Genomic DNA, 72,089 nt, shown 5'->3' on the forward strand with positions numbered 1-72,089 from the left:
TCCTATTCATATACCCATCCAAATGCCTCTTAAATGTTGCAATTGTACCAGCCTCCACCACTTCCTCTGGCAGCTCATTCCATACATGTACCACTCTCTGTGTGAAAAAGTTGCCCCTTAGGTCTCTTTTATATCTTTCCCCTCTCACCCTAAACCTATGCCCTCTAGTTCTGGACTCCCCCACCCCAGGGAAAAGACTTTGTCTATTTACCCTATCCATGTCCCTCATGATTTTATAAACCTCTTTAAGGTCACCCCTCAGCCTCCATCGTTCCAGGGAAAACAGCCCCAGTCTGTTCAGCCTCTCCCTGTAGCTCAAATCCTCCAACCCTGGCAACATATGAAATGGAGAATAGAAAACAGTGACTTGAATATAACTCTTGTCTCGTATCCATGACCAGGGGTATATATTTAAGGTAAGGGTTACAGATGCTGTTAGGAGAAACCTCTTCACCCAGAGGGTGATGTGTATCTGGAACTCACTGCCTGTGAGGGTAGTAGGAGGAAGAACCTCTCAGAACATTAAAGTAGTATTGAGATGTGCATTTGGAACTCCAAGGCTGGAGGCCAAGTGCTGGAAAGGGAGTCCAATAGTTAGGTGCTTGTTTATGACTGGTATAGACATGATGGGCCGAAGGGCCTTTCCCAGTGCTGTAGACCTCTCAGGTAAGTGTAAAAGATCCCAATAATATTCAAAGACCAGCAGGATTCAGGATGCCCAGTGAACTGGGCCAATATTGAACCATCTACCATCACAGTTTAAGGGAGGTTTCTAATCACTGACTGCGATCTCTCCAACATATGATTGACTACATTTGAAACGTGCCACTTTAGCTCTTAATAGAGCAGAGAGGTGAAAGCATAATGATAATGTCACTGGATTGGTAATACGACTATGAGACCATAAGGAGATATAGAGGCAGAATTAGGCCATTCGAGCCATCGAGTCTGGTGTGCCATTCGATCATGTGACATACGGAGCCTGGGTCTGTACTCGATGGAGTTTGGAAGGATGAGGGGGATCTGATTGAAACTTATAGAATACTGGCAGGCCTGGACAGAGTGGGTGTGGAGAAGATGTTTCCATTAGTTGGAGAGACTAGGACCCAAGGGCGTGGCCTCAGGGTGAAGGGGTGATGCTTTCAAACGGAGATGAGGAGAAGTGTCTTCACCCAGAAGGTGGGACTCTGTGGAACTCTGCTGCTGAGGGCTGTGGGGGCCAAGCCATTGTGTGTATTTAAGAAAAGATTGATAGGTTTTCAATGAGTAAGGGGGTCAAAGGTTACAGGGAGAAGGCAGGAGAATGAGGTTTACAAACATGTTGGCCATGATTGAATGGTGGATCAGACTCGATGGGCTGGATGGCCTAATTCTGCTCCTGTATCTGATGGTCATATGATCAGTCCCTTTTCAGGAGCTACGCTGCTAATTTTCACTCGCTTTGTTTAAACTATAAATGGGAAGAGTGGCCGATCCTGGCTCTGAACACAGCTGTCAGAGCCCATTGGAGCTAAAAGGTAAAACCTGGGAGTGCAGACTCCCACAAACAGGGAGAGCAACTAGTCCCAGTCACCGTGGGCAACATCAACAGGTAGTTCAGCAACTTTGATACTAAATTGATTGTTCATCAAACCCATAGCAACACAGTTATTCACCAAATGGGGCATTAAACAAGGATTAGATACAGAGTAAAGCTGCCTCTACACTGTCCCCATCAAACTCTCCCAGGCCAGGGACAGCACGGGGCTAGCTATGGACAATATTAAAATCAATGCATTGTATGAACAGGGATAACACAACACCAGGTTATAGTCCAACAGGTTTAATTGGAAGCACACTAGCTTTCGGAGCGACGCTCCTTCATCAGGTGATAGTGGAGGGCTCGATCGTAACACAGAATTTATAGCAAAAATTTACAATGTGATGTAACTGAAATTATACATTGAAACATTGATTGTTTGTTAAGCCTTTCATCTGTTAGAATACAGTGATAGTTTCATTACCGACAACTGAACAACCAGGAACACTACAGACAACTACCAGCTGATCCGACCAAAGAACACACCCGAGAATTAAACACACTGATCAGAACTTTGGATCCAGTCCTTCAGAGCTCCCTATGCGCCCTCATCCCACGTACTTCTCGTGTAGGCGACTTCTACTGCCTTCCAAAGGTACACAAAGCCAACACACTGTGACGTCCCATCGTGTCGGGCAATGGGACCCTATGTGAGAATCTCTCTGGCTATGTAGAAGGCATCTTGAAACCTATTGTACAGGGGATCCCCAGCTTCTGTCGCGACTCTATGGATTTCTTACAGAAACTCAGCACCCATGGACCAGTCGAGTCGGGAACATTCCTCGTCACAATGGATGTTTCCGCACTCTACACCAGCCTCCCCCACGATGATGGCATCGCAGCAACAGCCTCAGTACTCAACACCAATAACTGCCAATCTCCAAACACCATCCTACAACTCATCCGCTTTATCCTCGATCATAACGTCTTCACCTTTGACAACTAGTTCTTCATCCAGACACACGGAACAGCCATGGGGACCAAATTTGCACCCCAATATGCCAACATTTTTATGCACAGGTTTGAACAAGACTTCTTCTCTATACAGGATCTCCAACCAACATTGTACACCAGGTACATTGATGACATTATCTTCCTCTGGACCCATGGCGAGGAGTCACTGATAAAACTACACAGTGACATCAACAAGTTTCATCCCACCATCAAACTCACCATGGACTACTCTCGACTGTCTGTCTCATTCTTGGACACATGCGTCGCCATCAAGGACGGACACCTCAGCACCACACTCTACCGCAAACCCCCAGACAACCTCACAATGCTGCACTTCTCCAGCTTCCACCCAAAACATATTAAAACAGCCATTCCCTATGGACAAGCCCTACACATACACCGGATCTGCTCAGATGAGGAGGAACATGATGGACATCTGGAAGTACTCAAGGATACCCTCACAAGAATGGGGTACGATGCTCAACTCATCGACCATCAGTTCCGACGTGCCACAGCAAGGAACCGTAATGACCTCCTCAGGAGACAGACACGGGCTGCAACCGACAGGGTACCCTTCGTTGTTCAGTACTTCCCAGGGGCTGAAATATTACGCCATGTTCTTCGTGACCTGCAACACATTATCAATGAGGATGAGCACCTCACCAAGACCTTCCCCACACCTCCACTACTTGCCTTTAAACAACCTCCAAACCTCAAACAGATCGTTGTTTGTAGCAAACTGCCCGGATCTCAGGACAACTCCATACAGCCCTGTCACGGTGGACGCTGCAAGATGTGGACATAGATACCACTATTACGCGTGCGAACACCTCCCACCATGTACATGGCAGGTACTCATGTGTCTCAGCCAACATTGTCTATCTTATACGTTGCAGGCAGGGATGCCCGGAGGCATGGTACATTGGGGAAACCGAGCAAAGGCTACGACAACGGATGATTGGGCACCGCACAACAATCAACAGACAGGAGGGTTCCCTCCCAGTTGGGGAACACTTCAGTGATCCAGGACATTCAACCTCGGACCTTCAGGTGACCATCCTCCAAGGCGGACTTCGGGACAGGCAGCAGAGGAAAGTGGCTGAGCAGAGGCTGATAGCTAAGTTCGGTACCCATAGGGAGGGCCTCAACCGGGACCTTGGGTTCATGTCACATTACAGGTGATCACCATTGCACTACACACACACACACTGATATTCTTACACACACACCCACTCTCACATACACACGGACACAGGTACACACAGACACAGGTGCACACAGTCACCCACGCACACCCTTATAGACACACACACTCCCACACTCACACATGCACTCCCTCACAGACTTAAGACACTCTGCACTCACTACACACATACACACACACTTTTTCACACTCATAACCCCCACTCCAGACAGACACACACACACAGACAGACAAAGACCCACATGCACACATATATTTTGTGGGGTAAATTTGTACTTGCAGAGTTACATTGCACTTTGCTCAAAAACTGCATACATTCATGTAGAACTCTGAGCTCAAAAACTGCATGAATTTATGTAAAACTCCGTTATCTCACTTTTTAGATTAGAATCAATCTAAACATCATGGCATAGACAGAGAACACAGGGGGCCAACACCTTCAACATATTGTCCAGCTATCACCATTGTTAACAGCTAACCTGAGAATGCAACTTTAAAAAAAGAGTTTTGTGATTTACACATGAAAGAAATGAAACTATCACTGTATTCTAACAGATGAAAGGCTTAACAGACAATCAATGTTTCAATGTATAATTTCAGTTACATCAAATTTTTGGTATAAATTCTGTGTTACGATCGAGCCCTCCACTACCACCTGATGAAGGAGTGATGCTCCGAAAGCTAGGGTGCTTCCAATTAAACCAGTTGGACTATAACCTGGTGTTGTGTGATTTTTAACTTTGTACACCCCAGTCCAACACCGGCATCTCCGAATTATGAACAGAGATAACGCGTGTAGTGAGTGTGAGGGGTGTTGAGGGAAGGGGATCTCGAGTGAACTGGGATACAGGCTGCAGGTGCATAGACTGTGTACTCACACACATCCAGCCCCCTCTTCCAGAAAGGCAGGATAACGGGATCGCCCTCTGTAATTTCAATCTCTCGGTTCCAGTGAAGTGTGATTCTAAAACCCTGTGACCCTTCCCGTTACTGGCTGCTTCCTCACGCTGACAGCTGGAACCATCTCAATGTTCCACATTGTCCTGGGGTTACTCTCCCAATGTCCGGGTGAAGTTGCTGTTTGTCTGTTAGCGAAACCTCAGGAACCCAACCCAATGTGTATCAGTCAGTCCCACAGTGAGTCGTGTGTGTGTTGCTGGAAAAGCACAGCAGGTCAGGCAGCGCCCAAGGAGCAGGAGCATCGACGTTTCAGACAAATGCCCTTCATCAACAGTGAGTCCCATTCAGAGTCTGTCCGAGATGGCTAATGAGCTCGGACCAGGGAGAGACAGACAGAGTGGGAGCATGTGAACTGTTACATTTTCCCAATTGTTAAGAGAACAGCGAACTGTTTACTCACTGGGTGGGTGTCCAGTTACCGGTCAGTTGCTTGTGTGATGTGACAGTGCTCTCTGTAGAACATCCGCTGTGTGACCTCACTCAACCCCCTGAGCCAATGAAGCAACAGAAAGAGAGAGAGAGGGAGATCTTCGTTCAGGGAAAGTGAGTGATCTGTCAGAGAATCTCTTCATCACCATCACCAAATTCTCCCATTTTAACCATTTATAACTTTTCCATAAATTTCTGTTTGAGGAAGACACCCTGGATTGATCCTCAGTAGCAAATCATATTCATTGCAGTCAGCACACAGGGTTAGATACAGAGTAAAGCTCCCTCTACACTGTCCCCCGCCCATCAACCACTCCCAGGGACAGGGGGTTAGATACAGAGTAAAGCTCCTTCTACACTGCCCCCCCCCATCAAACACTCCCAGGGACAGGGGGTTAGATACAGAGTAAAGCTCCCTCTACACTGTCCCCCCCATCAAACACTCCCAGGGACAGGGGGTTAGATACAGAGTAAAGCTTCCTCTACACTGTTCCCCCCTATCAAACACTCCCAGGGCCAGGGAGGGTAGATACAGAGTAAAGCTCCCTCTACACTGCCCCCCCCCCCCCCCATCAAACACTCCCAGGGACAGGGGGTTAGATACAGAGTAAAGCTCTCTCTACACTGTCCCCTCATCAAACACTCCCAGGGACAGGGGGTTAGATACAGAGTAAAGCTCCCTCTACACATTCCCCCCATCAAACATTCCCAGGGACAGGGGTTAGATACAGAGTAAAGCTTCCTCTACACTGTTCCCCCGATCAAACACTCCCAGGGACAGGGAGTTAGAAACAGAGTAAAGCTCTTTCTACACTGTCCCCCATCAAACACTCCCAGAGACAGGGGGTTAGAACAGAGTAAAGCTCCCTCTACACTGTCCCCCCATCAAAAACTCCCAGGGACAGGGTGTTAGATACAGAGTAAAGCTCCCTCTACACTGTTCCCCCGATCAAACACTCCCAGGGACAGGGAGTTAGAAACAGAGTAAAGCTCCCTCTACACTGTCCCCCCATCAAAAACTCCCAGGGACAGGGGGTTAGATACAGAGTAAAGCTCCCTCTACACTGTTCCCCCATCAAACAATCCCAGGACAGGAAAGCATGGGATTAGGTACAGAGTAAAGTTGCCTCTACACTGTCCCCATAATACACTCCCAAGACAGGGGCAGCACGGGGTTAGAAATAGATCTCTCATTCATTCAGTTCTAACCTTGATAGATTCCCTACAGTGATTCTTACAGTGTGGAAGCAGGCCCTGCGACCCAACCAATCCACACCGACCCTCCGAAGAGTAACCCACCCAGACCCATTTCCCTCTGACTAATGCACTTAACGCTACGGGAAATTTAGCATGGCCAATTCACCTGACCTGCACATCTTTGGACTGTGGGAGGAAACCGGAGCACCTGGAGGAAACCCACACAGACACGGGGAGAATGTGCAAATTTCACACAGACAGTTGCCTGAGGCGGGCATTGAACCCAGGTGGGCCCCTGGCGCTGTGAGGCAGCAGTGCTAACCGTTGAGCCATCGTGCCACCCGGTGATAGGGTCAGGCTAGATCATTGGCGGAAGTGGAGTTGCAGGTCAGGACCACGGTCAGACTATTTCAAGCTTTCAAACTCTCTGAAAGTGAAGGTGGTAGAAGAATTGAGTGCAAGGTCACCCCAGGACTCACAGGACAGAAATGGGTGAGCTGTCGGAGGAAGCTGGACAGGATGAAGCTGTGATCCCTGAGATACAGAGGGATCTGAGTGTCTTGGTGCATGAATTACAAGAAGTTACTCAGAAGATAGGGGAGATGAGTGGATTGTTTGGAACTACAGCGAGGTCACGTCTTGATGTCAGTATTTGGTCTCCTGATTTGATAAAGAATGTAATTGTATTGAAAGCAGCTCAGAGAAAGTTCGCTCGATAGATTCCTGGGATGAGAGGTTATCCTTGACTTCCTCCCACCTTCTTATGAATAAACAATCAATCAATATTGATGAGGAGGTCACTGACCTGCAGAACGACCTCACTGTAGTCCCAAACAGCAGCAGTTTAATATTCCATTCCAATTGTAATCAATATCCACACTCCACTCACCTTCCCTATCTTCTGAGTAACTTCTTGTAATTCATGCATCAAGACACTGAGCTCCCTCTGTACCTCAGAGATGTGCAGTCTCTCTCTATTAAAATTAGGTTCTTTTTCTTCCTGCCAAATGGACAAGCTCCTGGTTCGTGATGTTTTACACCATCTGCCAAAGGTCTGCCCTCTCCCCAACATCTGTCTGTCTCCCTTTGCAGATTCTCTATCTCCTCTGGAAGATTTTGGATTCAGGAGCCACAGAATCACAAGCTCAGAGCATTCAGGTTTTATTAAGTTTAGTTAGAAAAGTTGTTATGAACTCACAGGATGTGGGCATTGTTAGCTGGGCCCAGCATTTATTGCCTGTCCCTAGTTGCCCCTTGAGAAGGTGGGGGTGAGCTATCTTCTTGAACCACTGCAGTCCATGTGCTGTGGGTTGACCCACAAAGCCCTTAGGAAGGGGATTCCAGGATTTTGACCCAGTTACAGTGAATGAACGGCAGTATATTTCCAAATCAGGATGGGGAGTGACTTGGAGGGGAACTTGGAGGAGGTGGTGATCCCAGGTATCTGTTACCCTTATTCTTCTTGATGGAAGTGGTCATGGGTTTGGAAGGTGCTGGCTGAGGATCTTTGGTGAATTTCTGCAGTTCATCTTGTAGATAGTACACACTGCAGCGACTGAGCGTCGGTGGAGGAGAGAGTGGCTGCTTGTGGATGTGGTGCCAATCAAACAGGCTGCTTTATCCTGGATGGTAGGCAAAAGTGAGGACTGCAGATGCTGGAAATCAGAGTTTAGATTAGAGTGGTGCTGGAAAAGCACAGCAGGTCAGGCAGCATCTGAGGAGAAGGAAAATCGACGTTTCAGGCAGAAGCCCTTCATCAGGATTTATCCTGGATGGTGCCAAGTTTGTGCAGTGCTGCTGAAGGTGCACTCATCCAGGCAAGTGGGGATTATTCCATCAAACTCCAAGTGCAAATTCTGCAACAAATATTCATCAGGCTTTCACACAGAACCGAGGGCCAGCTCCATCCTGAGGGGTTGGTCAGACAGAGTCTGTACATCGATGTCCATGTGCACATTAGTACAGCTACCCCTTAAAACCTGTTCTTCTAAGCACAAACCTTCCTGTATCTCATACTCGAGAGAGTTAATGGGCTGGTGGGTGCGGAGAAGAGAGAGTAAGAAGGATGGATGGATTGTGAGTCAGTGTCTTCAAGGATAAGGGAAGAGTCCAAGGCAGGAAACAGGCTTCACATTACTGACAGTGAGGGCAGGTAGCCAGCAGAGGGCAGTCACATTCTACTATCTCCAACAACTCACGGGAAATGAATATTCAACAAATAACTCACAATATACACAGAATTAAGTATACAGTACACAGAATTAAAGCCCATTGTCAACACACCAGTTGCTGTTTGACATGGGCATGAGGAACAAGAGAAAATTACAAGAAATATCTGTAAATGCTTTCAACAAAAGTAGTTCACCCATTTCACAGTCAGAATCTTTAAACTACAAACTTTCTGAACAAAGCTCCAATGTACAGATTAATGACCCAGGGTCGTGCTGAGGGAGTACTGCACTGTCACAGGAGTCAGTGCTGAGGGAGTGCCGCGCAATTGGAGGGTCAGTGCTGAGGGAGTGCCGCACTGGCGGAGGGTCAGTGCTGAGGGAGTGCTGCACTGTGGGAGGGTCAGTGCTGAGGGAGTGCCGCACTGTCGGAGGGTCAGTGCTGAGGGAGTGACGCACTGTCGGAGGGTCAGTGCTAAGGGAGTGCCGCACTGTCGGAGGGTCAGTGCTGAGGGAGTGCCACGCAGTCGGAGGGTCGGTGCTGAGGGAGTGCCACACTGTCGGAGGGTTAGTGCTGAGTGAGTGCCACACTGTCGGAGGGTCAGTGCTGAGGGAGTGCCACACTGCCGGAGGGTCAGTGCTGAGGGAGTGCCGCACTGTCGGAGGGTCAGTGCTGAGGGAGTGCCGTACTGTCAGAGGGCCGATGCTGTGGGAGTGCCACACTGTCGGAGGGTCAGTGTTGAGGGAGTGCCGTACTGTCAGAGGGTCAGTGCTGAGGGAATGCTGTACTGTTGGAGGGTCAATGCTGAGGGAGTGCAACACTCTCGGAGGGTCAGTGCTGAGGGAGTGCCGTACTGTCAGAGGGTCAGTGCTGATGGAGTGCTGCACTGTTGGAGGGTCAATGCTGAGGGAGTGCAACACTGTCGGAGGGTCAGTGCTGAGGGAGTGCCGTACTGTCGGAGGGCCAATGCTGTGGGAGTGCCGCACTGTTGGAGGGTCAGTGCTGAGGAAGTGCCACACTGTCAGAGGGTCAGTGCTGAGGGAGTGCCGTACTGTCAGAGGATCAGTGCTGAGGGAGTGCCGCACTGTCGGAGGGTCAGTGCTGAGGGAGTGCTACACTGTTGGAGGGTCAGTGCTGAGGGAGTGCCATACTGTCGGAGGGCCAATGCTGTGGGAGTGCTGCACTGTTGGAGGGTCAGTGCTGAGGGAGTGACGCACTATTGGAGGGTCAGTGCTGAGGGAGTGCCACACTGTCGGAGGGTCAGTGCTGAGGGAATGCTGCACTGTTGGAGGGTCAGTGCTGAGGGAGTACCACACTGTCGGAAGGTCAGTGCTGACGGAATGCTGTACTGTCGGAAGGTTAGTGCTGAGGGAGTGCTGCATTGTCGGAGGGTCAGTGCTGAGTGAGTGCCGCACTGTCGGAGGGTCAGTGCTGATGGAGTGCCACACTGTCAGAGGGTCAATGCTGAGGGAGTGACACACTATCGGAGGGTCAATGCTGAGGGAGCGCCACACTGTCGGAGGGTCAGTGCTGAGGGAATACTGTACTGTCGGAAGGTCAGTGCTGAGGGAGTGCTGCACTGTTGGAGGGTCAGTGCTGAGGGAGTACCACACTGTCGGAGTGTCAGTGCTGAGGGAGTACCACACTGTGGGAGGGTCAGTGCTGAGGGTGTGCCACACTGTGGGAGGGTCAGTGCTGAGGGTGTGCCGCACTGTGGGAGGGTCAGTGCTGAGGGAGTGCTGCACTGTCGGAGGGTCAGTGCTGAGGGAGTGCCGCACTGTCGGAGGGTCGGTGTTGAGAGAGTACCACACAGTCGGAGGGTCAGTGCTGAGGGAGTACCACACTGTCGGAGGATCAGTGCTGAGGGAGTACTGTACTGTCGGAAGGTCAGTGCTGAGGGAGTACCACACTGTAGGAGGGTCAGTGCTGAGGGTGTGCCACACTGTGGAAGGGTCAGTGCTGAGGGTGTGCCGCACTGTGGGAGGGTCAGTGCTGAGGGAGTGCCACACTGTCGGAGGGTCAGTGCTGAGGGAATGCCACACTGTGGGAGGGTCAGTGCTGAGGGAGTGCCGCACTGTCGGAGGGTCAGTGCTGAGGGAGTGCCTTACTGTTGGAGGGTCAGTGCTGAGGGAGTGCCGCACAGTCAGAGGGTCAGTGCTGAGGGAGTGCCACACTGTCAGAGGGTCAGTGCTGAGGGAGTGCCGCACTGTGGGAGGGTAGTGCTGAGGGAGTGCCGTACTGTGGGGGGGTCAGTACTGAGCGAGTGCCGCACTGGCGGAGGGTCAGTGCTGAGGGAGTGCCTCACTGTCAAAGGGTCAGTGCTGAGGGAGTACCGCACTGTCGGAGGGTCAGTGCTGAGGGAGTGCCGCACTGTCGGAGGGTCAGTGCTGAGGGAGTGCCGCACTGTCGGAGGGTCAGTGCTGAGGGAGTGCCACACTGTCAGAGGGTCAGTGCTGAGGGAGTGCCACACTGTGGGAGGGTCAGTGCTGAGGGAGTGCCGCACTGTCGGTGGGTCAGTGCTGAGGGAGTGCCTCACTGTCGGATGGTCAGTGCTGAGGGAGTGCCGCACAGTCAGAGGGTCAGTGCTGAGGGAGTGCCACACTGTCAGAGGGTCAGTGCTGAGGGAGTGCCGCACTGTGGGAGGGTAGTGCTGAGGGAGTGCCGTACTGTGGGGGGGTCAGTACTGAGCGAGTGCCGCACTGTCGGAGGGTCAGTGCTGAGGGAGTGCCTCACTGTCAAAGGGTCAGTGCTGAGGGAGTGCCGCACTGTCGGAGGGTCAGTGCTGAGGGAGTGCCGCACTGTCGGAGGGTCAGTGCTGAGGGAGTGCCGCACTGTCGGAGGGTCAGTGCTGAGGGAGTGCCACACTGTCAGAGGGTCAGTGCTGAGGGAGTGCCACACTGTGGGAGGGTCAGTGCTGAGGGAGTGCCGCACTGTCGGTGGGTCAGTGCTGAGGGAGTGCCTCACTGTCGGATGGTCAGTGCTGAGGGAGTGCCGCACAGTCAGAGGGTCAGTGCTGAGGGAGTGCCACACTGTCAGAGGGTCAGTGCTGAGGGAGTGCCGCACTGTGGGAGGGTAGTGCTGAGGGAGTGCCGCACTGTGGGGGGGTCAGTACTGAGGGAGTGCCGCACTGTCGGAGGGTCAGTGCTGAGGGAGTGCCTCACTGTCAAAGGGTCAGTGCTGAGGGAGTGCCGCACTGTCGGAGGGTCAGTGCTGAGGGAGTGCCGCACTGTCGGAGGGTCAGTGCTGAGGGAGTGCCGCACTGTCGGAGGGTCAGTGCTGAGGGAGTGCCGCACTGTCGGAGGGTCAGTGCTGAGGGAGTGCTGCACTGTCAGAGGGTCAGTGCTGAGGGAGTGCCACACTGTGGGAGGGTCAGTGCTGAGGGAGTGCCGCACTGTCGGAGGGTCAGTGCTGAGGGAGTGCCTCACTGTCGGAGGGTCAGTGCTGAGGGAGTACCGCACAGTCAGAGGGTCAGTGCTGAGGGAGTGCCACACTGTCAGAGGGTCAGTGCTGAGGGAGTGCCGCACTGTGGGAGGGTAGTGCTGAGGGAGTGCCGCACTGTGGGGGGGTCAGTACTGAGGGAGTGCCGCACTGTCGGAGGGTCAGTGCTGAGGGAGTGCCTCACTGTCAAAGGGTCAGTGCTGAGGGAGTGCCGCACTGTCGGAGAGTCAGTGCTAAGGGAGTGCCGCACTGTCGGAGGGTCAGTGCTGAGGGAGTGCGCACTGTCGGAGGGTCAGTGCTGAGGGAGTGCCGCACTGTCGGAGGGTCAGTGCTGAGGGAGTGCTGCACTGTCAGAGGGTCAGTGCTGAGGGAGTGCCGCATTGTGGGAGGGTCAGTGCTGAGGGAGTGCCGCACTGTCGGAGGGTCAGTGCTGAGGGAGTGCCGCACTGTTGGTGGGTCAGTGCTGAGGGTGCTCCAGGTTTTGACCAAGCAATAGTGAAGGAATGGCGTTATATCTCCAAGTCAGGATAGTGAGTGGCTTGAAGGGGAAATAGCAAGTGATGTGTTCCCGTGTATCTGCTGCCCTTGTCCTTCGAGATGGAAGTGGTCATGGGTTTGGAAGGTGCTGCCTGAGGATCTTCGGAAATTTCTGAAGTTCATTTAGATGGTAAACAGTGCTGCTACTGAGCATCGGTGGTGGAGGGAGTGGATGTTTGTGGATGTGATACCTGTCAAGTGGCTGCTTTGTCCTGGATGGTGTCAACCATCTTGAGTGTTGTTGGAGCTGCCCCCATCCAGGGCAAGTGGGGAGTATTCCATCACACTCCTGACTTGTGCCTTGTAGATGGTGGACAGGCTTTGGGGAATCAGGAGGTGAGTTACATGCCACAGTATTCCTAGCCTCTGCCCTGCTCTTGTGCTCTCTGCATTTATATGGCGAGTCCAGTTCAGTTTCTGGTCAATGGATGTTGTTAGTGGGGAATCAGTGATAGTAACACCATTGGAAATCAAGAGGCAATAGTTAGATACTCTCTCAGTGGAGATGGCCATTGCCTGGTGCTGTGTAAATATTCCTCACCAGTTGTTAGTCTGAGCTTGGGTCCTGTCCTGGTTATCCGTACGTGCAGCCCAACGTCTTGCCAAAGGTTTTTTCTTCCCAACATGCCACCTTGTCCAGTTCAACCTGATGCTGCTGTCAAATATTTTTACCTGATGGACTGTACATCAGCTGATAATATGTGCAGTCAGCTATTCCTCCATGGAAGGTATCATTGCAGAGTCTGATCCAATCCTGAACCAATATCTCTGCACACTAGCTGGAGTGTGATTGGCTGTGTTACTGGAGCCATGCAGAGACTGTACCAATGATTTGGAGAGATCATTCCCATTCCCTCATTCCAAGGCTTGGCTATACAATGAGCAATTGTTGTCCAATTTGTTCTGTTCTCTGCTGTTCTCCTCTTCCCTGTCCCATCACCAGGACTGTCCATCCATCCAGATCTGCCTTGTGCACCTTTTCCTGTGTTGGGAATCATGTCTTCTTCTAGTCCCGTTCCATCATCATCACCTGAAATATATGAACTCTCCTGACATCACGAGCACAGGCAAATCCACTAGGCATCGACTTCCCAAAGAACTCATCATGTCCACAGCTGATGGAGTGGCTGACTGAGCTGTATCTCTCACTGTGAGTGTGGCAGCTTTCACAACACAAGCTTTTAAAACAATTCACATGCTGCAGTTACTACAAACTGTTTTATCAATGTATTCACAACAACTTGATACGCCCTTGTTAAATCTAATTTGAAAACCTCATCACGCTCAGTAGCAGCAGTGCGTACTACCTACAAGGTGCCCTGCAGAAATTCCCCAAAGACCCTCAGACCCTCAGATAGGTCAGAGCGGAGGGTGGAGCAGATAGGTGGACAGGTAGAACAGTTCAAGAGGGTGGTACTGAGTTGGAGGGTTCTATCTAGGATAAGGTGTTTGGGGGTGGGGGGAGATGAGTCAATTGGTGCCATGTGGTTGGAGGGTTATATCTAGGATAAGGTGGTTGGTGGGGGGTGGGGGGAGATGAATCGACTGGTGCCATGTGGTTGGAGGGCTGTATTTAGGATAAGGTGATTGGGGGTGGGGGGAGATGAGTCGATTGGTGCCATGTGGTTGGAGGGTCCCAAGGCAGAAGATGAGGGCTGTGCAGTGGTAGTTTGGCATTGCTGCCACATCACAGATACCTTCTCCTACTGCCCCCTCAACCACAACCTCACCTCCCAGCACCAAACCATCATCTCTTTGACCCTCCACAACCTCATCACCTCTGGGGTTCTCCCATCCACAGCCTCCAACCGCATCATCCATGAACCTCACACTGCCTGGTTCTACCTCTTACCCAAAATTCAGAAACCTGACTGTCCCAGTCGATCCATCATCTCCTCATATCCTGACACCATCCTGTCCCCCTTGGTCCAGGACATCCCCACATACATTCAGGACACCACCCATGCCCTCCACCTCCTCTGTGACTTTCATTACTTGACCCCCATCGCCTTATCTTCACCATGAACTTACAGTCCCTGTAGACATCCCTCCGCCATAACGAAGCAAATCTTATCAGGACTTTGGTAAGGTCCTAGGGAGTGTTGCTGAGTGCAGGTTCATAGCTCCTTGAAAGTGGAGTCGCAGGTGGATAGGATAGTGAAGAAGGTGTTTGGTATGCTTTCCTTTATTGGTCAGGAGTATTGAGTACAGGAGTTGGGAGGTCATGTTGCGGCTCTACAGGACATTGGTTAGGCCACTGTTGGAATATTGCGTGCAATTCTGGTCTCCTTCCTATCGGAAAGATGTTGTGAAACTTGAAAGGGTTCAGAAAAGATTTACAAGGATGTTACCAGGGTTGGAGGATCTGAGCTGCAGGGAGAGGCTGAACAGGCTGGGGCTGTTTTCCCTGAAGTGTCGGAGGTTGAGGGGTGACCTTAAAGAGGTTTACAAAATTATGAGGGGCAGGAATAGGATAAATAGACAAAGTCTTTTCCCTGGGTGGGGGAATCCAGAACTAGAGGGCATAGGTTTAGGGTGAGAGGGGAAAGATATAAAAGAGACCTAAGGGGCAACTTTTTCACGCAGAGGGTGGTACGTGTATGGAATGAGCTGCCAGAAGAAGTGGTGGAGGCTGGTACAATTGCAACATTTAAGAGGCATTTGGATGGGTATATGAATAGGAAGGGTTTGGAGGGATATGGGCCAGGTGCTTGCAAGTGGGACTAGATTGGGTTGGGATATCTGGTCAGCCTGCTGTACATCTCTATGACTCTAAGCCCTCCATTTCTTCCTCTCCCAATGACCCAACCAGTACCCTTCCACTGACACATTCATTCGATTGGCAGAACTGATCCTCACCCTCAACAACTTCTCCTTTGAATCCTCCCACTTCCTTCAGACCAAAGGGGTAGCCACGGGCAACTGCATGGGCCCAGCTATGCCTGCCTCCTTGTCGGGTATCCATCTTCCATAGTCACACTGGCACCATTTCCCACCTTTTCCTTTGCTACGTTGAAGACTGTATCGGCGCCACCTCGTGCTCCCATGAGGAGGTAGAACAGTTCATCAATTTCACAAACACCTTCCACCCTGACCTCAAGTTCACTTGGACCATCTCAGACACCTCCCTCCCCTTCCTGGACTTCTCCATCTCCATTTCCACCGACAGACTCAACACGGACACCCACTATAAACCCACTGACTCCCACATCTACCTAGACTATACCTCCTCTCACCTTGTCTCCTGTAAAAACGCTATTCCTTACTCCCAATTCCTCCGCCTCCGCCACACCTGCTCCCAGGAGAGGCAATTCAACTCCAGAACATTCCAGATTGGCTCCTATTTCAAAGACCGCAATTTCCCCTCCCACATGGTCAACAATGCCCTCCAGCACATCTCCTCCACTTCCTGCACCTCTGCCCTTGAACACCACCCCTCCAATCGCAACAAGGACAGAACCCCCGGGTCCTCACCTTCCAGCCCCCACCAACCTCCAGATACAGCGCATTATCCTCCACCATTTCTGCCACCTACAATTGGACCCCACCACCACAGATATATTTCCCTCCCCATCCCTATCAGCGTTCCGCAGAGACCATTCCCTCTGTGACTCCCTCGTTAGGTCCACACCCTCACAAGCTCACCCTCCACTCCCAAAACCTTCCCTTGCCACCATGCAAGGTGTAAAACCTGCGCCCACACCTCCCCCCTCACCTCCATCCAAGGCCCCAAAGGAGCCTTGCACATCCGACAGAGATGTTCCTACACATCCAAATGCCTCATCTCCCGTGGAGAAAGTGAGGGCTGCAGATGCTGGAGATCAGAGTTGAGAGTGTGTTGCTGGAAAAGCGCAGCAGGTCAGGCAGCATCCAAGGAGCAGGAGGATCGACATTGTAGGCATTGAGGTATTCCTGATGAAGGGCTTATGCCCGAAACATCGATTCTCTTGCTCATCGGATGCTGCCTGACAGGCTGTGCTTTTCCAGCAACATACACTTGGCCTTAAGAATCATCCCTGGTTGTCCTGAAGAGATGAACTGTCTTTCTGAAGTTAGTTCGATACAATTTGGCTATCACATTGAGCCCATTCAAATGGCCGTTAAGAGTCAAACATGGAGTTGTTAAGAGACTGGAGTCACATATAGGCCCAGCAGAGGTGAGGACAACAGGTCACTTTCCCATGAAACTACTTGGGTCAGTTTCTCTAATGATCAGACAGCTCAGTGGGTCACATTCACTGATCCCAGGCTTTATTACCAGCTTCTTTTTTAAAGAAAACTATATTTTAATTCTCCAACTGCCCAAAGTGTGTCCTGAACTCTATTACTAGATTAGTGCCAACCGAGTGAGAAACAAAAACAGAGGTTGCTGGAAAAAGCTCAGCATCTGTGAAGAGAAATCAGAGTTAATATTTCTGGTCTGATGACCTTCCTCAGAATTAACAGAGTGAGTCCTTATTCCCACACTTTTCCAGGGTTTATATCTTGCTCTGGGAAGTATGGAGCAGAAAGTGGAATCCAGACAGACACTGCCACAACTGCACAAGGAGAACGCTGCAGGGTCACAGATGCCTTTTGGTGAGACAGAACATCAAAGCTCTACAAGCACAATACTGCAGACACTGGCAATGGGAAAAAGAGCAGGAATTGCTGGAGAAACTCAGCAGATCTGGCAGCATCTTCAGGAGACTGCAGAGTTAATGTTTTGGGTGCAGTGACCCTTCTTCAGAACTCCAATTTCAAACAATGATGCACTCAAAATATTAACTGTTTCTCTCTCCATTAATGCTGCCAGACCTTCTGAGTTTCTCCAGCAATTTCGGTTTTTAAAGCAAAGCTCTGGCTGTTCTCTCAGGAGGATATAACAGATGCCATTTTATATGGTCTGAACACCCCCACTGGGTCCTTCCCCCTCCTAGCTCCCACCTCATTGAACCATCAATATCGTGTGAGATCATGCGACACAGAGCCATTGGCCCTGGGTGGGAGACACCTGCCTGTGAGGGAGCAGATGTGGGGCCTTTGACCCTAGCTATCGCTGACAGCATGGGAGGGTTAATGCAGGGTGATCTAGCTGGCTCTGAACTGGGACAATGTGATAATTAGTGTCTGAAGCAGAATGCAGTCTTGACTCTGCCCCGAGGCAGCAGCTGAGACTGTGTTCCCCTCTTCGCTAAGGACGTGTCAGAGTAAGCACACTGCACTGACTATGTACTGCTCTATTCAGAGACTCTAACAATGCTCGCCTTTCTTTCCCTGTTGTAGATCACTGTGTTTTATTGCTCTTTCTCGTTGGGTCATTGACAATCGTACGTATTGATTGAGAAATCTGTGTAGGCAGCCACGAGGTATGAAAATTCTTGTGTTGTTATAACATCTCTGATCTCCCAATGCACCTCTGGTTACAATTATCAGCTTCACTGAACACCACGGAGCTCTTTCTCAAACTGCAGGGCCAAGGCAATACAATTTTACATTCACCGTGTCTGGTTATTGGCATTTTGAGGGTAGGGCAATGGTGAGGATCAGCATGGACTTGTGGAAGAAGTGGGCACAGACATTTTACAGGGAGGAAGTTGGAGATTTGGGAGGGTGGGGTTGTGTTTGTAATAGCACAGGGTCTTTTCAGCAAGGTGAATGATTGAAGAGATGAGGATAGGACCAGTATAGGCTGAGGAAGGGCCATTGGGTGGTGCATTGTAATACAAGGGTCAATGAACATATCAGGATTCAACTGTAAGAAGACAATTTAAAAATGAGTCACTTCCATCGAATCAGAGAGGATGAGGAGCATTTTCTGCCCAAGGGTCAGGAGTCTTTGAAAGCTCTGCCCCAAAGGAGCAGATGTCATCTCTCAGCCTCCAGGGAAAACAGCCCCAGCCTATTCAGTCTCTCCCCATAGCTCAAACCCTTCAACCCTGGCAACATCCTTGTAAATCTTTTCTGAATCCTTTCAAGAGGGGAGAAGAGTTCACATTTTGGGATCATTGGAATCTCTTCTGGGGTAGAAGTGATCAGTATAAGGACAAATTGTACCTGAATTGGAAGGGGACTAATGTACTGGTGGGGAGATTTGCTAGAGCTGCTTGGGAATATTTAAACAAATAAGATAGGGGTGGGAAGAGACTACTCTGTAAGATAGTGAGGAAAGAGATTAGTCTGAGACTGGTACGGTTGGAAAAAAGGAGCAAGTCAAACAGTCAGGGCAGGCAGGAACAGAGAACAAGGTAGGACTAATAAATTAGTGACAAAGATCACATGGAATGTGGTATCAAGACCACAATCATATTGAATGGAGTAGTCTCAAGGAGCCAAATGGCCTACTCCTGCTCTTAGTTTGTGTAGTCATACCCAATACCTTCAGTATTTTCAGTCCCCAACAAAATAATTCCTGGATTTTCTCAGAGCCGAAATTGGTATCAGAGGTTTCAAACTGACTCTCTTCCCCATGGTCTTCCTGTTCTACCTCATCGTTGACTGAGTGAGAAAACCAGACGTTGTAGTCAGTTACACAGCAGGATAGGGAATGGTGCTGGGGGTGGGGGTGGGGGCGGCAGATGGTGCTACTGAGTGACAGTGAGAGGAAGCTGGATTAACATCATAATTGGCAACAGGCAGCAATTCACAACTCAGGATTCACCAGTTTCACTGAAGACATTTCCTTGTCTATCAGAATTATCTACACCTTCAGGTCTGATGAAGAGTCTAGATTCGAAATGTTAGCTTGCTTTCTCTCCACGATACTGCTAGACCTGCTGTGATCTCCAGCATTTGTTGTTTTCAGTTGATGGTGTTTCTGATGGATAGAGCTGCTGCAATGCAGTCAGGAAGACAACAGTCCAACCTATAGGCCTGAATGGATCGCACACTGGCTTAGGGAACGTATCAGTGGACCTGAAATGAGTTGGAGGGAGATGGGAAAGTAACAGCATTTGTGTAATACTGCAGAATCGAAATGTTGCAAATTATTCATTTGACCTTTAAATCTGTAAAATGTTGGTACAGAGTAAAGTACTGAGTCACTTCACCATTATACACCTCAATTCTTAGCATTTGCCACAAAGGTGTGAATCCTGCAATTAGTAGGTAATCTCCATAAGCAATGAGCTGAGATGGTGATTTGAGGAGTTGATGGGTACTTTGTTACATGTTTATACTTGGCATGTAGCTCTGGCCCTAAGACAAAGAAGGATTTGTTAAGACCCATGAGGCTATCTACTTTGTGGATACTGTATTCAACTTTACAGAACACTGACAGCTGCCAACTGAACATAACACACAAACCATGTGCCAACAGGGCTGCCTAACACTTGCTGGGAAAGGCAGAGGGGATTGTGAACAACTCCATGAATTGAGAATCTGATAATTACTGCACAATGGGATGGTTCAGCTAGTGTAACAACAGCAGGCGTCAGAGATCATGATGATGCTGCAGGAAGCTCAGTAAACAGATGGCAGAGACGACAGATAATTATGAAAAGGGCGAGAACCCAGGCAGGAGTCTCTCAGCTCAGGAGGTGACCATTTGACCCATTGAGTTTGTACTGGCTCTTGAAACCTTTTCCCTTGCTCTTCCTCCCCACAACTCTGCAGTATTCTTTTCTTTTATTTATTAATTCTTTTTAGATTATTTTCCACATCTCCGCCCCTCGCTCCTCCCCCCACCCCCAGTGAGATCAGCATAGAATTCCCCCCAGCTCAACAAGTCCACACTGACCCTCTGAACAGTATCAGAGAGGAGGAAGAATCATCCGCCGACATTTCCGCCACCTCCAAACAGACCCCACCACCAGGGATATATTTCCCTCCCCACCCCTCTCCGCCTTCCGCAAAGACCGTTCCCTCCGTGACTACCTGGTCAGGTCCACGCCCCCCTACGACCCACCCTCCCATCCTGGCACTTTCCCCTGCCACCGCAGGAACTGTAAAACCTGTGCCCACACCTCCTCCCTCACCTCCATCCAAGGCCCTAAAGGAGCCTTCCACATCCATCAAAGTTTTACCTGCACATCCACTAATATCATCTATTGTATCCGTTGCTCCCGATGCGGTCTCCTCTACATTGGGGAGACTGGATGCCTCCTAGCAGAGCGCTTTAGGGAACATCTCAGACACCCGCATCAATCAACCAAATCGCCCAGTGGCTCAACATTTCAACTCCCCCTCCCACTCTGCCGAGGATATGGAGGTGCTGGGCCTCCTCCACCGCCGCTCCCTCACCACCAGACGCCTGGAGGAAGAACGCCTCATCTTCCGCCTCGGAACACTTCAACCCCAGGGCATCAATGTGGATTTCAACAGTTTCCTCATTTCCCCTTCCCCCACCTCATCCTAGTTTCTAGCCTCCAGTAACTCGACCTGTCCGGACTTGTCCGACCTGCCCAGCTCCTTTTCCACCTATCCACTCCACCCTCTCTTCCCTGACCTATCACCTTCATCTCCTTCCCCACCTACCTATTGTACTCTATGCTACTCTCTCCCCACCCCCACCCTCCTCTAGCTTATCTCTCCATGCTTCAGGCTCTCTGCCTTTATTCCCGAGGAAGGGCTTTTGCCCGAAACGTCGATTTTGCCTGTCCTCGGATGCTGCCTGAATTGCTGTGCTCTTCCAGCACCACTGATCTAGACTCTGAACAGTATCACCCAAACGTATTCCCCTACCCTATTGCTCTACATTTATTCCTGACTAATGCACCCAACATCCCTGAACACTATGGGCAATTTAGCCAATTCACCTAACCTGCACATCTTTGGACTATGAGAGCAAACCCACACAGGCAGTGGGAGGATGTAAACTCCACACAGGAAAGGGACAGTTGGAGAGAATTCATTCTCATTAGTTTGCTGATCATTCGAGGCAATGCTTCAGAGTGTGGAGGCTCACAGCAGCCAATCCTGATAAAATGGTGCATTCAAACAGCACAGAAATCGAGAGACTCTGCACAGAACACAAACAGTTAGATTGCTGACTTATTTTCCCGCCTCAGGGGACAATTAGTGGCAAAGAACTGGAGCATGAACTCTGATTGGTGAAGGGCACTGGGCAATGTCAAGCTTGAAGAGTCATTCAATTACTATTCCTTCAGACACAGCCCCTGCTCCCTCTCGCTGACGCCAAATCAAAGGAAAATACGTTTCTTTGACACTGAGCAAAAGCTCAAACTCAGGAAAAACTAACTGGGCTTATTGCTGCTTACTTCAACATTTGACAGTGAACAAAAGATTTCGCCACGGTTTCAGATTTATTTATTTCATTCACTTGTGGGCGTCACTGGCTAGGCCCAGTATTTATTGCTCGTCCCTAGTTGCCCCTTGAGAAGGTTGGGGTGAGCTGCCTTCTTGAAATGCTGCCGTCCACCTGCTGTAGGAAGACCCACAATGCCCTTAGGGAGGGAATTCCAGGATTTTGTCACAGCGACACTGAAGGAATGGCGATATATTTCCACCTCAAGATGGCGAATGGCTTGGAGGGGAACTAGCAGGGGGTGGTGCCCCCATGTATCGGCTGCCCTGCTTAACTGTAGTGTCAGGCTCTATTGCTCAACACTTACAAATTAAGGGTAAAAATCAGCCTCCTACCCTTATTACAATAAGAATGTTGCAGTGATAAATGAGATTTTCAAGCTCCGTGAATTTAGCTCAGTTTGGGCTGAGCTGGTGTAATCATAGAGTCATAATCGTACAACTGTCCAGCATGGAAACAGATCCTGCAGTCTAACTGGTCCTAAGTAAATTAGCCCTATTTGCCAGCATTTGGCCCATATCCCTCCAAACTATTCCTAATCATATACCCATTCAGATGGCTTTTTAACATAATTGTACCATCCTCCACCACTTCCTCTGGCAACTCATTTCATATACAGAATTTCTGTTTATTTTCCTTAAATGAACTCAGGTCCAGAGATACTTGAAACTAAAACAGCAGAGGCAGTCAGCTGTGCATGGATACTGCTCAGTTTGTCTCACTTCTCATGTGGTCACTGCCTTTGTCTCTCCCCTTTTTAAAAGTACGGCTAGTTCGACTTTTTTTTCCTCCAAAGTTCCAAAACAATGCAACAGCTTATAAAACAGTAACTACTACTCCTAGAATTCAAGGAAATCAGCTCCAACACAAAGTACCTGAAAAGCTGCAGCTCTTAAGCCACATTTTTTTCCCCACCCTCCATCTTTGAATACCCAGCATCCTAACCCCATCCCCCCTATCAAAAACTTATTCATCAAGTTTGGGAAGACCATTTGGTATTAGTCTGCTCAATTGTGGATTTGTAATGTGTTTTTAAAAAGAGGCAGTGGTGATGTGGAACCCAGTCTTCCAAAGGGAGTGGATAGTGGAGCTCCCAAGAGTCAGAATGATAAACTTCTTTTAGGTTTGAACGTCAAGGAACATGGAACTGAAGTGGGCAAATGGAGTGCAGGTACACATTAGCCCAGATTAAAATCTAACAGTGAACAGGTCTGAGGGCCTGAATGGACTGCTATTCTTATAGAGATCTGCCCAATTGTAGCAATATTTTTTGCTCAAACATGAACATCTTTCCTCAGAGACTGAATGATTGGGTAAGGTCTATAAAGGGGTACACATACAGGAGTTATGATCAAATCAAAATCTAGTGAATCAAAGAGGTCTTTTCCCATTAGTTTTTATTCTTGGTTTCAGCTTTTTCAAAATGATCACAAAACAAGACAATCTGTGGTATATTGTTTTTAATTTGCTTTTTACAAAAACTTAAAAGTTATCAAAGTTGGTTGATTGAAACCATGCACTGTATGAATGACCTGCATCACCATACAATTTACAAAGAAAAACTGCAGTTAGTTCAAAAAGCTGTTTAAAATGGTTACAGCAGAAAACCACACAAAACACCAGCCACCATTAATAGAGAGATCATTAAATCAGGATTGACAAAAGTATCAATACATACTCTTCCTAACTGCCTCATTTATGCACATCACAGAGGGACTCACAACCACAGGCTTTACTGCAGATCAAATCCAGACATCTCTGCTTCCCCCATCACCAGCCAGATGGACTTATAGCTTGGTTTTAAAGTCACGTGCTGACTCCCCACATTTATACCCTTACTGAAGCCACTACATATTGGCTAAGACCAAACTACAGCCCATTGAATGGGTGAGATGCAGAACTACTGAGCGAACGGTGGAGTGAAGGACTCAGAGGGAAACAAAGAAATGCTCTCAGTATCACTCACTGCTCATTAAAAATGAACGACCACTGGTTCATCCACCAAATTTGCTTTAATTAATTCAACAAAAAAAACTCTGATCATGACTTATTGATTCATGGTCTCCCAGGAGAATAATTCCCTCCCATCTGCAGGCATTTGAACATCAGCAAGGCAAGTGTAGATTACATATTGAGAATGGAAGTTTCTTTTTGATGCTTTTAACGGACCCCTTGGGGACTGGTCCAGAACAATTAAAAGCTCACCAGTCACGTGCAAGCAGATATCTTCACAGCCACTTGCTCAATAACCTGCACTAACAAAAGAGAGAGAGAGAGAGAGAGACAGACATTTTATGTAACATAACCCTAAAATGTTCTAAAATGAGAATGAAACTGGTTTAAAAATAAAATAATGCTTTGGTAATTTGCAGCTTTCACAGCCAGGAAAAGGGAATTTCCAAGGGAAGATTATTTCCCCCCTTTGAACATCACATTCTAGAGAAGCTGGTTAAACAGAACAGAAACCTTCAGACAGATTGGAGTTGCTCACTCAAATCATTCCTGATACCAAATATTTCCTCAATTAGTCCCATACTGAAAGGCTTCAGCTTCGAAATGCTTCCCACAGGCTTTCCTCGATGAGTGTTAGGCACTTCTGTCAATATGCAAGTCTCTGCCACACACAAACTCGGTTAAAAGCAGTTTTGCTGATCCCTTCAGAACCTCATCTGCATTTCAAGGCTGTCAAGAGAAAAATTACAGTCACAACCAGAACAAAAACCATTCATGAGAAACCTCAACTAATCTCCTCAGTAGAGAGAATTCTCAGCTGCTGGGTATTTACTCATCATCTGTCATCCACAAACCCATCACCCTTGTTATTTATTGTGCATCCATTCACATCCAGATGTTCAATGTCTCTTCCCTTCAATCCAGGAGATTATCATTGTTGCAGTGTGTCTTTGTGAAGGTGAAGGGTCCATCAACATGAGATGGTGCCTCACCGAGTGCAAGTTCTGGAACGATCAAAAATATGAGCAGCCTTGTCGCTCTCTCTCGACCCCCACCTCCCCACCCCAACCTCAGCACAGTGCCAGGCAGTAAATGGCAATAGAAACACACCATGTCTGATGGGGATTGATCCTCAGACCAGGAGGTACAGAGTATCTGAGCTGATTTGTTGACAAAGGTGTTGAGTGATGTTAGCTAGTGGCTGAGTGGAGATCTTCAAGAAATCATGCGGTCAAGTCCCAACTCAGAGTCCTGAATCAATAGTCTCAGGCAAACCCTGCTAGGGCCATATCGAAGCACTGTCTGTCTAAGGCACCATCCTTTCGGTGAGGAATTAAAGCCCCATATCCAGCTGTGATCCTGCAGCCACTAGTTCAAAAGGGATTTTGAACTTCCACCCATTCCCGACCTCTCCAGGGGCTAATAATTATCCCTCAAATCACAACCAAATAACAGATTACCTAGCTACTCATAGCACTGCTCTTGATGGATCTTGCTGCTGCCTCCCCTACATTACACAATATGACTACATTTTAAAAATACTTTACTGGCTTTGGATAAAATGCTTTGGGATGATGAGAGGCCATAACAGACAACTTTGTAGTTTCATCCTTTGAGATGAATCTCCCAAATGTCAGCCCCACATTAAAATGATTCAAAGCACTAAGCATAGATCAGTTAAATTTAGGAAACTTGATCAGCCAGAGTTGGTGCCTGCTCCCACACATTGGTAAGTTTTATTACAGAAAATTTATATTGCCCCAAAATGTCATAGAAGGATTCAGCACCATTTGCAGGAGACCATTTGACCCATCACATCATTGCCTGCTCTTTGAAAGGAGCTATCCAATTGGTCCCACATTTGTGAACATGAATTTTCCAAGAGGAGGTAGAGGCCGAGTGGTATTATCACTGGACTATTAGTCCAGAAAGGAGAAAGTGAGGGCTGCAGATCAGAGCTGAAAATGTGTTGCTGGAAAAGCGCAGCAGGTCAGGCACCATCCAAGGAGCAGGAGAATCGATGTTTCGGGCATAAGCCCTTCTTCAGGAATGAGGAAATCCGGAAGAAGGGCTTATGCCCGAAACGTCGATTCTCCTGTTCCTTGGATGCTGCCTGACCTGCTGCGCTTTTCCAGCAACACATTTTCAGCTATTAGTCCAGAAACTCAGTTAATGTTCTGGGGCCTGGGTTCAAATCCCACCATGCCATGGCAGAATTTGAATTCAATAAAGAATCTGGAAATAAAGAGTCTAATGACCACCGTGAACCCATTGTTAAAAACAATCCATCTGATTCAGCAACGCCCTTTAGTGAAAGCTACCACCCTTCTCTGGTCTGACCTACATGCAACTCCAAACTCTCAGCAATGTGGTTGATACTTAACCATTCTCTGGGCAATACATGCTGGCCTAGCCAGAGATGCCTACATCACATGAGTGAATAAATAAAACTACAAATGAAACCAATTTAACATTTTGCAAAAATTGCCAGAATTCGACTAGGTGGCACTCCTTACCTTGTGGAATGATGCTTGTGAGGTCTAGCATCGATACAAATTCATAGGCTCATCCGACACCATCCCACGTCTTTCCATTGAGTACAGTCCATCAGGACCATTCATCAACTCATGGTCCATATCCAACTCGCCCTCTTGATTTCGATAGTGCAGGTCTGTCTCCCCCTCAGTGGGTGGAGGGAGGAATGCTGTTCAAGCAAGGTGCATTTTTCAAAAGAAATGCCACAAATGAGTCAATGTTATCAGAGTTCATCCAATATCCGTTCAATTGAGAAATGTCATTACCCTCCCTTTCCAATGGTTTTGCTCCAATGAATCCATTTGGCTGCCTCTAACTGCCGAGCTGCTCAGAGCCTGTTCAGGAGTATATTAGTTCGTTCAAGTCTCTGAACCACCGCCAACCCATAGAGCTAAATGCAGAGAGAGACTGGCAGGTTCAGTATAAATGCCAGACTCCCTCAGTCTCTGCAGCACATGGTCCCAATAGTGTCTCACAGAGCAAGGGAGGGGCAATCAATACTTCCTATCACCCCACCCTTTAACAAACAGCACCCCAGTCACACCATGAGAACAGTACACATTATAATGTGGAAGTGGAAGTGTTATTGAATCAAACAGAATGCTGGAGAAACTCAGCCCATCTGGCAGCATCTGTGGAGAGAGAAAGAGTTACTTCTTTGAAACACTACTTCAGAACAGAAGGGGTTCTAAAGAGTCATGCCATATTCAAAACATTAACTCTTTCTCTTCACAGATGCTACCATATCGGCTGAGTTTCTCTAACCTTCTGATTCAGACTTCCAGCATCCCCAGTATGTTGCCTTTGAGTCAGTCCTATAACTGAGGTATAAGTACTAGACCATAGGGCTGTTCGCTCGTTAGAGAGAAATGACTGGTGATGGTCACCATGTCTCAGGTGTTGGGGAGAGGTTGAGATGGAAAATCCTTCATGGTGACCTCAGCTGGTGCAGGAATTAAACCCATGCTGTTGGCATCACAAACCAGCTGTCCAACAACTGAGCTAACAGACCCCCAGAGATATTAGTGCACAAATGAGATATAATTGTGAACAGATAAAGACCACACAGACTCGCTGCTGGGAATCAGGAACCTGGAGCAGTTTAAGTGAAATTCTTCAAACGATGACTTGACTGTCATTCTTTACACTTACCATCGTGATAGGAATCTGCAACCATCAGTCGCTCAGCCTGGGGAGGATAAAGTGCAAGCATTACCAGAAAGCGTATATCCTCAGCCATTACCCCAATAGCTTTATTCTCCATGTTCCTTCTCTGGCCCTAACCCCTACGCCCCAGGTTGCTCTGCTTTAGCGACCTGTTAACTTGTTCACATCACCTGGTGTTGTCTGGTCACACGCACCTCATGTGAGAACAGTCATGCTCCTTCTACAAAAAACCCTCCAATACCCTGCACCCATTCCCCCTTACCACCTCTATTTATCCTGCCCTAGGAAGCTGGACGTTCATTACACAGCAAGATTTCAAGGTAGCTTTTATTATCAGCAACTCAGTCGCAGAATTTCCCAACTCAGTCAGGAGTGAGTCCCATCTCTCAAGTGTCAGCCCTTCACTGGGGTGGAGACCCACGGCCACCAGTTTCAAGATTATGGCTGATCTGACTGTGGATTTACCTCCAATTTTCTGTCCCCCTTCCCCTCCCACACTCACCAACTGCCCTCAGTTCCACTTCAGATCCAAAATCTGTAACTCCGTCTCAAACATATTCAGTGACCCACCTCGGTTTCTAAATAAGAGCAAGGGAGCACCCCGGTATCCTGACCAGCATTGCATAAATCAATAATGAATTATCTGGTCATTGTCACATAGTGGATGGTGGGATCATGCTATGCTCAATTTGGCTTGCGCCACACATGCTGCATTGCAACAGCGACCACACTTCACTGGCTGTAAAATGCTTTCAGAGGTAGAGATTGTGAATGGCATTATAGAAATGTACATTTGCTAGTCTGACATAGACAAGTATTGAAAGTTTCAGGAACATCCACCTCCCTCCCATCCCCTAAACTCTAGAATCTGACAAAAGAAATGGCTTTCAGACACTGGTGCATAGACTCAAACAACTTCTAGATAGCAGGGTAGAATTGAACCCATCATGCTGCTTCACTGTCACACAACCCCCTCTAACTCATTCTCTCAAGACTATACAATTCTTTTTTGTTCTAAAAGGGGATGACTTGCATCTGGTTTCACCACCCTTTCAAACAATGTTTCTATGGAAACAGAAAACAGGAGTAGGCGAGTCAGTCCATTGAAACCACTCTGCCCAGCAACAGGATCATGGCAGGTCTTCTATCTCAATATCACACATCTGCTTTCTCCATAGCCCCTGACACCTCTAAATTTGAAAAATCTATTTCTTTCAAAAACATTTTCAGGGACTTTGTCTCACATCTTGGAGTCAGAATTTCAGTGGTTTATCACTAGACAATTCACCTCATCTCAGTTTGAAACGGTCTACCCCATATCCCGAGACCGTGAGAACAAAGAACAAAAAAAAACAGCAGTACAGGAACAGGCCCTTCAGCCCTCCAAGTCTGTCGATCCCAATCCTCTATCTAAACCTGTCGCCTATTTTTTAAGGATCTGCCCCAGCCTATTCACGTATCTAATTACATCTTTCCATAGTAAATACTGATCCAAAATACTCATTTAGTATCTCCCCCATTTTCTGCAGCTCCACACAAAGGCCGCTTTGCTGATCTTTGAGGTGCCCTATTCTCTCCCTAGTTACTCTTCTGTCCTTAATGTATTTGTAAAAACCCTTTGGATTCTCCTTAATTCTATTTACCAACGCTATGTCCCTTTTTGCCCTCCTGATTTCCCTCTGCAGTATACTCCTACTGCCTTTATTCTCAAAGGATTCACTCCACCTATCCCGTCTATACCTGACATATGTTTCCTTCTTTTTCTTAACCAAACCCTCATTTTCTTTAGTCATCCAGCATTCCCTATAACCTACCAGCCTTTCCTTTCACCCTGACAGGAATATACTTTCTCTGGACTCTCATTATCTCATTTCTGAAGGCTTCCCATTTTCTAGCCGTCCCTTCACCTGTGAACATCTGCCTCCAATCAGCTTTTGAAAGTTCTTGCCTGATACCATCAAAATTGGCGTTTCTCCAATTTAGAACTTCAACTTTTAGATCTGGTCTATCCTTTTCCATCACTATTTTAAATCTAATAGAATTATAGTCGCTGGCCCCAAAGTGCTCCCCCACTGACACCTCAGTCACCTGCCCTGCCTTATTTCCCAAGAGTAGGTCAGGTTTTGTATCTTCTCTAGGAGGTACATCCACACACTGAATCAGAAAATTTTCATTCTGCCTGTTCTTTCATTTCTCCTGACTAGCAAGTGGCACTGGTAGCAATCTTGAGATTACTACCTCTGAAGTCATACATTTTAAACTTGGCTCCTAACTCCCTAAATTCTGCTTGTAGAACCTCACAGATTTCATTGGTGCCTATATGCACCACGACAGCTGGCTGTTCAGCCTCCCCTTCAGAATGTCCTGCAGCCGATCAGAGAGATCCCTGACCCTTGCACAAGGGAGGCAATATACCTTTCGGAAGTCTAGTTTGCGGCCACAGAACCATCTATCTACTTTCCTTACAATTGAATCCCTAATGATTCTAGCCCTTCCACTCTTTCTCACCCTTCTGTATAGCAGAGCCAGCCACAGTGCCATGAACCTGGCTACTGATGCCTTCCCCTGGGTTGAGAATGTGTATAGGTTGTGTGCAAGTAGGGAAAAGTGTTAAGTTTTGAGTTTTGTGAAACAAAAGGTACAGCTGAGCATGACTCAGATCAGATAAGAACTTGCAGTTAACAATGAGGTGCTGGAGACAAGGGTAGTGGTTTAACAAGATAGAAAAGTATTCATTATGTGCAGCCATTTAACAATGGAAGCATTCAATGTGTAAGGTCAGTTAACAAGGTGAAACATATCCATTATGCAGAGGTTAGTTAATTAAAGGTTAAGATCATTCATTGCGTAACAGCAGAAAGCTTAAACTCTACTATTGACACTCGCTGATTGTAACAGTCACCCAATTAATATGTATATTGCCTTATCGGAATTCTCCACCCTGTAAAACAACTATATAATTCATTAAGAAACTGCTGTTCGGGAAAGAAGACAGAGAACCCATGTCTCTCGGTACATGGGCGATCGTTCGCTCTCCCTCCAGGGCCCGGAATAAAAAGATGAAGGAAGTATAACTATATTGCGAGTCTGAGTGTTTTGTTTTGACTGAGGGTGGGGAACGGGACGACATGATGAGCCATCTCCCCCAACAGTATCCAAAACTGTATTCCTGTTTAAGAGGGAGCTGACCACATAGGACACCTGCATTGCATTCCTGCTCTTTCTGCCTTTTGGTCACCCTTTCTCCCTCAGCAATCCTAATCTGTGGTGTGACCAACTCACTAGAAGTTCTATCCACACCCTCTTTAGCATCGCGGATGCTCCAGAGTGAGTCATCCAGAGCTGTCAAGTGGTCTCAAGAGCTGCAACTGGACACACTTCCTGCACGTGAAAGAGTCAGGAACATCAGCCGCATCCCTGAGCTCCCACATTGGGCAAGAGGAGCAGAACACGGGTCTGAGATCGCCTGCTATTTCTAATCTTAATCTCTTAATCTGCACCTCCTGGTCCTAACCCAAGGAAACATCTTTGTTGTATTTAATTTATCCTGCCATGTCAGAATTTCATGGCAATATGGCCCTCCTCTCTTCCAGTTTCTCCTTGTACAATCCCAGGCATAAATCTGGTGAACCTTTGCTGAACTCTCCAGAGAGAGTTTTTTTTTTCCATCTTGAGCAGAGCAAAATTACACAGTACTCCAGGTAAAGTCTCACCAAACCCTGTACAACGGAGAGAAATCCTTGTTCCTGAACTTGCAAAGGCGGCCAAATATTTGTTTCTAACTACATGCTTCAGATCATCTGTGTAAAAAAAACTCTTCTCTTTCTCAATAACCTTACTCATATCATCTGGTTACCAATCCTCCTGCCCTTGGATGCTGCTTCTCCTGATTTACACCATCAAACTTCAGTATAAATCAAAACATTTCTATCAGATCTCCTCTTAGCAGAACAATCCCAGTTCTCCCAGTCTAGCCACACAGCTAAAGTCCCAGATCCCTGGAACACACTGGTAAATCTCCTTCACATCCTCCAAGGCCTTGGCATCTTGAGATGCCCAGAATTGATCACAATACTCCACACACTAAAGGCTGACTAGATTTTTTTAGTATTAAAAAAAATTCCCACAAGTTACCAGTTTCTTTTCTAAACTGTGTCTATATTTAAAAAGCCAAAAATTCTGCTTGCTGGTTAGCAGCCACTCAGCTGTTTGAGAGTTTTCCAAAAAGATTTGTGAACCTACACCATGCCAATATCAACTTTATTCTGTTTTACAAAAATGTTACTGAAGAGATTTCAGTGGGGATTGAGTTACTGCAGCAGATCGAGTCAGAAAACAGGTTGAACTTTGGTTTAAATGATCTCAAAGACATCGAATATATTTATTTGGATAGGTTGGTTTGTCTTTATTTTAATTTCTTCTGTATAGTAAATTGCTTATTAACAAGAATCTGCAGGCTCATCTGCGCTGTTTCCACGACTGACCATGTTAACTAACTAAACTACAGAAAATGTTCTATGACACTAGGTTTAATTGTGGGATCTGACTTGTGTAGTAATATCAACTGGGATCATGACATATACTTTTGATTTTGTTTCTTCATGCAACTGAAATTACCTGGCACACCCATTATACTTGAACATTGGTCCGAACAACATTTTCCCTCCAGGTCTGAAAAATAACTTCACTCCGTCTCCCAGACAATTGCTTATCGACCCAGATACTGCCTTGAGATTTAATCTTAGAATCCCTACAATATGGGAAGGGGCCATTTAGCCCAGAGTTTGTACTGATCCTCTGAACAGCATCCCACCCAGATCCAGCCTTCCTACCCTATCCTTGCAACACTGCATTTCCCATGGCTAATCCACCTAGCCTGCACATCCCTGAAACTATGGGCAATTTAGCATGGCCAATCCACCTGACCTGCACATCTTTGGACTGTGGGAGGAAACCGGAGCACCTGGAGGAATCTCACACAGACACGGGGACAACGTGCAAACTCCACAGTCATCCAAAGCTGGATTCCTGATGCCAAAATGCAGCAGTGCTAATCACTGAGCCACTGTGCCTCCCCTAATCTTGCTAACGGGATATCTGGGTGTGGCAGGAGATTGAGTACATACAGCATCCCAGGCCTCTGGGTCATTGCGAAACAGCGTGCTGGTCAATTCAACAGACAGTCGCTTCCGGTAATCCTGAGGTTTGTCTTCTGATATCCGGAACAGCACAGCAGCAGCATAGGTGGCTGCAGGAGAGAGAGAGAGAGAGAGAGAGAGAGAGAGGTCAATACATTGCCTGACCAGTGCTCACCAAAGTAAATCTGAAATCCACAGAGAGCAAGTGAGTGCGCTAAATTAACATGTGCATGAGCATCCCCCAACACAACAGGTCACTGGTTCATGGAAGAGTGTGATAAAATATCGACAATTTCCCGATTCCATCATCTGATTTCAATATCTGGGACATTCATGGACTGAGAGACTGGAGGAAAGATACTGACGACCTCAATGATCAGCTGACCACACAGGTTAGCCAAGTTTCTTGAAGCCAACGTGGGATAAATTAAACTGGCTGAAATGAAATTAATTTATTTTTTGCCAAAAGAGACAAACTCACCCAGTCTGGCATAAAAATTCTCTCATTTCATTTTTGATTTCAGAGTCTCTCTCCAGGACAGCTGTGATTTCACCTGTATTCTCAAACAGCCTCTGCAACTTTGACAGAATCCTGTTTGAGTTAACAATTAAACAATTTTCAAAACTTCAGTTTCCTGGAACCCCTAACAAGTAAGGTCTCTTCCAAAAGAAGAATGGAAATATCGGGGATTCGAGACTGATCATGTGCCACAAATGTTTAAATGTTTGCAGATTATTTGTCTAAAGTGAAGATGCAGGTTCACTGTTTTGGGAGGGATGCAACTCTGTACTTGTAGAGATCAGATGTACAAGTTGTTTCTTAACTCATAATTAAAGCATTTTCTCAATTCCTAAAGTCTCAGCACAGAACCAGGCCCTTCGGTCCAACCAGTCCATGCCAAACATAATCCCAAACTAAACTAGTCCCACCTGCCTGCTCCTGGCCCATATCCCTCCAAAACTTCCCTATTCAATGTACCTATCCAAGTGTCTTTCAAACATTGTAAATTGTACCCACACCCATCACTTCCTCTGCAAGTTCAATCCACATGCAAACCACCCTCTAGGTTAAAACTTGGCACCTCATAACATTAAGCCTCTCCTCTCACCTTAAAAATATGCTCCCCAGTCTTGAAATCCCCATCCTAGGGAAAAGACACCTGCCTTTAACACTATCTGTATCCCACATTATTTTATGAACTTCTAAGAGGTCGCCACTCAACCTGCTACACTCCAGCGAAACAAAGTTTCCAGCCTTTATAACTCAAACCTTCCATACCCCACAACATTCCAGTATATCTCTCCTGAACCCTCTCCAGCTTAATAATACCCTTCCTATAATTGGGCTTCCAGAACTGGATACAACTCTTCATTCAAACATTCCTATATCTATGCATAGAAGCAGCATAGAGATTAGATGAGACTTTTGAAATGAGGGCTCAAATGCCACACCGATTTTACACATGCATCTATAGTGCTCCACCTCGCACTGGCACTGGCCACAAATACATACACTTTACCGCTGAACAATATGTTCCACATATTGGGAGATGAAAGGCATCACCTGCAATCAAGTTTGGAGACAATGAATTTAAAACACTGAAATACATAACTTGTATTTCAAAAGTCTGCTTTTGAAAGAGCAGGGGAGATGGGTTTTTGACTTGACTGTTGGAACCAAGTGGAGAAAATGTTCTCTCCAAGAGGCCAAAGAAAATGCTCTGATGTTTCTTTTCACCAATTCTAAGGACTCAAGGAGAGCTAAAAATATTCCCTACTGCTGAGCACAGACATCAATTAAATAAGCTGCATTAAGCAGTCTCGGGGAAACCTTACACCTCAAAAACATCAAGGCCTTTAAGCTCCATATCCCTTTCATACTAGACATAACTTTGGTCCTAAAAGCTGAAAATGTGTTGCTGGAAAAGTGCAGCTGGTCAGACAGCATCCAAGGAGCAGGAGAATCGATGTTTTGGGCATAAGCCCTTTGGTCCTGGTGTGCGTATATGCTTGACATTGCATCTTTATTGTTTGTATCAGAGTTAACAGATAACAACATTGTGTCACAGAAGGAACTAATCAAATTCCTCAGTAAAACTGAATCAATGTGACATTTCAAAGCTAAGAAGCCCAGGCTCACTTTTCTTTCCCCTTACTGTCCACAGATAGGGGCCAGATACAATGCCTCTCTTGCTCTCCCTGTCACCAGGACTGAAAGATCCCTTTCCCAGCCCAGGGTCAAAGGTGGGCATCATTAGCGAACATCTATTGATCACTCACCAATTCCCTCATTCATGGAGTGCAGCATTTCTGTGAGAGGCGCCGTGGCTCCCTCTCGATCTATCTCCTCTGCAGCATCTCGGTCCTGTGCAAGTTCACAGAGAACCCCAGCAGCAACACGCTGGATATTCTCAACTGGAGAGTAAAGGAGCTGGAGGGACAAGACAACAGCACAATGAGCAAACCATGCAGCAATCTGAATAGAAACATCCTTACTGTCAGATAACAAATGAACACATTCAAGATGTAATTTCATTTCGGATAGGTGTCTTCACCTCCTCCCATTACTGGGAAGCAACCTAATTCTTCCTGTGTCACTCATATTGGAGTGTGTTGATGGCTGGGAAAGTGTGATGTGGGCAAGATGATTTAGGAAGTCCTTTCTATCTTTAATCAATGTCCAAACAGCTCCCAGAGAGGCACTAGATAACACTTAGCAATAGGTGGAAAGACACCAGGGTTAATCTAGTCCTCTGGACATTGCCTGATGTTATGCTGTTTCAAATGTTTCCAGTAGAAGTTTACATCATTATCACTGCATGAATATCCTTATAACAACAGTTGCACAAGGGATTAATGATTGCTTAAAGATAACTTGAGAATCATTTATTAACAGTTTGGGGAAAAAACATTTCACACAAAAGCAAAAAAAAGGCTCAATATTTTTAATTACTGGTCCAATGCGACACTGTACCAAACTTCTAACCATTTGCTGAGAAAGTTATTAAATGCATTAAGAATTAATCTATTGATTGGATAAGGTATTGGTATATACAAAAAAAAAAACAAGATAAATCAATTAACTCTCCTTGCATGTAACTATTTTAATTTTTAATATTTTACAAAATGAAGAATTGCTTGATTGCCAAATGAAAAGGTTGGGGGATGGTGAGATCCCTCTGCACATATCAGATAGATTTGATTGTCTATAAATACTCTTTAGGGTGTGGAAAGTTAATATATAAATACAGCATTGGTGTTCAATCACAATTCATGTTTGGTTTGAAGTTGGGGACTGTGGAAGGGCTGAAAGGGAGGCGATGGCTTTGTTTTAACAGTTTTACCTGAACAAACAGCGGGATTGTGTTTAGTCGAGTGATTTCAGCACGGTTGCTAGGATCCCGAGCCAGAATGTGCAGCGCTCCAGTGCAGCCTTCAACAATCTCATCCATTCGTACTCCATCCTGACAGATTACAGTTCAATACAGATGCTGTTAATCCTACACATGCATTGTGCACAACTTTGTAATTCATTTATTTTAACTTTAAAATTGAAAAACCCACACGCTTAACAGCATTGACAAAGAAAGCAGCTTCATGATTCCACCAAAAGCAGCCAATATCATTGTGGGACCCCAGACAGACGGTCATCTGCTCAAACAGTGGAGGTATCGCAGCTGAGTCACATCTTTGCACAGACATGCCAGAAATGTTAACAGTCGAAAGTTTGACATATACACAATCATTTTAAAACAGCTGTACAAAGAGGGTGACGACACAGGGTAGGATGAAAGACGTGGAGTGCGGAATCACATTTGACGTACCATGTATTGCTGCTGTCCACCTCCAGACGCTTGTCGCTGTGTTTCATGGTGAGCTTTCACTAGGAGCTGGACAAGTTGGGGAATGACACCACTCTCACGGAGAGGACCATGGTTAGAAGGGCACAGTGCCAGGTTACGGACCAGTCCAACAGTGGCCTAGCAATGGGAACGGAGAGAGCGCGCAAGAGAGAGAGCGAGAACAAAAAAAAGATTTAAAGAAAAAGAGGGGAGGGGAGGGGGGAGAGAAAAATGGCTGAGTTAACATCATTGTCAAAGCACAGGGATCAGTGTGACAGTCCCTTTGTGTTCAAAAATGGCTTCAAGCTACTCAATCCTCCCCAGTCTGATAAGGACAGAGCTGCTCATGTGGACAAATGCTATCACTGCCTAGCTCCCCACTCCCTCCCCAAGTGGAGAATGTACAGCTGCCCACAACCTTCAGATTGAACACATCCAGGATACTAATCATCTCCACATACAACAGCATTGCAAACAAAAACATTGTTCTTGGAATGTGGGAGAATTGAGCACCTCTAAATGGCTTGAGATTTCAATCAGAATACCTACAGTGCAGTAAGAGGCCATTCAGCCCATCAACCCTCCGAAGAGCATCCCACCCAGACCCCTCACCCCATTCCTTTAATCTCCATCTCAAGCTTTCACAAGGAAAAGAAAAGTCAAATTCTAGGACAAATTCTTTGTATCACTGCATCTCTAATACTACAGCAGTTGCGTCTAGTCCCATACAGAGTGCAGCAGTTCAAGATGGTAGTTCATTGCCATCTTCAAGGGCAATTAGGAATAAAGAAGTAGTTTGACCCAGGTAGCAACCCCCAAAGCTGAGAATAAATTCTGAACCCCTGGACTGAGTCACACTGTGGGGGCTAATTTTCTTCCCTCAGGGACATTAGCAAACAGGGTTCGTTTATAATTGCACGCATTTATTCACTTTGTTTATCAACCATGTCTCCCTGGGATAGACCTCTCTAACCATTGTAACTGCACTACAAGCCTACGTGGTCACAAAGTACATTCACACCTGAATAAAGCACATGGGCAGGACAGGCCTCATCGCAATACTGACAATGTCCTCCCATCTCTTGCTCTTTAACTACCCCCTCCCCTCCCACAACAGCATGAACACTACCTCACCTTGCCCTTAAAAAGACACCCTCTACCCCAGCTCCTGAAAGTTGGATCACTGTTACATGGAACCCCTATTCACCTTTATCAGTGGCCAGTGGAAAGGTTGATTCAGAAGCCTGATAACTCCAGGGATACCATATTTGGAGCGCACTTTATTCTGGGCAATCTCAGCTTCAGGGTGTCGGCTGGTGAGGTGACGGAGTGCACAGACAGCTGGTTCAGTGATGTCCTCTTTGTCGCCCGCTCTCAGTACTGTGTGGACTAGGGCCTCAATGCCTTCTACCTGACAGACCACCATTTTGTTCCTGGCATTGTTGCAGGTGAGGTTTGAGAGGATACCAGTGGCACAGGTCAACACATTAATGTCATCTGAAGCCAGCAGCTGGACCAATGTGGAGAGGAGAGGATCTAATCCTTCCTGCAAACAAAATAAAACCTGGATTAGCAGACACACAATTCACAACTTCATAGGCTGTTCCGCCAATTCTCTCTTGTAAACCATCAAAATTAGCCATTAAATAAAATCAGTCTACCTACGCTGTGCTGGTGTTGCCCACTTCAGTGACCACATCTCCACCTGATTGGCAGACTAAGCTAAATGGGCTGAACAGCCTATTTCTGCCATATCATCTCCACAGCACTTTCCTATTTCCGAACCTTTCATAGCATCAGCAAGTCCCATACGAAAGCATCCAAGTCATCTTCCTGACCTACAGTGCTTCCTGTGGCAGTGAATACTACATTCTAATCAAACTCTGCATATAAATAATTCTCATTAATCAATCTTGCAGGGAAAGAACTTCTCATATTTACAACACCTCATTTTGGATTCTTCCCAAAAGTGTAAACCTTTTCTCCACATTGATTAGACTATTTTTGGGGATACTGCATTCAATTCTGGTCTCTCTGCTGCAGAAAAGATGTTCAGAAAAGATTTACAAGGATGTTGCCAGGGTTGGAGGGCTGGGCTATTAGAGAGGCTGAATAGGCTAGAGCTATATAACTTCAGAAACCTTCAAAATGCCAACAAAACTAGACAGGTTAGATGTGGGAAGGATGTTCCCTATAACAGGGGAGGCCAGAACTAGTGGTCACAGTCTCAGTACTCTGAGAAAACCATCTTAAACTGAGATAGGGAGGAATGTCCTCAGCTACATCCAGGTGAGCCTGTGGAATCCACTACCACACAAGGTAGTCAATGCCAAAACATTGGGCGGCACGGTGGCACAGTGGTTAGCACTGCTGCCTCACAGCGCCAGAGACCCGGGTTCAATTCCCGCCTCAGGCGACTGACTGTGTGGAGTTTGCACGTTCTCCCCGTGTCTGTGTGGGTTTCCTCCGGGTGCTCCGGTTTCCTCCCACATCACAAAGATGTGCAGGGTCAGGTGAATTGGCCACACTAAATTGCCCGTAGTGCTAGGTAAGAGGTAAATGTAGAGGTATGGGTGGGTTTCGCTTCGGCGGGTTGGTGTGGACTTGTTGGGCCGAAGGGCCTGTTTCCACACTGTAATCTAATCTAATATAATCTAAAACATTGTATAATTTTAATAAGGACTTGGATATAGCACCTGGGACTAAATAGATCAAAGACGAAAAATGTGGTGCTGGAAAAACACAGCAGGCCAGGCAGCATTCGAGGAGCAGGAGAGTCGACGTTTTGGGCATAAGCCCTTCTTCAGGAAGGTCGATTCTCCTGCTCCTCGGATGTTGCCTGGCCTGCTGTTTTTCCAGCACCACATTTTTCAACTCTAGTCTCCAGCATCTGCAGTCCTCACTTTCGCCTAAATAGTTTAAAGAGCATGGGATAGAAAGCTGGAAGAGTGTACTGGGTTCTGGTGATAAATCATGATCATATTGCATGCCACAGTAGACCAGAAGGGTCAAATGGCCTGTGCCTGGCTCCTGTTTGCTGCTTATAATGAAGAAGTTATAAAAAAAAACTGCAGTAGAGCAAGATCAGTAGGCATCCCATTTCAGAAAAGACATTCAATTTAGTTTATCCAGCAGGAGATTCACTGAAAGTGGGAAACTAGTGGGAGTGGCACATTGGCTCACAGCACCAGGGTCCCAGGTTCGAGTCCAGCCTCGGGCAACTGTCTGTGGAGTTTGCACATTCTTCCCGTGTCTGTGTGGGTTTCCTCCGGGTGCTCCAGTTTCCTCCCACAGTCCAAAGATGTGCAAGTCAGGTGAATTGGCCATGCTAAATTGCCCATAGCGTTAGGTGCCTTAGTCAAATGGGTCTGGGTGGCTTACTCTACGGAGGGTCGGTGTGGACTGGTTGGGCCAAAGGGCCTGTTTCCACGCTGTAGGGAATCTAACCTAATCTAATCTAGGAGAACAGACTAGTGCAGCTTCCATTGCAGCAAGAGATGGCTACAAGATTACATTTTAAAATCATGAAGGGCTTCAGTTTGGTGAACAGGGGAGTTAGTGAGGGCAGACTTACAGGACATGTTGTCAAAAAGGGTTGCTGGGTCATGGAGTGACTTTGCCACAGGGAACGTGTGACAGAGACAACTGTCACTTAATTAAAAATTTCAACAAAGTGTGAAATGAAGGTGGATAAAAGGGGCTATGGCTGGAAAAGTGAAATTAATCTGAATTACTCTATCAAAAGATAGCCATCAACTGATGGCTGAATGAATAATTACTGTTCTGAAGACATGCAGAGTCAATTGCTTGAGGCATAACATACACGATTCAAGTTTGAGAAGCCAACAACACTGAATTGGGGAAGAAATGCATTTACCTGTACTGCTTTCTTCCAGAGACTCGGGCACAGTCTAGGCTGCAAGTGTCAATTGGACCAACAGGTACAGCTCACCCTCCAGAGGCAGAAGATATGAGTATGAGTACAAGTCACAATCAGGAGATTAGTGTGTGGAATGTAGATTACATTCTCAGTGCAGTGTCAAGGGAGGGCTGCACTGTCAGAGGTTCTGCCTTTCAGATGGATAAGATCCCACTCCATTGAATGGAGGAGGAGCAGGTATACAGAGAAATGTTCCATTATCAGGAGCAATATTGATTCCTCAAACACTTGACAGAGATCTGCTCATGAGATCTGTGGGATCCCACTACACGCTGATCATGAATCACATGTCCTAAGTTACAACAGTGACTACACTCATCAAGTGCAGTCTTGGAGCCAGAGAGCCTCACCTGCTTCGTTGCTGCATCAGAGAGATTCCTGAGCGTCCAGAGACAGTTCTGAACCAGCCTGGGGCTGGAGCTGCCCAGGTGATAACCCAGAGCCTGCATCCCACCTGTTCAATAAAACACCAATTCAATTCAGTGAAACAGGTTTGTACATTGGAAATCTAAACCCACAGCTTGGGGCTATGATAGCATCAGCTGTGTTGCTTGTGTAAACTGACAGCTGTTCAGTGATCCAACAGAACATCAAATAAGACTAAACAGCTCTTCATTTTCTGTGACCATGGAAACCAGCAACCCTTTCTCAACTTCTCTCACCAAGCTGTCAACATGACAGATTTTCTCAAATTTTACAGCAGTGCAAAAGGCATTTTGGTCTAACTGGCAATAGCGGGTAGTCAAACACTCCTGCATACTTTACAAGAGTTTAGGGTTTCACAGATGGAAGACAACAACTTGGGAAAGCTACATAGTCCAAGATGTAAGAGTCATCAACACTGGTCTTGCTGCCTTCTGGGATGTTTCTTCATGTCCTAGCTCCAATGTCCTTGACACTGACCAAATCTGTCAGTGTGGCAATTGGTCAATAATGGTAACCAAAATACCCATAATCCGGAGTGCTCTGGAAACAGCCCCATCAATTACACAGAACACTTATACCAGAGACAAACTGAAGCCCCAGCATTTTGTTGTTGGTCATCAATCCAACAAAAACAAAAAAAAAAATTCCCGTTAAATATTTTCAGGAACGCCCAAAAAAACCTGGCTGAAAGCAGTCAATTCAAACAGAACTGGCACAAGGCAGGGAGCTGAATACAGCGTGATAATGAACAGAGTGATAGAGAGAGGGATGAGTTTCAAAGACTTGTAGTTACCAGCTTCCACGATTGCAGGCTTGTTACTGGGACAGACAGACAGAACTTTCAAGACCCGGCTTGTGGTCCAGAGCAGCTTCTCATAATTATAGGTCCTCATGATATGAACAAGAGCCTCAGGGCCCCCGTTGGCCAGGATAATCAACTAAAAACAAAAGAAAAAAATAAACAAACTTCTGGTTATAGATATTCACTCACCATCCCAAAATCTAAGCCAAAGGAGGACACAGCCAAAACACCACACTATGCTCCAATTCATAGGACATATGTACACCCATCCCATTCCATTGAAATGGAGATTTCAGCTTAGGTGTCGACCGTGACTCAACCATAAGTCTCACTCCAGTGTTGAGGCCAGCGACCGGAGAGTACAGAGCGACAGTGCCCCCTCTCACTCAAGATTGTAAACGGAGGCCTCATTAGCACTCGCAGGTGAAGATAATGGTAAGGGGAGTTCACCCAGACTGATGGGCTCTATTTATCCCTTGATCACGGTCACTATAACAGCATGTCCGGTCATTATCACATTGTTACATGTGGCAGACTGCTGTGTACAAACTGATGTTTCCTGCATCATGATGACTATACATCATAAAGTACTTCACTGCTGCCTGCCACTTCTGGAGGTCCCAAAAAGATGAAAGAGGCTATACAAATGCAATTCCCTTAACCTTTCAGTCGTTTCTGCTTCCGTTTGTATTTTAACGAACTGAACTTTCACTACAGTGACAAGTCACCCTGCTGTACAGCCTATTCCCTCAGTGAAGGGGTTGCATCACACGGAATCTACAGAGCAAAAGCAAACATTTCGGCTCCATGGGCACGATCAGATATCTGTGTGCATCCCACTGGCAAGTGCTCTCCACACCCAACCTCACCACTGAAAACAGCGGGGTAACAGTCGAGCTTCCCACCTTGCCAAGGTTCATCCATTGCCCAAAAACCCCCCAAAGAACCGCGGATGCTGGAAATCAGACAAAATCTTAAAAATTGCTGGAAAAACTCAGCAGGTCTCGCAGCATAAAGAGAGAGAAAGCAGAGTTAATACTTCAGGATTTGAAGAGTCATTGGATCCAAAACATTAACACATCCACCGCCTGGTCTCTCACCTTGCTCTCCTGATTGCCATAGGCCAGCAGCTGCAGGCAATCTGTGGTGATGGCAAGAAACTTCACATTGTTCTTCTTCAGCAAAGGAACCATCTTCTGGAGCCCATCAGCCAAACGGACAGCCATCTTTGCCCCCTCTTGGTGTAGAAGCAGATTGTGGAGAGTTGTAATGGCATAGAACAGGATGGATTCGATAGGAGAGCTGGTAAATAAACACAGTCAGATCAGCAAGACATCAAAACTCACAAACTAGTCTTCAAAAAGGAAGAAGCAAAGTTTCAAAAGGCTGTTGACCATCATTTGGAATCCTTAGCTTTGGAAAGACAGAATTGAACCAAATTATGCTAAATTTTCTAAAACATTGTTTAGGTCCATACTGGAGTATGGTCTAATTCTGAACTGCACATGTTATAAAGGTTATTGAGGCATGGGTGTGGAGGAGATTTCCAGGAAAGGAACCAGAGAGTTAACATGAAGAGACTAAAGAAGCTTGAATTTTTCTCCTTATAACAAGAAAGCTGGTGAGGAGAGGTGTTCAGAATCAGAAACAAGGTGGTAGAATGGAGAACTGGTTTCCATTGAAGGAAGGTTGGTAACAAAAGGGGGATAAATTTGAAGGGAGTGGCAGAAAACAAACCAAACTGAGAACACAAGTGACTGAGCAGGAACAGATGACTGAAAGGGTAGTGGTGGCAGGTTTGGAAGTAAGTTTTGAAAGGGAATTCGATAAATAGATAAAGTCAGTTATACAGCACAAAAACAGACTTGCTGGCTCAACCAATGCATGCTGAACATAATCCTAAACTAAACTAGCCCCACCTGCCTGCTCCTGGCCCGTATCCCCTCAAATCTTTCCTATTCATGTACTTACCCAAGTGTCTTTTAAACGTTGTAATTGCACCTGCATCCACCACTTCCTCAGGAAGTTCATTCCACGCATGTACCACCCTTAAAAAAAACTTGCCCGTCTTTTGTTAAATCTCTCTCATCTCACCATCAAAACATGCCCACTAATCTTGAAATTCCCCCATCCTAAGGGAAAGACACCTACCATTAACCCAATCTATACCCCTCATGATTTTATAAACCTCTGTAATAATTGAAAGTAAACATTTATAGTGGTGTGGGAAAACAGAAAGCCAATGAGACAGCTTCAAAGAGCTGGAAGCTCCATTTGTGCTGCAGCCTTCGACAATCCTTTCCCCCATCTCCAAGCAGTTCAAGATAGTATAACAACCTGAAAAGATTAATTGACAGAGCTTTGCCCATAATGGCACAGGTAATGCAGTGACAATGCCCCTACCTCTGAGCCAGGAGGTTCAGGTTCAAATCACACCTGTTCAGATGTGTGTAATAACAACATATTTTAACAGTTTGATTAGAAACTATCCATCTATAAAAGCCTGGTCCTGGGAAGGGATCACAGAGTTATTGGAGTTTGTATATCTTAGCAGTGCTGAGAGACAATACTTTAGTAAGTGTAATGTGAACTTAGAGTCAGAGAAGTACAGCATGGAAACAGACCCTTCGGTCCAACCTGTCCATGCCGACCAGATATCCCAAACAATCTAGTCCCACCTGCCAGTACCCAGCCCATATCCCTCCAAACCCTTCCTTTTCATATACCCATCCAGATGCCTCTTAAATGTTGCAATTGTACCAGCCTCCACCACTTCCTCTGGTAGCTCATTCCATACCTGTACCACCCTGAGTGAAAACGTTGCCCCGTAGGTCTCTCTTATATCTTTCCCCTCTCGCCCAAAACCTATGTCCTCTAGTTCTAGACTCCCCGAACCCAGGGAAAAGACTTTGCCTATTTATCCTATCCATGCCCCTCATGATTTTATAAACCTGTATAAGGTCACCCCTCAGCCTCCAACCATCCAGGGAAAACAGGTCCAGCCTGTTCAGCCTCTCCCTGTAGCTCAAATCCTCCAACCCTGCCAACATCCATGTTAATCTCTTCTGACCCCTTTCAAGTTTCACAACATCTTTCCGATAGGAAGGAGACCAGAATTGCATGCAATATTTCAACAGTGGCCTACCATTAACCCAATCTATACCCCTCATGATTTTATAAACCTCTGTAATAATTGAAAGTAAACATTTATAGTGGTGTGGGAAAACAGAAAGCCAATGAGACAGCTGCAATATGACCTTCCAACTCCTGTACTCAATACACTGACCAATAAAGGAAAGCATACCAAATGTCTTCTTCACTATCCTATCTACCTGCGACTCCACCTTCAAGGAGCTATGAACCTGCACTCCAAGGTCTCTTTGTTCAGCAACACTCCCTAGGACCTTACCATTAAGGTGTAGAAGTCCTGATAAGATTTGCTTTCTCAAAATGCAGCACCTCGCATTTATCCGAATTAAACTCCATCTGCCACTTCTCGGCCCATTGGCCCATCTGGTCCAGATCCTGTTGTAACCTGAGGTGATCCTCTTCGCTGTCCCCTGCACCTCCAATTTTGGTGTCATCTGCAAACTTACTAATGGTACCTCTTATGCTTGCATCCAAATCATTTATGTAAAATGACAAGATGTAGAGGACCCAGCACCGATCCTTGTGGCACTCCACTGGTCACAGGCCTCCAGTCTGAAAAACAGCCCTCCACCACCACCCTCTGTCTTTTATCTTCGAGCCAGTTCTGTATCGAAATGGTGAGTTCTCTGTATTCCATCAGATCTAACTTTGCTAATCAATCAGTCTCCCATGGGGAACCTTGTCGAACTTACCCAAATTGAGCCTAATATCTCAAGAGATCAAGACTTCAAATAGCTAGCAATGAAATAAGATACAATTAACCCATTGATAGTGCTGAACAATCAAGTCCATTCTCTGCCCGGATGCCATGTAGACATCCTTCCTCACATGACATCAGTAGCTTAGACGAATATGAGCAAAGTGAACTGGTGGAAACAAATCTACTGCAGACGTAAATATTTCAGGCAAATGACCAAGACAACGTACGATATCAGCAGTGGTCAGATGAAAACTTAATTTAGCTGCAACAATACAAGACTCATCGCTGGCCCTTGGAACATCTATTTCCTCAGGCCCATTGCCAACTCAGGCAATGGCCACTCCTCTAGCACCTAAGCCCCATCCACTAGAATTTCCACATAAATCCTTCAAAATTTACCATGAAACTCACCACTCAACTCTTTTTAAAAAGACATGTCCATTATTTGGCAAAGTCATAAGGTACTGCAGCAAAGAGCTTTGGAACATTTTTCTAAATTAATGAGATGCAGTATAACTGAGTTGTTGTATATGGTTCACAGGAGTTTAATGAAAATTCAACTCAGTTCACTGAGAATGAGCATTTTACTTGAAATGAAGTTACATGACTCAGAATTTAAAGATGAAGAGAACCGAAACTATGAATTCAAGCCAGGAATATCACTAACCATTTAGGTAACTGTAGATCAGTATACATGTTTACCCTGAAAGCCTACAATAAAACTTCCAAAAATAAGGGTTAACTTGTATGTCCAGTAAAAGCACAAACAGGATTGTTGGGGCTAAACAAATGGGATGATCTTAAATCAGGGTGATTTATCATAATCTTCAGTAACTGAAGAGAGTGAAATATTGACAAATGAACAAAGAAAGTTGCAAACTCCATTCCCCCCCCCCCCCCCCACCTTTGAAATTTCAACCAAAGGTAATTGTACGTTTGAGGCTGAAATGGAAAATATATCAAATTACATTGAATTTAGAGCAGACAAGAAATCCAACTGCAACAGTTCAGTACTTCCCTCCTACTTAAGGATCCCCTATTTTATTCTGAAGGTTCTCAACTGAAATGCTGTCCTCTGAACTGATCTGGAAAACTGGTTTCCAAATTGAATTTTTAAGAGCACATGCTTATCTTAGATACTTCTGAAGTGAAGTAACAGCCTTACAAATTTACTTGTCATAAACACATTACATAAATATCTTTCCACCAAAACTACTGAAGTTTGCAGTCACCTGCTCTGGACAAAAACTGGATTAGGACAGTTTCTCACACTGACCAATTTTTAATAGAATCCCTTCACTAAAGTTTAAGTAGTATCCATATGTCACTACTATAGAATTCCAAAAGTGATATTTCTTAAACATTATCCACTTTTCATTATATTTCTAATCTGTTGTTATTTTCTGCAAGTTCAATTACCTTTCCGCGATGTTGACTTTAATAGTGGCTTTTGAGAAATTTCCTTAGACTCATGTTTAGTGAATCAATGTAGCTATATATTACTGTGAGCAGATGGCACAGGAACATATGAACAGACAATTGAGTCTATGGGTGAAGACTGGATCCCAGAATCCCCAAAATATCACAGCCTACTCCATCACTCCAAAATCCTGTGGAGTGGATGATTCTGATGATGATGATGTCTGAATACAAGTAGTAGCACAAGTTCAACATCTGGCCTATTAGAATACCTGAAGTGAAGTCCATGTAACAGACCGATGGCCAGTGCAGGGTTAGCTGGATATCAGCAGGATTGTCACTGAGTCACATGCGCACTCAGTAGTCTCATTTTACACTGACTGAGAGAGAGCAGCTTTTGTGACACAGGGGCAGTGTCTCTATCTCTGGGCCTGGTTTGCAATCCCACCTCCTTTGGAAGAGTGCCATAAGATTCCTGAACAGGTTGGTTAGAAAATAACAATGTCAGTGGGAATGTTTCAGGTAGAGGACAGGGTTGGGGGTGGGGTGGTAGCAGGGGGAATGGTGTCCAAACGACACTGAACAAATTCAAACACAGCTGGAGAAGCCAATTCCTAACTGGAGGTGCAACATACCTGAGCATCCTGACCAGTGCAGGAATCCCACCAGATTTGAAGATGGCGAGCATGCCATCACGGTGATGAGAGAAGTTGTGCAAGATGCCAGCTGCACAGCGCACCGTTTCCATGTCATTTGTATTCTGCATGGTGCGGACAACCGCAGCAACCATCTGGGGCGACTGCTCCAGAGCGCGACATGAAGCATCTTTCTTTGACAGCTGGTTCACTATCATGGTTGCCTTGCTGACAATAACCTGTTCCACAAAGTGCAGAAAGAAGGGTCAATACTCTCTGGGCGACAATGAGCAGTTTATTGAAATGGGCACAAGCCTTCTCTGAGGTAAAAACAATGACTGCTGATGCTGGAAACCAGATTCTGGATTAGTGGTGCTGGAAGAGCACAGCAGTTCAGGCAGCATCCAAGGACAGCGAAATCGACGTTTCAGGTAAAAGCCCTTCATCAGGAATAAAGGCAGAGAGCCTGAAGTGTGGAGAGATAAGCTAGAGGAGGGTGGGGGTGAGGAGAAGGTAGCATTGAGTACAATAGGTGAGGGGGTGGGGGGGGGGGGGATGAAGGTGATAGGTCAGGGAGGAGAGGGTGGTGGCCTGGAGGAAGAACACATCTTCTGCCTCGGAACACTTCAACCCCAGGGCATCAATGTGGACTTCAACAGTTTCCTCATTTCCCCTTCCCCCACCTCACCCTAGTTCCAAACTTCCAGCTCAGCACTGTCCCCCTGACTTGTCCGGACTTGTCCTACCTGCCTATCATCTTTTCCATCTACCCACTCCACCCTCTCCTCCCTGACCTATCACCTTCATCCCCTCCCCCACTCACCTATTGTACTCTATGCTACTTTCTCCCCACCCCCACCAGCTTATCTCTCCACACTTCAGGCTCTCTGCCTTTATTCCTGATGAAGGGCTTTTGCCCGAAACGTCGATTTCGCTGCTCCTTGGATGCTGCCTGAACTGCTGTGCTCTTCCAGCACCACGAATCCAGAACAAGCCTTCTCTGAACCCACCCCCCCAGCAGCTCAACTGTTTATGACCCTGTCCAACGTGGAAGGAGCAAACAACTGCAACTGCTCTTTATATAGTTACTTTTGGAAGGCAGAATTCACCAAGGAGAATTAATCAAACAGAGCTGAGTGACATAAGGAGACACTGGGCAGGGGACAGAGTGAAACAAGACCTGCAATCAGGCAGAACAGCATTTATGATGTGAATAGGAGCAGAAAATTCTAAAAGGATGTTGATACATTCAGACGGGGAAAAAACTGCATTAGTTTGAAATTAATGTGGGAAAAATGAAGTCAATTTTGAAGCAAGGAAACTACTGTCTGAATAAAGAAATTAGGAGCAGAGATCTAGGAACCCAAGTACAGATATTATTAAAAACTGGTGGTTAAAGATCAATAAAATATGATCAATGTTATATTCTCAAAACACTGGGAATATAAAAAAGGTGAAAAAGTGATAGTAGAATTATACATGAATCTCATTACAGCCCACCTGGAATAATTGTGGTCAATCTCAGCACCACACCTTGGGAAGGATGCAACTGCCATGGAGGAGCAGCAGCAGAATGATCCCAGGCTGGAAAGGGTTAATACAATCACAGGACACAAGATTAATGTAAATGGTTAAAGAGGTGATCTACTGGAGATGTTTCAGATCATTAAAGCAGTTAATGGTATTTTTCAATCGATCCTATTTTCTTTGATTTTCATTTTGGACAGAGGATAGGCAGGAGCAGCCCAGAACAAAGATGAGGAGAGAATTTTTAAAAATTCACTTGTGGGGTGTAGATATCACTGAGTCCAGCATTTATCATTCACCTGGGTTGCCCCTTGATGTGCTGCTGGTGAGCTACCTTCTTGAACTGCTGCAGTCCATGCGCTGGAGGAACCCTTAGTGCCCTTAGGGAGGGGATTCCAGGGCATTGCAAATTTGAAATGCTGCCCCAGAAAGCAGAGGTGGGGTCACTGAATATTGGAAATTGAAGGTAGAGAGGCAAAGGTTACCAGGTAGATGGGAATGTGGGGTTTTAAACACAAACAGATCAGCCATGAACTTACTGAATGGCAGAGCAGACTAAGGGCCAAATGAACTCCTACTGCTCCAAATTAGGAGAAGCCAGACACCAGTCTGTTCAGGGATGATTACAAGGAGGCATTTCTTCCAGCAAAGTGATTGCAGGTGTGGGTCAACTCTAAATTATGAAGGGAGACCAATGCATTTTTGTTGGGTTACACAAATAAAGCAAAAAGATGGCGCTAAGATACAAAATCAGCCAAGATCTAATGGAATAACAGGACAAGCATAATCAACTTAAACGCTTCCCGTTAACAAGTTAAAATACCCAACCTGGTCCTCATCATTGAGAAGTTTGGTGAGTTCAGGAATAGCCCGCGTTGCAAGCTCTGCATCATCTTGGTAATTGATGAGCTGTACAATGGCAGCTTTCAGCATCTGAGAGGATTCTGACAATTTCTGCACATTGGTCTCCTGACCAGGGTCCATCTGGGTGGACAGGATACGGGTACCAGTCTCCAGGGTTTCTGGGAACATGGCAGCACGCACACGTTGCCCACGGGTGGAGGCCAGCTGCTCTTCCATATCTGTAGGAGGAGAGGTTACATTGTGAAGCATAATCTTTTAGTCACTCCATACACCGGGCTCCAGAATCCCTTCCTCCCCCTATCTGTTGTCTATCTTCAATTGTAATTGAATCAAGTGGCTCACTTGATCATTTCAGGAGGATAGTTAATGTTACTGTGGGTCAGGAGTCATATGGAAACCAGACCAAGATGGCAGATTTGCCTTCCCTAAAAAAAGTGAACCACATGGGTTTTTACAACAATTGAGGGTAGTTACAGATCACTCAGACTAGTTTTATATTTTGAATTTATACATGGAATTTAAATTCCACCAGCTTCCACCAATGGGATTTGAACCAGTTCCCAAAGCCTAGGTCTCTGGATAACTCTTCCAATGAGATCACCACTAGACCTCCACCAATCAGAACTGAAATGGACAGGATGAGGTGAAATGCAATTAACCCAAAGTGATACTGATTTAGCCTTGGCAAAGAGTGTATATTGCTAATCACATGGCATGTAACCAGCACATCACTTGTCTCCTCCATACTTTGTATTCACATCATTACCATTTCTTCTACTGGGTGCTAATGTCTCTGCCATTGTTCTATTCCCAATGTCATGATCAAAATCCCCTCAACTCTCTCACACCAGTGGCATTGATTCTATTTACCCCCAAAGTCATCCAATATCAACAGGAATTCAACTATCACGAGTCATCTCAGCCAAAAAGGTGGCACATTCCAGTTTATTGGTGGCACTGTTGTCTTCCTTACTCTGGATAAGTTAGTACAGAATCTGAAGTGCTCAAAGCTCAACCCCAGTAAAAGACATTGCTGGTCACACAACAGCTAATCCAAACATTACAACAGATCTGGTTGTCTGAACTATTCCTCTCCTTCTATATTATCCAATCAAATCACTAAAGTACAATCAACCAAACAACAATTTATTGCTCTCATTCCTTCTGCTGCCACACCTTTCCACGGAAAGCAATACAAATGCTTCACGTACCTGGTACCTGGGTCGCTGTGTACGTAGTGGTTGTGACTGTGTAGCTTCCCTGCTTCAATATTTCATCATCTTCAGGGTTGCCTTTGCCACTGAGGGAGGGGACATTGGTGTTCATTCCCGAGTGAATGCCAGAATCAATGTAGCTCTGCCACTGAGTCACCTTGCTAACAGCCTCGGAGTCATAACTCTCCATTTTTCACACTGTGAAGAATGAAAAAAAAATGATAAAAAATTCAGTGTTGTTAGAGACAACAAACTGATCACTGATGTTAATTTGCCCAGGCAAGTTTCAACTGGAAGAGAAAGGACTGGCAGTCAGGTGACCATGACAATGAACACCTGAACACACCCCATGCTAGAGAGTTGCAAACAACCGCCACAGAAATCCTGAGTAAGTGTGTTACCGTACATAGAACATAGAAAAATACAGCGCAGTACAGGCCCTTTGGCCCTCGATGCTGCGCCGATACAAGCCCACCGAACCTACACTAGCCCACTATCCTCCATATGCCTATCCAATGCCCATTTAAATGCCCATAAAGAGGGAGAGTCCACCACTGCTACTGGCAGGGCATTCCATGAACTCAGGACTCGCTGAGTAAAGAATCTACCCCTAACATCAGTCCGATACCTATCACCCCTTAATTTAAAGCTATGCCCCCTCGTAATAGCTGACTCCATACGTGGAGAAAGGTTCTCATGGTCAACCCTATCTAAACCCCTAATCATCTTGTGCACCTCTATCAAGTCACCCCTAAACCTTCTTTTCTCTAATGAAAACAGCCCCAAGTGCCTCAGCCTTTCCTCATACGATCTTCCTACCATACCAGGCAACATCCTGGTAAACCTCCTCTGCACCAATTCCAGTGCCTTCACATCCTTCCTATAGTATGGCGACCAAAACTGCACACAATACTCCAGATGCAGCCGCACCAGAGTCCTATACAACTGCAACATGACCTCAGGGCTCCAGAACTCAATTCCTCTACCAATAAAAGCCAGTACGCCATATGCCTTCCTCACCGCACTATTTACCTGGGTGGCAACTTTCAGAGATCTGTGTACATGGACACCAAGATCCCTCTGCTCATCCACACTACCAAGTATCCGACCATTAGCCCAGTACCCCATCTTTTTGTTACTCTTACCAAAGTGAATCACCTCGCACTTACCTACATTGAACTCCATTTGCCACCTTTCTGCCCAGCTCTGCAGCTTCTCTATATCCCACTGTAACCTGACACATCCTTCCTCACTGTCAACAACTCCATCGACTTTCGTATCATCTGCAAACTTGCTCACCCAACCTTCTAGCCCCTCCTCCAGGTCATTTATAAAAATGACAAACAGCAATGGTCCCAAAACAGATCCTTGCGGAACACCGCTAGTAACTGCACTCCAAGATGAACCTTTACCATCAACTACTACCCTCTGTCTTCTTCCAGCCAGCCAATTCCTAATCCAAACCTCCAACTAACCCTCAATGTCATACCTCCGTATTTTTTGCAGTAGCTTACCATGGGGAACCTTATCAAACGCCTTACTAAAATCCATATACACCACATCTACCGCTTTACCCTCGTCTACCTCCTTAGTCACCTTCTCAAAGAATTCAATAAGGTTTGTGAGGCACGACCTGCCCTTCACAAAACCATGCTGACTATCCTTGATCACATTATTCCTATCCAGATGTTCATAAATCCTATCCCTTACAATTCTCTAAGACTTTGCCCACAACAGAAGTGAGACTCACAGGCCTATCGTTACTAGGGTTATCCCTACTCCCCTTCTTGAACAAGGGAACCACATTTGCTATCCTCCAGTCTACTGGCACTATTCCTGTAGACAACGGGGACATAAAATTCAAGGCCAATGGCTCTGCAATCTCCTCCCTTGCTTCCCAGAGAATCCTAGGATAAATGCCATCAGGCCCAGGGGACTTATCTATTTTCACCCTTTCCAGAATTTCCAACACCTCTTTCCTACATACCTCAAAGCCGTCCATTCTAATTAATTGCGACTCAATATTCACATTGGCAACAATGTCCTGTTCCTGAATGAATACTGACGAAAAGTATTCATTCAGTGTCTCCCCAATCTCTTCAGCCTCCACACGCAACTTCCAACTTCTATCCTTGACTGGACCTATTCCTACCCTAGTCATTCTTTTATTCCTGACATACCTATAGAAAACCTTAGGGTTTTCCCTAATCCTACCAACTAAGGACTTTTCATGTCCCCTCCTTGCTGCTCTTAGCTCTCTTCAGATCCTTCCTGGCTACCCTATAACTCTCAATTGCCCCAATTGAACCTTCACGCCTCATCTTTACATAGGCCGCCCTCTTCCCTTTAACAAGGGATTCAAATTCCTTATTAAACCACGGCTCCCTCACACGACCCTTTCCTCCCTGCCTGACAGGTACATACTTATCAAGGACACTCAATAGATGCTCCTTGAACAAGCTCCGCATATCAATTGTGCCCATGCCTCGAAGCCTACTTTTCCAAGCCACGCATCCTAAGTCGTGCCTCACTGCATCATAATTTCCATGCCCCCATCTATAACTCTTGCCCTGTAGTGCACACTTATCCCTCTCCATCACTAGAGTAAAAGTCACTGAATTGTGGTCACTGTCCCCAAAGTGCTCACCTACCTCCAATTCTAACACCTGGCCTGGTTCGTTACCCAGAACCAAATCCACTATGGCCTCACTTCTTGTTGGCCTGTCTACATATTGTGTCAGGAAACCCTCCTGCACACATTGGACAAACACCGACCCATCTAACGAACTCGAGCTATAGCTTCCCCAGTCCATATCTGGAAAGTTAAAGTCCCCCATAACAGCCACCCTATTACTTTCACTCTTCTCCTGAATCATCCTCGCAATCCTTTCTTCTACGTCTCTAGGACTATTAGGAGGCCTGTAAAAAACTCCTAACAGGGTGACCTCACCTTTCCTATTCCTAACCTCAGCCCAAACTACCTCAAATGGCGAGTCTTCATCCATCGTCCTTTCCACAGCTGTAATACTATCTTTGACAAGCAATGCCACACTTCCCCCTCTTTTACCCCCACCTCTGACCCTACTAAAACATTTAAACCATGGAACCTGCAACAGCCAATCCTGTCTCTGTTCTACCCATGTCTCCGTAATAGCCAACATCGAAATCCCAGGTACCAACCCACGCTGCAAGTTCACCTACCTTATTTCGTATACTTCTTGCATTGAAGTATAAACACTTCAAGCCACTTTCCTGTTTACAGGCACCCTCCTTTGAGATTGATGCCATGTTCCTAACCTCCCTACACTCCAGGTCCTGCACCCTAAAGCTACAGTCTAGGTTCCCATGCCCCTGCAGAGTTAGTTTAAACCCCCCCCCCAAGAGCACTAGCAAACTTCCCCCCCAAGGATACTGGTGCCCCTCAGGTTCAGGTGTAGACCATCCTGTTTATAGAGGTCCCACCTTCCCCAGAAAGAACCCCAGTTATCCAAATACCGGAATCCCTCCCTCCTGCACCATCCCTGTAGCCACGCATTTAACTGTTCTCTCTCCCTATTCCTCGACTCTCTATCACGTGGCATGGGTAACAAACCAGAGACAACAACTGTTTGTTCTAACTCTGGAGTACAAATCAAGGGGAGCCTCGGCAAAGGGCCAAGAGTCCCAAGGTGCAGGATGGAGAACTGAGGAAGGGAGCAAAATCAGGAGGGATGGTCACATCAAACCTGACGGACTTTAACTGGAGATCTCTGGGTGAAAGAACTAGAGACTGAAGAAAGCGTGTTTATAGAACATTCCACACTGCAGCTATCAGAAGGCTTTGATAACTGAGAAAAGAAATTGCACTTAGCATCTGTAACAATTTCAGGATGCCCCAAAGCACATTTAAAAAACAAACACTTTTTCATTGGCTGTAAAAAGTCACTGCTGTAACTTTGGTAACACGGCAGCCAAATGCACACAGCAAAATTCCACAAACAGGACCACAATCACAACCAAGAAACCTGCATTTTAAAAACCCAGAGTTAATATTGGCTGGGACTGGGGAGACCTTCTGTTTTTCTTTAAAATAGAACCATGGAATCCTTCATTCAACTTCAGTTGAAAAGTGGATCTTCTTCCTGAGGTCTGTAGTCCCTTGACTGTACCACAATGCCATGAAAGCTGGCATCTAGGCCATCTGTTCCAAGACTTGCCAATTCACCAGGACAATCTTGTACATACCAGGAGTTAAGAGGTGATTCCCTTGGGTCATAAGGATTATTGAAAGTTACTGAGGTATGCTTAAGAATTGCTTCCCCTCCCTGTAATTTTTAATTAATGTAGGAAACAGATGAAAAATACTCCATTGTACGTCACCAAGAATTACATGTTCAGGTAGTGGAGTTGTGCTTTCTATCTGCTCTGGGTGGGAGGATTGGCTGTCAGCAGCAAATGGCATTGAGTGGAGCTCACTGACATCTGTATTTACAAATCAGCAACTTTTTCATAAATCATTAGTCTTTCAGCTGCTGATACAAGGGTTAGAAAAATACCATCTGACTTCACACAGCTGTTCAAAACTGCCATCTTCCCCAATCTGGACTACGTGAGACTCCAGACCCGCAATGTATGACTCAACTACCCTCTGGGCAATTAGGAATAGGCAATAAATGTTGGCCTAGCATGATGGTCACATCCTGAGAATTAAAAATAAAAATTTCTCATTGCCAAGATTTAATATACTCAGCATTGTTAGGTCACCCTGAGGGAGGTTTGGCACAGTACAGAGCTTGGGAAAAAGACAGACCTAGAGACAATGTAAGGATTTCCCAGCTCCCTGCCAAAGCTTTTATCAAAAATGTATTTTCAAATCTGGAATTCAAGTTCTTGAACTATGGTGGAGTTTGAAGCCATTCTTAGATTAGTGTATGCCTCCTAATTAAATCAATCCACAGGAAGTGATTGATAAATTTGCTCGACCATCGAGGAACAAAACAAGTGGACAGTTCAATCAGAACCAGCACTGGTGCAATGGGCCATAAGGTCTGACACAATACTGAAACATTGAAGCTTAGTGGCCACAGGAACAAAAGTACCAAAACAATGACAATCTCAATTATTGTCATAACAAATTACAACTGGCTCAACTTTACAGCCCAATAGAGGCATGAAGTGCCTATGAATCATGGCAGTTTATAGAAATTGAATACTGATTAAAATCAGGGCTTTGTAATTTCACCCCAGGCTCATGAGGAAGTTTTTAAAATATCTCCATTGGTGAGCAAGTCCAAACTCGCCATGTGGGTCATTCTGACATAACAATACAGCATAGAAACAAAGTGCAAAGTTCAAGGGACTCAAAAAAGCCGACAACCAAAAGGTGGTAAATTCCAAGTTTATGCAATTTACTACAAAAATTACCCATCCTCTTCCTTCCAGAACATTGCTGTTCCATTTTGAGATGTGGCTATCACAAGTAACCTTTTGGAGTTTACTGACCATATACAGCCCATGGCAATCATTTAGTTATTTCCCAGCAATTCAATTCCTTTAGCATCTAAGTCACAGAACTAAACTGGTCTACTCATATTCCCTTTGTTTTTCTGTGGGAGTATGTCCCTTTCTAGACCAAGGACAGTGAGAAGGAAAGACAGACCAATCCAGAAACTCACAAAGCACCACAGCAATGTCAAAGCAAATGTCACAATTGCCCCAATGAACATAGGCCTCCGAAACAGGCAAGGGAAAAATAATTGGGAATAAGGAAATGGCAGATGAATGAGTAAATGCTTTCCATTGGATTGATTAGCTCAGTTAGCTGGACAGCTGCTTGGTGATACAGAGTGATGCCAACAATTCCCACCCTGGCTGAGATCATCATCATCATCAAGGACACACCTTCTGAGCCTCTTCCCTTGCCTGCTTGTTACTATATCAAAAAGATTGGTCATGTAGGATTTCCCCTTCAAAATGTATTGGAATTCCTTGAGGGAAACCATTAGATGCAATATATTTGAATTTCAAAAAAGGCATTTGGTAAGGTATCCACCTTAGGCTATTTAAGGCAGGAGCACATGGAGTTGGAGGTAGTGTATTAGCACACGTACAGCATTGGCTAACCAATAGCAAACAGACATAAGATAAGGAGCCATTTTCAGAATGGAATGGTGTGCCACAGTGATCAGTATGGGGCTACAATTCTTTAGAAAGTATATTAATGACTTAGGTAAGTGGCTGTACTGGCGTAGGGCTTGCAGAGGATACAAAATCAGTGGTGGGCAAGTTGCTGGAGGGAATCCTGAGGGACAGGATGTACATGTATTTGGAAAGGCAAGGACTGATTAGGGATAATCAACATGGCTTTGTGCGTGGAAAATCATGTCTCACAAACTTGATTGAGTTTTTTGAAGAAGTAACAAAGAAGACTGATGAGGGCAGAGCAGTAGATGTGATCTATATGGACTTCAGTAAGGCGTTCGACAAGGTTCCCCATGGGAGACTGATTAGCAAGGTTAGATCTCATGGAATACAGGGGGGACTAGCCATTTGGATACAGAACTGGCTCAAAGGTAGAAGACAGAGGGTGGTGGTGGAGGGTTGTTTTTCAGACTGGAGGCCTGTGACCAGTGGAGTGCCACAAGGATCGGTGCTGGGCCCTCTACTGTTTGTCATTTACATAAATGATTTGGATGTGAGCATAAGAGGTACAGTTAGTAAGTTTGCAGATGACACCAAAATTGGAGGTGTAGTGGACAGCGAAGAGGGTGACCTCAAATTACAACAGGATCTGGACCAGATGGGCCAATGGGCTGAGAAGTGGCAGATGGAGTTTAATTCAGCTAAATGAGGGGTGCTGCATTTTGGGAAAGCAAATCTTAGCAGGACTTATACACTTAATGGTAAGGTCCTAGGGAATGTTGCTGAACAAAGAGACCTTGGAGTGCAGGTTCATAGCTCCTTGAAGGTGGAGTCGCAGGTAGATAGGATAGTGAAGGCGGCATTTGGTATGCTTTCCTTTATTGGTCAAGTGTATTGAGTACAGGAGTTGGGAGGTCATGTTGCGGCTGTACAGGACATTGGTTAGGCCACTGTTGGAATATTGCATGCAATTCTGGTCTCCTTCCTATCGGAAAGATGTTGTGAAACTTGAAAGGATTCAGAAAAGATTTGCAAGGATGTTGCCAGGGTTGGAGGATTTGAGCTACAGGGAGAGGCTGAACAGGCTGGGACGGAGGCTGAGGGGTGACCTTATAGAGGTTTACAAAATTATGAGGGGCATTGATAGGATAAATAGACAAAGTCTTTTCCCTGGGATTGGAGAGTCCAGAACTAGAGGGCATAGGTTTAGGGTGAGAGGGGAAAGATATAAGAGAGACCCAAGGGACAATGTTTTCACACAGAGGGTGGTATGTGTATGGAATGAGCTGCCAGAGGATGTGGTGGAGGCTGGTACAATTGCAACATTTAAGAGGCATTTGGATGGGTATATGAATAGGAAGGGTTTGGAGGGATATGGACCAGGTGCTGGCACATGGGACTAAATTGGGTTGGGATATATGGGAGTGGACAGGTTGGACCAAATGGTCTGTTTCCATGCTGTACATCTCTGACTCTGACTCTAGGTAGGAAGGCAAATGATTAAGATAACACAGAGGATTGAGACAGATTAAGCAAGTTGGCAAAAGGTGGTATAATACAATGTGGGAAAACCGGGAGGTCATGTAGTTTGGGAGGAAGAATTGAGAAGCAGTTATTATTTAAATGGAGAAAGATTTAATATCAAAAGGATTTGGGGGTCCTCGCGCCTATATCACAATAAGCTAGCATCTACATTCAGCAGGTAATAGGAATGTAATGTTGACCTGCATTGAACATGGAATGGAGTATAACAATACACAAGTCTTGCTAAAGTATACAAGGCACCAGTTACACCATTGCTGGAACAATAAACAGATTTAGCTTATCTAAGGAAAGATATGCCAGCAATGGAGGTAGACCAGAGAGAGGGTTCACTCTGCCAAACTTGGTACAGAAGTATGTCTCATGAAGAAAAGTCAAGTTGGAGTTTTGAAGAGCGAAATTGGATCTTATTGAAGCATACGAGAATCAAGCTTCAGAAGTCTTCCCTTGTCAGAGAGAGAAGGACCAGAGGGCATATTTTCAGAATAAAGAGTCAAACATTTAAGACAGATGAGGAGGAGGAATTTATTCTGAGGGTAGTGAATCTGGAATTCTTCACCATGGAGGGCTGTTGAGATTGGGTCAGTAAGTATATTCAAAACAGACAAATTAAAAAAAAAATCAATAAAAGAATCAAAGTCAGGAAAAGTGGAGGGAGGATGATCAGATCAGCCACAATTTTATTGAATAGAGGCACAGACTTAATGGGCTGAATGACTGATGCCTTATGGCCCAAACAGGAATAATCTGCACATACTATTCCTAACTGGCAGAGCAGAGATAGGAGTCTACTGCAATGAAAAGAAACCAAGACTTTTCTTACAACTAGTCTCATAAATGACTGGGTGATTGACAATCTTCTGGTCAAGATTACTGGAAAGCAATTTTGTTCTCAGCTGCGACTTTTATTGCCCCATGAATATCACAGCTTACACCATGAACACTATGTTTAAAGGGACCTCACTGTGTCCCCCTCTCATTCTACCTCCCCAAACATTGCAGTACTGTAGGTGCTCCAAAGTGTCCCCTTTCAAAATGACAAGTTAACTGGGGCTCCATCAACCCTCTCAACTTAACAGGTAGGGGAGCTTGCTCTGGTACACTAGCCAATATTTGTCTGGTCAGCACCTCATTTGCAAGGTCAGGTTTCCTCCAAAAGAAAAAAAAATATGACTAGATTAACTTTTGAAATAAATTGGCTGTAAAGAACCTTAGGATGTTTTTTAAATCACGGAAGGCTCTGCATAAAAACACAATAAGGTAGTCACCATTTTTGCTTTTTCGCCAAAGCAACACTGATCTTTAAGCTCTGCTTAGCTTTGTGAAGAGTATCCTCAACACTGGCAGAAGGTTTAAGCTTCACTCTAGGAGGCTGGACTTCACAAACCAGGCTGGCATTCAGCTGTTACAGGTAGAGGTGCCATCTTTGGGTGGTGTGTAAAACCAAGGCCCTAACCAGTTCAGCTCAGGATGACGTTAGGGTCTTGTGATCAGCACTCATATGAGCCAAACCACATCAACTGGTCACATCTCACTACTTAGTGTGGGACTTCCCTTTGTGGCCAGGTCAGCAAAGGTGACTATGGCTCAGCACTAATCGTTTGTAAGAAATCAACTGAGGAGAAGGATCAGGCCATTTGGCCCATCCAGCTTGCTCCACCATTCAATGTGATCACAACTAAACTAACTTTGGCCTTTACTTTACTGTTCTCCATGCCCCCCCACCCCCCCACCAAAAAAAACAATCTGAACTACCTAGCTAATTAAAAATCTGCCAAGTTCACCCTTGAATAAACTCTGACTGCTCCTCTGGTATCTGTGGAGGAGAATTTCAAAACAATAAAGAATCCTGGAGAATAGACAAGCTCCTAATTTCCAGCCTAATAGGGAGGCCCCTGCATTTTTAAATTCTGTCCTATTTTTCAGCCCAGTAAAACTTCTCTGAACTGCTCCACTATAAATATTTCCATCCTTAAGGAGATCAAAACTGTACCCAATTCTGTTGAAATTTCACCAATGCCTTGCACAACTGCAGGAAAATGTTGACTTTTGCTTTCTACTGTTTTTAAGAATGATAAGATACCATATGCCTTCCTAGTTACTTGCTGTACTGGCACGGTGATTTTCTGGTGATTCAAACACAAGGTCAACCAGACCCTGCTATACTGCAACACACTGCAGTCCCTACTTAAATAATAGATAATTAATAAAACTTCAGGAGATTTGAAAACAAGGATTGTGCCAGACAAAAAGTAAACTGAGACTTCCTTCTATCTCATGGCCTGTTTATACATCATGGAGAAGTCACCTTTTATTTAATATGCGTCAACTGTGCCATTAACTGATATAAACATATGGAGACAACACCCAAATGTGGAGAATTTCCAATGCAGCCTTGACCATGCCATCCACAAAACTAAATACTGGAGACCACAAGCTGGCATCAGGAAACAGTCTGGGCACAAATGGCCCCAGGGTAAAACTCCTGGGCATTGCTGAGCCCATCTATCCCAGAAGGTCTAATGCCTGAAACGTCGATTCTCCTGTTCCCTAGATGCTGCCTGACCTGCTGCGCTTTTCCAGCAACACATTTCCATCTCTGATCTCCAGCATCTGCAGACCTCACTTTCTCCATCTATCCCAGAGTGTGATAGGCTTCACAGGTCAGAGTTAGAGACAGCCAGGGTAGCAAGCAGACAACTAGACATGGTTCTCTATTGTTTTCAGCCCTTGCTACACAGTCTGCCTGTGTCCAGGCTAAAGGACAACATCAAAATTCACAGTAACATCTCCCACTGATTCGCCTGTCAATCTCACCTGCAAAATAGCATAACAGTAGACCTTTATGTTACAAGGACACTCAGCAGAGCACCCTATAAATGGGTGGTGGGAGGTACAAGGGAGGAAGACACTGGAGCAGAGTCTGCCCTTTGTTGCTGTTCAATATCCACAGCGCCCATTTCCCAGATAAGAGGTAAATCCTGCATTACTGTCTACGAGGCACTGGATGCAGATACCGTTACAACAGTTACAGGAGTAGCAGAGTTGAGGGATACAGGCCAACCACAGGTAAGTGGGACTAATTCAGTTTGGGAACATGGTCAGCATGGACAGCTTGGACCAAACAGTCTATTTCATGCTGTACAACTATGACACTCGCCCCCTCACATTAAAAACTTCATCTACCTCTACAGCATCCACCTGAACCTCAACATACAGATGCTTCAAAGTCTGCTCACCCCTAAGCTGCACATGAGAACATTCCAAATTAACCACCTAAGTTCAGAGAAACCCATACAGTAGACCAGCAATGAAAACACTGATTTATAATGACAGTAACATCATCCTACACAGCAAATAAACAGGTCAATAATTAAATACATTGACAGGATATGGTTTTAGGGGGGGGGGGGGGGTGTAGCAGGAGAAAGACAGAGCACAATAGCAAAACAACGATTGCTTGGTTTAATTTTAACAATCGAATCTTGGTTTGAAGTGCATCTCCAGGCCATTTGTTGTAAACATGTTTGATGTGCACAGTGGCTAACGACTGTTAAAGGAAAGCGCCCCAGGCAGGAATGCAATTTATTTTTCCCCTTGGTCAGCAGTACATAGCAGGCTCTTACCACAAGCAGAGCAGGCAGCTCAGTGAGGTTCAAATCAGTCACTATACCTTGCGTAGGCCAGAAATACCCCCACTCTCACCAGAGCTAGACAGAATACACTCTGGGAGAAGCTGGACTCTGATACAGGTTCTAATATCTCCACTCAAAAACATCTAGGGGCCTTGCGCTGTTTAAATATTTATAGGTTCAACTCAGACTGATTTGCTGCATTGATTGAACATCCTTTATGGATATTCATGAAAAAGCAAAAACTGCCTCAGGAGAAAGAGGGAATTTGCAAAAGGAAGGGAGAATTGAATTGCTGCAGTCCATGTGGGTAAAGATGTAAACATTGTTATGCTAGGAAACGAATGCCAGGAATTTGAACCACTGACAGTAAAAGTTGCAGAGATGTATAGTTTCATGTGTGAATGGTGTGACCTGGAAGGGAATTTGCAGCTGGAGTTCTAGAATATAAAGTTTACAGGTTTGTAAGATGCTGTTGAAGAAACTTTGGCAGCAGTGCCACAATGCATTATTGGTGGAAGAAGTGAATGTTTAAACTGCTGATTAAGTGGGCTGCTTTATCTTCGATGAGGTTTAGCTTCGACAGTGTTGTGGAGCAGCCTTTACCCAGTTAAATGAACAGTATTCCAATACACAGTAGGAGCAAATTACTACAGATGCTGAAATCTGTACTGAACATTAAAAAATGCAATAAATCACAGTGAGCCAGGCAGCATCCATGGAGAAACAGTAAGCTAAGGTTTAAGAGTCTAAATAACTCTTCATCAGAGCCGCTCTAGGATTTGAAATGTTGGCTTGCTCTCTCTCAATGGGCACTGCAGATCCACTGTGATTTACAGCATTTTTGTTTTCAGTATTCTAACACTCCCGATTCAGGCCTTGTAGATGATGGGCAATCTTTGAGTCAAGAGGTAGATTACTCACTGTAGAATTCCTGGCCTCTGACTTGAAATTGTTTTACATAATCCAACCAGAGATCTGGCTACTTTAGATCTGGTGGAATTTAGCATTCAGTTTGAGAGAGAGATATTTTGGTCAGAAACGAATGTACAAAATTTAAATAAGGGTAAGTACAAAGGAACAAAGACAGAGCTGAGTGGAATGGACTGGTGAGAAAGGAGTTTAGCAGCAAAATCAGTTAAGGAACAATGGCAGACATTTAAGAAAAAAAGGTCACGGCTCACATTGAAAATATACTCCAGTAAAAGAGAAGGATTCTAGGAATGGGATAAATTCTGGATAGCAACACATTGAATTATAAAAACTTATGGCAAAGATTAATGGTAAGTCAAAGGATTACCATCATGGTCAATAGGTTCCATTCTAAATTTCTATATTATTTCAATAGCTCTATCCATATGTATTATACTTGAAAGCATTCAGAAAAGATTTACAAGGATGTTGCCAGGGTTGGAGGACTTGAGCTATAGGGAGCGGCTGAACAGGCTGGGGCTGTTTTCCCTGGAGTGTCGGAGGCTGAGGGGTTACCTTATAGAGGTTTACAAAATGATGAGGGCATGGATAGGATAAATAGGCAAAGTCTTTTCCCTGGAGTCAGGGAGTCCAGAACTAGAGGGCATAGGTTTAGAGTGAGAGGGGAAAGATATAAAAGAGACCCAAGGAGCAACTTCTTCAGAGGGTGGTGCGTGTATGGAATGAGCTGCCAGAGAATGTGGTGGAGGTTGGGATAACTGCAACATTTAAGAGGCATTTGCATGGGTATATGAATAAGGAGGGTTGAGGGATATGGGCCAGGTGCTGGCAGGTGAGACTAGATTGGGTTGGGATATCTGGTCAGCATAGACGGGTTGGACCGAAGGGTCGGTTTCCATGCTGTACATCTCTATGACTATGAATAATTGATTCAAGACATAAAAAGACCATTCAGTCCCTTCCGCCTGTTCCAGCACCAATGAGATCATGGTGTGCTAATATCATTCACCTGCTTCAGCTCCACGTACCTCAAGTAGAAATTTCAGTTTTGAAATCAGTGGGTGAGTTAGCCTCCACTACTTTGTGGGACTGAGTGCCATACTCACCTCAGCTTTTGCATGATGTGTTCCTGGACTTCTACTCTAAAATGGAGGTCAGATGGCCTTTCCTCAAATAATCTTTACATTGTGGATACCTCTGAATCACTGTCACCATGCTAAATATGGACAATTGGCCATGTATGTCCTGTACACAAAAAGCAGGATAAATCAAACCCAATCATCAGTCCACACTCAATCAGTAAATTAATGAAAGGTGACATCAACATTACTTTCAGGCAGCACCTGCTCAGTGACATCCAGTTTGGATTCTGCCAAGGCCACTTAGCTCCTTACCTCATTGCAGCTTTGGTTCAATCAAAAGAGCTGAATTGAATTGAATTCCAGTGGGGAGAATGACAGCCTTTGACATCAAGACCACATTTGATCAAACACAACATCATGGAACCCAAGCAAAACTGGAACCAATAGGCATCAGGGGAGAACTCTCCGGTGGTTAGAATCATACTTACCACATAGGAAGATGGTAGTGATTGTTCAAAATCCAGTCACCTCAACTCTAGGACATCACTGCAAGAGTTCAAGGCCAACTTGATGGTTGTCCTAGGCCCAACCATCTTTAGCTGCTTCATCAATGACCTTCCCTCCATCATAAAGTTCAGAAGTGGAGATTTTCACCAATGATTGTATAAATATTCAGCATCAGTTGCAACTCCTCAGATACTGAAGCAGTCAATGTTCAAATGCAGTGGAGTCATAGAGTTAGGAGAGATGTACAACATGGAAACAGAGCCTTCAGACCAACACGTCCATATTGACCAGATATCCTAACTAGTCTAGTCCCATTTGCCAGCACTTGGCCCATATCCTCCAAACCCTTCCTACTCAAACCCATCCAGATGCCTTTTTAATGCTGTAATAATACCAGCTGCCACCAACTCCTCTGGCAGCTCATTCCATACTCACACCACCGTCTGCATGAAAAAGTTGCCCCTTGGGTCTCTTTTATATCTTTCCTCTCTCACCCTAAATCTATGCCCTCACACTCTGGACTCCCCCACCCCAGGGAAAACACCTTGTCTATTTATCCTATCCATGCCCCTCATGATTTTATAAACCTCTATAAAAAAGGTCACTGATGCTTCAGGAGACAGCCCTAGCCTATTCAGCTTCTTCCTATAGCTCAAACCCTCCAAACCTGGCAACATCCTTGTAAATTGTTTGAGCACCAGTTTCACCACATCCTTTCGATAGAAGGGAATCCAGAATTACATGCAACATTCCAAATGTGGCCTAAACAATGTTGCAGCTGTACAGGACATGACCTCCCAATGCCTATAGTCAATGCTCTGACCAATAAAGGAAAGTATACCAAACACTTCTTTCACTATCCTATCTACCTATGTCTCCACTTTCAGTGAACTAGGAATCTGCACCCCTTTTACAGTTAGTCTTGCTCAAAACTGCATGAACCCATGTAAGACAAAATTTTCACGGTGCCTCGGTACACGTGACAATAAATTCAATTAGATTCTGTAAATCCCTTTTTTAAGATTAGAAATAGTCTGAACATTGTGGCACAGCCAGCCTCACACAGGGCACCTCACATCTTCAATGCATTATCTGGGCCAACATGGCAGCTGTTGTTAAAGTTCACTTGAGAATGTAACTTTAATTTCTGGAATTTACATATGAAATAACTGAAACCAACATGCCAATCCTAAAAGATGGGAGACTTCAATAATCCAGGTCTTTTCAATATATAATTTCATTTACATCACACTAAGCTTTTGCTATAAATTCTGTGTCTTACAATCTTATACTCCACAACCACCTAATGAAGGAGCAGTGCTCTGAAAGCTAGTGCTTCCAAATAGACCTGTTGGACTATAACCTGGTGTTGTGTGATTTTTAACTTTCAAACACTTCAGCTGAGTCAAGTAGACAGCTCTGAGGGTATCTAGGTCTGTATAATAAATGCTGCTCTAGCCAGTGACATCCACATTCTATGGATGAACAAATAAAGAGAATAACTTCAATGTCAATGACTCTCACCCAACTCAGAATGTTATTATGATTTCAAATTTACTCCAGAACCCATCACCCTGGCAAGTCTTTATCTCAGTAGTGAGAGATCAATCAAGATACCTACACATCTAACCAGACAATCACTGCCTTCTTTGCAATGGTGTTTCAGCAGTTGAATTCACAACAATTGAATGGCAAACAGGGCTTCAGTCATGGACTGGGTGCTGGCAGGTGGGACTAGATTGGGTTGGGATATCTGGTCAACATGGATGGGTTGGACTGAAGGGTCTGTTCCCATGCTGTACATCTCTATGACTCTATGGATGCATCTCCCAGGATTGTTCATTGTTTTTATATAAGGTACCAATTGCACTCTTTTTGCCATTTCCCCAACAGGAACCAGACAATTTGTCGATCTTTTATCAAAAACAGTTTCCAGCAAGTCTCTTCCAGCTTATTAAAAATTCTGCAATAACTGATAAGAGATGAGAGAGACTGTCAGCAATGGTCACAGTCACTCGAGGCAATTTGTCACTTGTCAAAACCAGCTCAGAATGGATCCAATGATGTTGAATTGGGATCAGCCACAGGAAGCAAAAGGGCCTTTCTGTGCTCTCACATTCCTAAAAGGGAGCAACTCAGCGCTAACTGCTCTGGGAGATAGACAACTGCATTTCAAACATTTGCCAGAAACAATGCAGCTCCTAACACAGGGACCTACAAATACTCCATGTTCTAGAATAATGGAAGTTTCCCTTTCACACACAGACAGCTCCAGGTAGAGATTTTCATCAGTACAGAAACACTAAATTTTAAACACAAAGGGCACTCACCAGCCTGGGAAGACAGCAAAATCTTCCTGTCAAGAATAAATAAATTACAGGAACAAACAACTTTGTATTTCTGCAGCATCTCTCACGACAGAGGATACCACAACATTCTTTACTGTATGGACAATCAAGTGCTTCTGTAACATACAAAACAGTGCAGCAAATTTATGTACAGCAAGTTCCCACAAGCAGTAAAACAGGAACAGTTTGAGTAAAGCTATTAATCAGCAAACATTGGACAAAACACCAGGCACCACCTCTCTATTCTTCAAAATACTCCCATGGAATCTTTCCTATGCACCTGGAGCAGTTGTGGTCGAAATGTTCTGACTGGAAGACAGATCCTCAGACAATGCAGCATTCCCTCGATACTAACTCTGCAATGTCATTCTAAAGTATGGTCTCTGGAGCGAAGTTTCAGTCTTTGGCCCAGAAAGTTAAGAGTTGCTATCGTCAGAGCAGCCTTGGCTGATACCCTATCAAAATAACTGATCGGTGCAAAGGAACAGAAAGTTGGACTCAAATCAAATGCTAGACATAAACAAAGAGAACAAGGTGAGCAACAGATTATACACAATCCATTTGATCCTGCTACATGGATTTCAAAACTTGCCTCCGCAAACCAGAAATAGCTGTAAACACTTTCCACAATCCCACTTCCCATTTCATGCAACATTCAGGAAATTGACACTGAAGCCACAAGCAAGGTTAGTGTACTAAGGAAACAAGTTTAGAGATATAGTTCAGAATCACAATTGAATGTGGGTTTATAGCATACTATTGAGGCAATTAGAGGAAGATTTACTCTGTACATAACCCTGTGCTATACCTATGCTGGGAGTTTGATGATGACTGTGGAGAGGTTTGCTTTCAGTTCAAGAGATAGACAGCAACTTATTCTAAGTAACCCTATGCTCTACCTTGACAGCAGTTATCAAACAGTATGCTGAATAATGTAAGCCCCATCTTGAACCTGCTGTCAATACTTCTTTGGACTGTTGTATAATCAAATGTTGTAACTGCAGAGACGGTCAGAGACTCTGGATTGTAGAAAGTAGAGTATTAAGAGGAAAGAGAGAGCATGTACTGAAATCTGAGCCATCACCTGCTTAACACCCAGACTAAAGAAACAAAGTCTGAAGTGAAAACAGTTGGGATGGCACGGTGGTTCAGTGGTTAGCACTGCTGCCTCGCAGCACGATGGTCCCAGGTTCAATTCCAGCCTTTGGGCGACCTTGTGTGGAGTTTGCACATTCTCCCAGTGTCTGTGGGTTTGTTCCGGGTGCTCCGGTTTCCTCCCACAGTCCAAAGATGTGCAGGTCAGGTGAACTGGCCACGCTAAATTTCCCATAGTGTTAGGTGCAATAGTCAGAGGGAAACGGGACTGGGTGGGTTGCACTTCGGAGGGTCGGTGTGGACTTGCTGGGCCGAAGGGCCTATTCCACACCGTAGGGAATCTAATCTAAAAAACATAACCGAGAGAGAGTACAAGGTATTTGGAATCTTTTGAAAAGCCCATCCAAGAAACTTCTCTTCACATCAAATGAAATTTGATAATTGCTGTCATTTCTGAATGGAAATTTCTGAAACTAAATCAGAATTCTCCAACTGACTCAAACATCTCTCCACAGCATATCAGAGAATTCCCCTTCATCTTAGCGCTGCTCCTATCCAGCAAGTTGTCAGTCTTCTCCATTGTGAGCAGTTGGTGTGGAAGGTTTAAAGCCTATAGCAACTGGCCCTTTCTAAATCACACTGGGAATATTGCACACCCCAGGAAGACACCCCGAGAGATGGAGGGAAGGGAGGGTCAGGCACAGGATAACAGAAGCTGTTTGGCAATGAGGGTTAAGGAGGAATTTACTGTAGGCTGGGCAAAGGACTCAACATTGAGTTCTCCAATTTCTCCCTTTCCTATCCCCAGATTCCCTTTCCAGACCCCCCTCCTCCCCCCTTCCACTTTACTTACTGCTCTTTCCTTCCAGCCAACCAGATTCATTCCTCCCATCCAATAGCCAGGCCAAACCCTCTACCTGTGTTCACCTATCACTACCTCACCACTTTGCCCCTCTTCCATCCCTTTCTCTGCAGCTCGCCTCACCCCCAAGTCCTAAAGAAGGGTTTATCCAAAATGTTGACTTTTTCACCTCTTGATGCTGCCTGGCTTTATTGGTCAGAGCATTGAGTATAGGAGTTGGGAGGTCATGTTGTGGCTAGACAAGACATTGGTTAGGACACTTTTGGAATACTGCATACAATTCTGATCTCCCTGCTATAGAAAGGATGCTGTGAAACTTGAAAGAGTTCAGAAAAGATGTACAAGGATGCTGTCAGGGTTGCAGGCTTTCTGCTATAGGGAGAGACTAAATAGGCTGGGGCTGTTTTCCCTAGAGCGGAGGCTGAGGAGTAACCTTATTGTTGGGGGGGGGGGGGGGTGTATAAATCATGAGGGGCATGGATAGAGTAAATAGACAAGGTCTTCCCCCAGGGTGGGAAAGTTAAAAACTAGAGGGCATAGGTTTAAGGTGAGAGGGAGAAAGATTTAAAAGGGACCGAAGGGGCAACTTCTTCATGCAGAGGGTGGTGCATGTATGGAACAAGCTGCCAGAGGCAGTGGTGGAGGCTAGTACAATTACAATATTTAAAAGGCATCTAGATGGGTACATGAATAGAAAGGGTTGAGAGATATGGGCCAAATGCCAGCAAATGGGACTAGATTAATTTCTGGTCAACAATATCTGCTGTACATCTTTATGACTATAACGTGATGACCTATTGCAAGATTTAAAATTTGTGAAGACAGAGCAAACAAATGACACCACAAAGTGGAATTTGCCTACATAACTTGATCGACAGGAAGAACAAGCTCAGTTGTGCACTAACCAGAACCAATTACAGTTTATTCAAGAGGCAGCCTCCCACAGAGCTCTCAACACACTCCAGCTGATTCATGCTGAACAGTGTCTGAAAATCCTGGGGTGGTGGTGGGGTGGGAGGGAGGGAGACAGACAGGGAGACAGAAAAGAAAAAAAAGAGAAAAAAGGAGAGGGAAACAATGAAACTCTCACAGAAAGATGACAACACTGATGGCACTAAGGTGTTATTATGCAGGGTAATAAAAGATTGTAAAAATTATGATGCCAGACTAAGATGTTATATCTTTCAGGAATGTCTGAACAATCTAAGTCTTTCTTCCAGAGATAGTGGTGTAGGAGTAATGACATGGGGCTATTAAACTAGAGGCCCTGACTAATGCTCTCAGAACAGGAGTCCAAACTCCTCCACGGCAGATAAAGTTTGAACTAAATTACAAAAACCTTGAATTAAAAGCTGGTCTAGTGTTGACAATGTCACCATTGATGGATTTTGTTTTTAAAAAAAAATTTATTAATTGCTCTTAGTGAAAAAAATCTGCCAACCTTACCTGGTCTGACTTACGTGTGACTCCAGGTCCACAATGTGGTTTACTTTTAACTGCCCTCTGAACTGGCCCTAGTAGGCCTCAGTTTGAGGCATATGGAGGGGTGAGGATGGTAAATATAAAAAAAGTAATTAGTAAATTAAGTGCATTCAGGTGAGAATGGGAATCCCATGACCACAGGTCAAGGTGAATAGTATCAATACATTTAAGGGGAAACTGGATAGAACATTGAACAGTACAGCACAGAAAGGGATCCTTCAACTCACGTGTTATGTTGTGCTGAACATAACACCAGATTAGCAGCAACCTGCAGAATGCAGTTGTAGATACTGCCCTCAGGGTCAAGTTATTGTTTTCTTCCAATTGAAATGAGGCAACAGGTGATGAATAAATTAAATAAGAGTGAATCAGGTGTGTGCTGCCAATCTCTACAGCTGGTCAGCATGTGTAGCCCTCCTATGAACCAATGGTAGTGTCCCTATCCCTATACCAAGAGACCCAGGTTCAAGTCCCACCTATTCTAGAGGTGTGTAATAACATCTCCAAACAGGTTGGTTAGAAACAAAGGGAAAACAAAAGCAGCAATTGTGTTTGCATTCATAGTCAGGAAAGAATTTGTACAATAAATTTGAATTATAGGGCTCTTGGTGTGGTAATGCCCCTACCTCTGAACCAAGACGCCTGGGTTCAAGTCCCACTTGCTCCAGAGGTGGGAAAGAACATCTCTGAACATGTTGATTAGTAATATAAACTGGGTGCGCGCTGATTGTATAAATATGGGGAGCGCTGATTGTATAAATATGGGGAGCTAGTAAATCGGTCAGATGAGTGTTTTATGGAGTGTAGTTAACTGAAATAATGCTCTCACAAAGTGTAGACTTTAATTTTGTTTGAATACAGTCTGGAATATAACATTCATCACCACACACCATGTGGAGTCAATGCATATAAGCACTCATCACTAGTGACCTGAACGGTAAAATTAAACAGGAGCGTTTGTAGGCAAATTGTCATAATAGCACAAAACAGAATCCTGCTAAAAGGCTAATGACAACATCATAAAGAATTGGTATATTTTGCACTCATCACTTAATTGTTGCTGCACAGAGTGTGTCAGGATAAAAAGGGGTGGGGAAGTAAACAGTAATACCAAAAAAAAACACTTGCAATTGCTAAACAAGGATATACAAATCATTTTCCCCCCCAAATACTAGAACCCTCAAGGTCAGAATGAGTAGCTGTACAAATGATATCACACTCAGACAGCAGCTTCTGCTAAAGAACAGGCCCAGAAAATACACTTCAACCCTGAAAAATGCACCATATTACCCCCAAAATATGCACTGTACTACCACACTGCAACCCCTGAATCTAGTCATCCCTATAACAGGTGTATAATATACACAGTTTACGTAACTAGCATGGGATTAAAATCAAACCCTGCAGAGTTTCAGCAACTCCATATCACACCCAGCAATAAAGTCATCTTGGGCATTATTCCA

The 72,089-nt window shown here is 45.4% G+C and overlaps 1 protein-coding gene and 1 pseudogene across 1 annotated transcript; both read right to left on the reverse strand.

Moving 5' to 3' along the window:
• Positions 1–23,156: 23,156 nt before the first annotated feature.
• LOC122539713 (junction plakoglobin-like) lies at positions 23,157–51,235 on the reverse strand. Its single transcript, XM_087977711.1, has 14 exons — positions 51,021–51,235; positions 49,774–50,027; positions 47,419–47,657; positions 42,615–42,816; positions 41,506–41,650; positions 40,637–40,740; positions 37,554–37,892; positions 36,329–36,484; positions 35,849–35,968; positions 34,785–34,935; positions 32,493–32,614; positions 27,352–27,388; positions 26,181–26,368; positions 23,157–24,393 (listed from the first exon to the last, which is right to left on the reverse strand). The coding sequence occupies exons 1-13, from the start codon at positions 51,211–51,213 to the stop codon at positions 26,205–26,207; spliced, it is 2,226 nt and encodes a 741-aa protein (XP_087833837.1). The 5' UTR covers positions 51,214–51,235; the 3' UTR covers positions 23,157–24,393; positions 26,181–26,204.
• A 16,316-nt stretch (positions 51,236–67,551) lies between these two features.
• Positions 67,552–72,089, reverse strand: part of LOC122539720 (cartilage-associated protein pseudogene) — a 16,977-nt pseudogene continuing 12,439 nt past the window's right edge.

Source organism: Chiloscyllium plagiosum, unplaced genomic scaffold (genome assembly GCF_037043375.1).
Source record: "Chiloscyllium plagiosum isolate Xiang-an unplaced genomic scaffold, Cpla_swu_hap1 HiC_scaffold_32, whole genome shotgun sequence".
NCBI classification, from domain to species: domain Eukaryota; kingdom Metazoa; phylum Chordata; class Chondrichthyes; order Orectolobiformes; family Hemiscylliidae; genus Chiloscyllium; species Chiloscyllium plagiosum.

Excerpts from the sequence above, each read along its gene's own strand:
- LOC122539713 (XM_087977711.1), bottom strand. The coding sequence starts at position 51,213 with ATGGAGAGTTATGACTCCGAGGCTGTTAGCAAGGTGACTCAGTGGCAG. Across the intron at positions 35,969-36,328 it reads GTGGACAGCAGCAATACATG|GATGGAGTACGAATGGATGA; the intron begins GTACGTCAAATG and ends GTAATCTGTCAG. Across the intron at positions 34,936-35,848 it reads CAATCCCGCTGTTTGTTCAG|CTCCTTTACTCTCCAGTTGA; the intron begins GTAAAACTGTTA and ends TTGTCCCTCCAG.